This window comes from Pleurodeles waltl, chromosome 12 (genome assembly GCF_031143425.1).
Source record: "Pleurodeles waltl isolate 20211129_DDA chromosome 12, aPleWal1.hap1.20221129, whole genome shotgun sequence".
In the NCBI taxonomy this organism is placed as follows: Eukaryota; Metazoa; Chordata; class Amphibia; order Caudata; family Salamandridae; genus Pleurodeles; species Pleurodeles waltl.
In genome coordinates this window covers 159791330-159863418 of record NC_090451.1, presented here as the reverse complement: position 1 = coordinate 159863418, position 72089 = coordinate 159791330, and positions in this window count along the sequence as shown.

Sequence of the window (72089 nt, the reverse complement as noted above, 5' to 3'; positions counted from 1 at the left end):
CCAAGTGACTAACCCATTGATATAATTATTTGGAGGTGGCTTGTGATCCTCTATCCCAGATATTTGAAGGTCCCATATATCCCAACCACAGCACTGCTTTAAATTTTATGATGCTGTTTGAAGGCCCCAGGAACCCCATGCCCCCAGGGCCTCACAAAATACTTACAGGTCTGACATGTTTTAATTCGGGAGGGGGACATGGGGCCCTATCCCTGAGCCATACAAAGGTCTAAGCGACTCGATCCTCCAAATGCAAAAACCTTCTGAACTGTAAAGGTGTTATGGGCCTGAGCCTTGGAGACGCCATCACCTGAAACCTGACTCCATCTCCTGGGATACTGTGTTGTTTCCAGCCCGCAACAGCCCAGACAAGTAACTTCAACTCGCTGCCTACAGACTTGCAACAGGACTGCGGGGACCTCCAACAAAAGCAGCAAGGTGTAGATATCTAGGGTGGGACCAGGACACCCATTAAAAACAGGCAAATCAATAATAAAGGAGTTGCTCATTTAATATTCACTGTTCCGAAAAGTAGGACCCCATAATGCACATTATAGGCTTAAGTGCAATTTTGTTATTCCCTGTGGAGCCCCAAACTGATCAGGGGCATGACCAACATATCATATTTTTTTAGTGTTGTGGGGGACTGCACATAGTGCTGCAGTTCTCCCCCAAATAAATGACAAAAATTAACCCTATGTTTCTTGGAGTGTAAGGAACACGACCTCAGGAAATGTCTTTGATATTTTCAAGCATTTTCAGACCTGGAGGTTTTGCTCTTCAGCTCTAAAATGCAGGGTACTGTTGTGGCTGGTGGAGAACAAGTGCAGGGGGGCCTTCTGCCCAGCATGGTCACAATGTTCACTGTCTGCTTTGCAAGGTGGTGCACCCTGCTGGACCTAGCATTGAAGCTGGTACGATTACGAGACAGAGACAATGCTGTAGCCTGTTTCCCACTAGGCCAGTGGGCAGAAACGTAGGTTTTCACCCACTATCCTGGCGGGAAACTCTTAATGACTTTGGCGGGGAGGTCACTATTTAGACAGGGAGGCTGCCTCATAGGCAGCAGCCACTCTGTCGGGAGTTTGGCTAACTCTTAGTGAAGTGTTTGAAATGTTTATATCTTGGTCTCTTCTAGAAGCAGAAGGGGTTTGTGTTGTGGCTTTTCCTGGACATGCTATGGGTCTTTTCTTATTGGAGATTGCTGGTAGTGTAGTTGACCTGTATTATTGTCAGGAACGTTAAGCAGTATTTATTTTAAAATAGTGCCTGTGTCTTCCTGAGTGCCTTTGGTTGTTTCACTGAAATCTTGGAGAACACGCCTTATTCTATCTCAGTTATATTTGTGACTTGGTTGTTTTCTCATAGTCACAATGTCATTTTTAGTTGTAGGACTTGGATAAAGAACATAATATTTGGTACATTTCAAGTTAACAATTTTCATGGATGTTCTTTCTTTGCTTTTTGTTTATTCTATGTGAGATAATAATTGTTTGCCTTTCTGCAAGGTGATATGTTTTCAATTATGTCATTAGAGATTTCATCAATTATGTCATCAATGATGTCATTGAACATATCATGAGTGATGTAATATGTGAGTTTGTAAGTAGTGCATGACAGGGTGCAAGTTATGGTTAGCTCAGTTAACTATAGCTGGTAAATGTCAGTGTTTTTGACCTTCAACAGTTACATTTCAACTGACATTTTCACTTAGCCATAACTTTAACCTTTTTTTTTCGAATTAATTTCTAAAGTTTTCTTTTCCATAGTTAACTATATTGTTACATTAACCTTTGTTTTTTCAGTGAATTTATAGGCTTCATTTCAATCTGTCATTTTCATTCTAGATAAAAGGGAGGACGATTAGTTTTTGACTTTGTCAAGGAGTGACTAAATTAATAATCAAGACATGGCTAGTGGATTTGTATAGGGACCACTGTGTCAATATGTGGAGGCACACCTTTTGGATTTGTCAGGAAGCGAGGAAATCAATATCCGATGGCAAGCCCATTGGCTTTATCAAGGAGTAACAACCTTACTAAAATAACATTGACATGCTAGGACTCATCATTAAAACCAATAGATTCCACAAGCATAGAAAGCTTTGCTATATTTGTCTATGTATATTTAAATAAAGAATCTTTATTCAAGGTAGAAATAAACATGGATCAGAGTCTTTCTTTTACACACCTCAGGTCACAAAATGTAGCCATTAGACCATCCACATCCACCACAATGCCACCAATAGTGCCAGGGTGGTCGGGCCAGAGGGAGATGTATGACCACTGGCAGTATTACAAGTAGGCACACCACCAGGCTTTTCGTGGTGGTGGCACCGCCATGAAAACCCTGGTGGTAATGTACTCGGCACACCCCCCCACCCATCTGCACACCTTCATACACGCACCTCCACTCATCAACACACTCCCTGACATACATCCTCACTCGCTCGCATTCACCCATAAAAACACCCCTACTTACATGCATGCCAATACACACACCTACTCACTCATACCCTGATACTTCCCTCCACTTCTTTTCAGACACACACCCCTTCCACGCACACATACACACACACACACGCACTCACGCATACCCATACCACTACCCATGCATATACATGCACACACCACACACATGCACACAACACCCCCCTCTCCAGGACGTTCCACCTACCTTTCTGGGTGAGACCGCAAAAGTTGTAATGAGGGCATAAATATTTGTGCAAATGTGCAAATCAGAGGCCATAGGCCAATCCACATAAACACAGTCTGTATCCTCACAGTGCACATATGTGTGTCCTGAACTTGACTCCTGACTGCCATGTAAACTCCACAGCTAGATGCATCTATGGGGCAGTCAGGCACCTAGGGATTTATCTGGAGAGGGGTGGATGAGGGGAGGGGTTTGGGCTTGGTCTTGGGAAGGGAGGCGTTTGGGATCTGGCTTGGGAGAGAGTGTTTAGTCTCCATTTTAGGTTTAGGGGAGGGTTGGAGTTTTAAGGGAGGGGTAGACTTTAGACTTCTTGGCAGGGGGAGGGGCATGGGTACTTGCAGGGGGTTAGGGGAGGACTTGGAGGGGGAAGGATGGACTTGGGGACGAACACCCAAACATCTAGGGGTATTACGGGTAGGGGGAAGAGTAGGAAAAAGGGCAAACTCTGAAAGGAAAGCTTTCTTAGACACACAGGGACAGTCATAGCGAAAGGGTTTGGGTGTGGAGGGAGAGGGAGTGGTTGTCTGATCTGTTGGTATGGATGTCTTGGGTGTATGTTAGTGTGAGGTATGCTTGTGTGTGGTGGGTGTCTGTTGGGTGGGTGAGTTAGGGTGTTTATGTGTCTTGGGATGAGGGGGTGGAGATAGTGGGGGATGCTGTGGTGGGTGCGTGACTGTCTGTTGGGGTAGTGACTGCAGGTATGGTGGATGTGCTGCATGTAGGCGTGTCAGCAGTTGTGGTGTCTGTGGGTGTGGTGACTGGGGGGATGTCTGAGGATGTGCTGTGGTGCTGTCTGTGGATAGGATTGGCGTTGAGGCTGGATCAATGAATGTTGGTGTGGTGTCTGGAGTTGTGTCAGGTGTGCTGTCTGTGATGCTGGGGATGGTGGGGGTGTCAGGGCAGGTTGTGACTGTTGCTGTGTGTGATTTGAATGTTGTCTGTGTGCACGTCAGTGTTGTGTTTTGTGGTGCTTATGTCTGTCTGGACTACCGTTGGATGTTGAGGAGGATGCATGCCTATCTGTCTGTGTGCTTTGGCTGGGTCAGAGAAGAGGGGTTTGGGATTGGGAAGAGGAAGTTGGAGCGGGGACGGTAAATCGAGGGTGACTGGCTGCCATCAATGTGGAGGCCAGAGCCTGAAAGGATCTCTAAAGGGGAGCCAGTGCACTGAGCATGCCCTCCAGGAATGCATTACTCTGTTGTATCTGAGTTGCTAGTCCCTGGATGGCATTCACGATGGTTGACTGACCCACAGAGTTGGACCTCAGGTGGCCAGTAGCCTCCTCACTGAGGGCAGCAGGGCTGACACTGGCAGGGGCAGTGGTGCCTGCGGAAAAGGAGACGTCCACCCTCTTGGGTGAGCAAGCACAGCCAACTGGGTAGAGAATTATAGGGGGCACAGTGGTAGAAAGAGGGATGGTGGACAGAAATGGTGCTGGGGTGGTTCCAGATGGGCCTGATACCACCAGGGAGTGTCCACTGGAGGAGGATTGGGAAGATGAAAATCTGGATCCTGTCTTCCCTGTGGCACTCCCCTCACCCCCTGCAGGTGTCTTAGGTGTGCTATCTGTGGGGGTGGTGGGCATGTGGGGGCAGGTTGTGTCTATTGCTGTGTAAGCATATGAATGTTGCCTGTGTGCACGCCGGTGTTATGTTTTGTGGTGCTTATGCTTGTCTGAGCTACCATTGGATGTTGAGGAGGATGCATGCCTGTCTGTCTGTTCTTTGGCAGAGTCAAAGAAGAGGGGTTTGGGATTGGGAAGAGGAAGGTGGAGGAGGGACGGTACAGAAACTGTGACTCACTGCCATGAGTGTGGAGGGCAGAGACTGAAAGGATCTCTGTAGGCCAGCTAGTGCACAGTGAATGCCCTCCAGGAATGCATTACTCTGTTGTATCTAAGTTTCCAGTCCCTGGATGGCATTCACAATGGTCGACTGACCAACAGAAATGGACATCAGAAGGCCAATAGCCTCCTCACTGAGGGCAGCAGGGCTGACAGTGGTTGGGGCAGAGGTGCCTGTGGTAAAGGAGACCTATTCTCTTGCTTGGGTGAGCAGACACATCCATGTGGATGGAGAGCTACTGGGAGGGAGATGGTAGTAAGGGGGGTGGCGGACACAGATGGTGCTGTGATGGTCCCAGATGGGTCCACCAGCACCAGGGAGAGTCCACTGGAGGAGGATTCCAAAGATGAAGGCCTGGATCCTGTCTCCCCCGTGGCACTCCCCTCGCCCTCCTGGCCACTTGGTCCCTCGGTGTTGGTGGTATCATGATTTCGGGTCCTGTGGCCAGCAGCTTCGCCACTCAGCTGTGCCCATCTCCTTCGCCTCCCGATGCTGGTGCTGAGAAACAGAGAGAGAGCAGGGTCATCACATTCTTTACATACACTAAAATCATTCACAACACAACAGTAACATAACATCTATGTGTAAACCAATCCCAGGTAGGAACCGTTTAGAGCCAACATCATGTCACAAGAACATACATTCCACAACCATATATGACAGAAATGTCACACACCACATAAGCTGACTATCTGATCACAACATCACCATCCTATCAGTACAGCTATTACACAAACAATTCCTGCACAACATGACTTTTCTATATGAAAATGGGTCCCTCTAAAGAGCATCACTGTGAAAAAACATGCCATCAATAGGTATTAATGTTCACAATGGTTTCAGCATCATACATACTCCAAATCTACAAATGATTAGTCCATCGCCAGATGTCATGTTCCATGAAAGTGACCTACCAAATTCCAATGACAATACAGCATATTGGTTAGCACTGTGTGTAAAATCACAATGCCAAATACCTCAGATGCACCTATTCAATTTGGCATATCTAAATTTGGAGTATAATATACTCCACATCCATTTCAGCAACATAAGCATCAACTGAGCTGTTGCAAAGGTTGATACAGACTATGTGAACCTACTCATTTTTATGATTCTCACATAGTACACAAAGTAATGTACAGGAATAGTGTCCTATTTAGCACACAGAATTTACCTACAGACAACCCAAGGTAGCATACCAACACCTTCAATGAAATGGACACCTGTCATGTGCTTGAAGGCCACATACAGTTCTCTATATCACGATCAGTGTCAAATTCAAAATAACAATATCTAAGTACCAACATCATTATTCACACTACAGACATGAGTAACCTTACATCTTTAGAGTAAAGTTACACTGACATAAACCACTTCTAATGCAGTCATGATTGAGACATACAGCTATAGCCAGGCCAATTGACTGACAACATATACCGTTCCACCAACATGCGAGTGTCAATTACAACACCCGCAACACAGAATTTAGGTTTGGATTACTAAAATTCTTCCAAACAGATTCAGAATACCAGAAGTATACCAAAGTTGATTCACAAATCTGATTACTTACAGGAATTACCAATGTACACATGATGGGGGTCATTACAACCCTGGCGGACGGTGTTAAAGCGGTGGTAAGACCGCAAACAGGCCGGCGGTAAAAAAATGGGAATTATGACCGTGGCGGAAACCGCCAACAAAGACAGCCACTTTAACACTTCGACCACCACGGCGGTACAGACAAACAGCGCGGCGGTCACACCAACAGACAGGCGGTGTCAGGTGTTAGCCGCGGCGCCTACATTGCCGATCGGGATAATGTAGTCCTTTTGGACTACATATCCCATGACGCCTAGAGGGGAAGAGGTCGCTTAAAAATCAAGCACATACAGGAAGTAATGTGCGTTATTCGTTTCCTAGAACCCAGTCGGATGGACAACGAGGGCTCTTGTTGACGGCGTTTCCGAGGTTGAGTTGTTTGCTTGGGAGGTATAATTCCTCCTCCGGTTTTCCTTGAAGCCTGGGACCTTCCCGATATCAGCGGGAGTGTCGAGTTATTTTCCCTGGGGAACCTGACACGAAGGAGAGGTGGTAAGCGGTGAGACGATTTGGTGCCGGAATCCCTCGCCTTTCTTTTTCCCATTATTACAGTTCGACAAGGACACTGGTAACTTCTGAAGCACGGCGGTCTTTTGTTTGAGTTACCAATAAAGCACGAACGATTATCTTTGGGGCCAGAGAACATTATATGTTTGGGTACGACAGAAGGTTAATGTTTGTTTTTGAGGGAATTAAACTGCCGGGACTATTTTTATTTTCAATACGTAAGAAAACAACACAGGGTTATTCCTACAAATTGCGTGACTATGACAGGGGGCTTAGTGGATTAACTGAGTCATAGAAAGGACTACGAGATAGGTTCTTATCGTCGTTTCTTTTTCCTCATGATTTCGTGACTATCTTGTATAAAAGTGGGTGTTGAGCAACCCATTAGAGATCATCGGTGTTAATTGTTGGCTTGTGGCGTCCGTCTATGATTCAGATGGAGCACAGATAGGCGTTGGACTAGTTCTGCCCTCATGAGTTATTGGGCAGGTACGGTCGTTGGTACTTTAGCGAGACATTGCGAGAGTAGACAGGCAATGTGATATTAACACTGTGTATTCCTCTCTTTACAGATATCCCGTCCCTGCTGTTCCTTCCCCTTCCTTCCCTCACCTGATTACTCCAATGCACCGTGGTTTATATAGGTGACTTGGTGGTGTCAGGAGGTGGACCTTGTTTGCATCACACCGAGTCTGAGGAGCATCTACAACGTGACAGAATAACGCACCCACGAATAACGCTCCTCCCGCCCGGTGTGATGTAAAGATGGCGTCTATGGATGATGTATTACAGGCGTTAGTAGTAGTGCAACAAGAGTTGGCTAATTCTAGGGTGGAGGCAGCAGCGTTAAAGGAAAAGGTAGAAAGGCTTACTAGGAATCCCTTCGATGCTTCAGCATCCACCCCACAGGTAACCGTGAATGTCTCCCCTCCTATCCCTTTGGCCAGCCCGGAACGGTATTCAGGGGACCCCAGGAAAGTTCAGGCCTTTCTAACTCAGTTGTCTCTACAATTCTCTTGTAGACCCGGGTCTTTTCCCTCTAACCTTTCCAGGGTAATGTTCGCTATTTCTTATCTCTCTGGAGACGCAGCCAATTGGGCCGTACCATTAGTCAGGAACGATGACCCCTTGTTATCAGACTGGAATGCCTTTCGGACGGCTTTCGAGAGGGTGTTTGATCATAGAACAACCACTTTTAGTGCTGACAGGGAATTACTGGAGTTGAGACAGGGGAGGTCTGATCTGGTCTCTTATCTCACGACCTTTAATAGATTGGTGGCAGAATCAGGGTGGCCAGAGGAGAAGAGAATGTCTCTCTATTATCAAGGTTTACGAGACGACATGAAGGATATACTCGCTCAAATAGACCCGCAGCCTTCCACTTGTACAGATCTTGTGAACCTTACCCTGAGACTGAACCACAGATTAGCAGAAAGAAGGGGAGAGCGTAGAGCGGGGGATAGGCGACCAGGCATTCCAGAAAGGGAAGTGCGATCTGTTTCTACTCCCAATGATATAGGTGGGGAGCCTATGGACGTGGGAGCCGTTAGGGCACCCTTGTCGAAGTCCGAGAAGGAGAGTAGGAGGGTACAGGGGTTGTGCATGTATTGCGGCAGGAAGGGTCATTATGTAAGAGAGTGTCCCCAAAAACCACGTAAGATATTCTCCTACTCCCCCACTCAAAAGGCAGCGGTTACGGCAGGAAAAACATCGGAGAAAGAGGATTTGCCCGTTATAGAACCCCAACCGGTGTTACGGTTAACTTCCTTAGCCCTTTTTCCACAGGAGGAAAAGGCGTCCCACCTTTTGTTAGCAGTGGAGCTGGTGTCCAAAGAACAAAAGTTTCCAGTATGGGCGATGATAGACTCCGGAGCCACGGGAAATTTCATAGATGCAGGGGTGGTTAGGAGATTGGGACTTCCTAGCATTCCAAGAAAGGACCCCGAAATAGTGTTGGCGGTTGATGGTACACCGCTGAAATCTGGGCCCCTTACAGAACATACTGAGGACGTTGGGTTGATCTTCAATGGGGTATCTCCGGAACATAAAGAAAGAATTAGACTGGATATAATAGAGGCTCCTCAGTATGAAATTATTTTAGGAATGCCCTGGTTAAGAAAACACAATCCTGTTATAGATTGGCAAACCAAGACGGTTAGTTTTCAGTCCTCGAGGTGTGAGAATATCTGCTTCTTGTATGACGAATCCCCTATGTTAGCATTGGCTCAAGGGTTACAGTTGGCCACAGTGATGGAGAAAACAGTGATATTGCCCTCTGTTTATGCCGAGTTCAAGGATGTGTTCGACGAAGGTCAGGCTGAGACATTGCCACCCCATCGTATATATGATTGCAAGATAGATCTGATTCCTGGAGCTCTCCTTCCTTCCTGTAGGGTATATGCTCTATCAGACCCAGAAACCAAGCATTTGAGAAAATACTTGGATCACTTCCTGGAGATCGGGTTCATTAGACCATCTTGTTCTCCGGCAGCCTCTCCACTCTTTTTCATAGCTAAAGCTAATAAAGAGTTGAGAACCTGCATCGATTATCGAATGCTGAACAAGAATACAGTGAGGAATAGATACCCTCTTCCTCTCATTCCTGTGTTATTGGAACAGGTGAAAGAGGCGGTAATCTATACAAGGTTGGACCTGAAGGGAGCTTACCATCTGGTCAGAATCCGCGAAGGGGACGAGTGGAAAACAGCGTTCATAACCCGTTATGGTCTGTTTGAGTACTTGGTAATGCCGTTCGGGTTGTGTAACGCCCCGGCGGCAATCCAGTATTTTCTGAAGGATCTTCTCAAGGAATACGTAGACCGTTTCGTGATCGTTTATATAGATGACATTCTGGTGTATTCCACATCCCTGGAGCGCCACCTTGACCATGTTTCCTTAGTACTCCTAGCATTGCGACAGCATAGTCTTTTTTGCAAACTGAGCAAATGCGAGTTCCATGTTCGGAAGGTTGAGTTCTTGGGGGTGGATTTAAGCCCTGAAGGGTTCTGCATGTCGACAAGAAAAATACAGGCTGTTCAGGAGTGGCCAGTACCCACTAGTGTGAGAGACGTGCAATGCTTCCTTGGGTTTTCCAATTACTATAGGAGATTCATCTTTCATTTTTCTCACATTGTGTCACCTATAACAAGGTTACTAAGAAAGGGGGTGTCTTTTGTTTGGTCAGAGGAAGCAGAGGAGGCCTTTTGCTTTTTGAAACAGGCCTTCTGCTCCGCTCCTATACTTCAACATCCACAGCCGGATGCCCCTTTTATCGTCGAAGCGGATGCCTCGAATATAGCGATTGGGGCCGTGTTATCACAAAGAAACAAAACCACCGGACAGCTTCATCCTGTTGCGTTTTTATCTAGGAAACTATCGGCTGCGGAACTTAACTATACGGTGGCAGAAAAGGAATTGTTAGCCATCAAAAAGGCATTCCAGGAATGGCGACACTACCTATGGGGAGCTCAACACCCGGTCACGGTATATACTGATCACCGAAATCTGCAGTATATGAAGGAGGCAAGACAACTTACCCAGCGGCAAATGAGGTGGATGCTGTTTTTTTCAGAATACGAGTTTGTGGTGACCTTCCGTCCTGAGGTTGACAATCGCAAGGCAGATTCACTGTCTCGACAAGAGGACGTGAGAACCATCGCTTCAAGACCTGAGGAAGCAATCATCAAACCTGAAAGAGTGCTTTGTGCCCTTCATATCTCCCATTTCTTAGAAAAGGTTTCTAAGCATAAGTCTGCTGCTCAATGGAAGAAATGGGCAGAGTTAAGTCAGGACCGTACCCTTAAGCATGGAATACCATTGCAAGGTAATCGTTTGTATTTGCCAACACGTGAACTCCGAGTGCAAGCCTTTAATTGGTGTCATGATGCGGTCACGGCTGGTCATCCTGGTTACACCAAAACGGCGCAAATAGTTCAACGACATTTCAGGTGGGAAGGTTGGGCTAAAGACGTTGCGGCCTGGGTGGCTCGGTGTGAGATATGTGCACGGGCCAAGGGAGAAAACGCGAAGAGCCAGGGCAGACTGATACCTTTGCCCACTCCGGATAAACCATGGCAAACCATTAGCGTGGACTTTGTGGTAGGATTACCAATGGATCAGGGGTACAACGCTATCATGGTGGTAATCGACAGCCTTACCAAGATGGGTCATTTCCTCCCTTGTAGAAATCTGCCTCCAGCCAGTCAAACCGCCCATCTAATTTTGTCTCAAGTGGTGCGGTTACATGGTCTACAGAGAACCATTATTTCGGACAGAGGCCCCCAGTTTGTTGCTAGGTTTTGGCGTATGTGGTGCAAGGTGCTGCGCATTGAATCCGCACTGTCCACCAGTTTCCACCCACAAACAGATGGCCAGACGGAGCACCTCAATCAAACCCTGAAAAAATATCTGAGGTGCTATGCAAAGGACGCTCAAGAATCCTGGGTTTCGTTGCTATGGCTGGCAGAACTATCATACAACAATGCTTGGCATAGCTCGATACGGGAATCTCCTTTTCGTGCTAACACGGGGTTCCACGCGGAAATGTTGCCCATAAACATACCTAGGGAAGTCACGGATCAACCTACGGTTCATGCCATGATTAAGAATCTCCAATCCGTGCAAAAGAAGATACGACTCAATCTGGAGAAGGCCAAAGAACAGTATAAAAAGTGGGGTGATGAACATCGGCGTGAGGGGCCGGCATATCAGCCAGGCGATAGAGTGTGGCTTTCCATCAAGTATATACGCTTCAAGATGCGTAGCGTCTTTCATCCTCGTTACATTGGTCCCTATGAGGTGTTACGCCAGATAAACCCTGTGGCTTACCGTCTCAACTTACCTGCTTCCTTAAGGATCCATCCGGTATTTCATTGCAGCCTTTTGAAACAGGCTCTTTCAGCGACCCGGCAGGCGGTGCCTCCGGTGGTCAGAGATGGGCAGCTGGAGTACGAGGTGCGCAGAGTGTTGGATTCCAAACGACGGGGGGTAAGCTGTGGTACTTGGTTTCATGGAAGGGGTACAATGCTGAGGATGATTCATGGGAGCCGGAAAGCAATATCCATGCCCCAAGGGCGGTTCGGCTGTTTCATGCCCGTCATCCCTCTAAACCTGGTCCTAGGAGGCGCTTTGGAGGTGGGCGTACTGTCAGGTGTTAGCCGCGGCGCCTACATTGCCGATCGGGATAATGTAGTCCTTTTGGACTACATATCCCATGACGCCTAGAGGGGAAGAGGTCGCTTAAAAATCAAGCACATACAGGAAGTAATGTGCGTTATTCGTTTCCTAGAACCCAGTCGGATGGACAACGAGGGCTCTTGTTGACGGCGTTTCCGAGGTTGAGTTGTTTGCTTGGGAGGTATAATTCCTCCTCCGGTTTTCCTTGAAGCCTGGGACCTTCCCGATATCAGCGGGAGTGTCGAGTTATTTTCCCTGGGGAACCTGACACGAAGGAGAGGTGGTAAGCGGTGAGACGATTTGGTGCCGGAATCCCTCGCCTTTCTTTTTCCCATTATTACAGTTCGACAAGGACACTGGTAACTTCTGAAGCACGGCGGTCTTTTGTTTGAGTTACCAATAAAGCACGAACGATTATCTTTGGGGCCAGAGAACATTATATGTTTGGCTACGACAGAAGGTTAATGTTTGTTTTTGAGGGAATTGAACTGCCGGGACTATTTTTATTTTCAATACGTAAGGAAACAACACAGGGTTATTCCTACAAATTGCGTGACTATGACAGGGGGCTTAGTGGATTAACTGAGTCATAGAAAGGACTACGAGATAGGTTCTTATCGTCGTTTCTTTTTCCTCATGATTTCGTGACTATCTTGTATAAAAGTGGGTGTTGAGCAACCCATTAGAGATCATCGGTGTTAATTGTTGGCTTGTGGCGTCCGTCTATGATTCAGATGGAGCACAGATAGGCGTTGGACTAGTTCTGCCCTCATGAGTTATTGGGCAGGTACGGTCGTTGGTACTTTAGCGAGACATTGCGAGAGTAGACAGGCAATGTGATATTAACACTGTGTATTCCTCTCTTTACAGATATCCCGTCCCTGCTGTTCCTTCCCCTTCCTTCCCTCACCTGATTACTCCAATGCACCGTGGTTTATATAGGTGACTTGGTGGTGTCAGGAGGTGGACCTTGTTTGCATCACACCGAGTTTGAGGAGCATCTACAACGTTACAGGCGGGAGACAATGTACCGTCCACAGTATCACAACCTACCAATCAGCCACCTTTTCTGGGGCGGATTCACCGTGGATAAAAACACAGCGGAAACAGCCATTTCAAAGGGAAAACGCTCACCTCTACATACTCCACGAGGAAGGAGGACACCATGGAACCGGAATTCTCCCTGCAATAGTCTTCCTGCTCCTATACGACCATCATTAACGCCGGCGCCGAAGACAACAGTGAGTAGTGCACCTACGACATAGGGGAGGGGGAGGCAAAAGTCAGGGACACACACACACAACACCCCCACCCTGACCCTCACCCACTACAACACACACACCAATGCATATCCAAACATTACAGTAACAACCCCCAACCCCCCCGGAAGAATGCAAAGACAAAAGGAAATAAGTTCAACCATTGTAATATATCAAAATACAGTAAGGAAATATATACAGATATATATACACATTCCAAAAAATATACATCACGATTAGTAGTGCAGGTAATGCACCATTTATTGTCCATGGACCACTGGGCCCAAAATGCATGGGCGAGGCCCACATCAGATACCTGATCAAAACGGAGAGACCACTGCCGGGGCATCAGATAGAACTACAACAGGCACTTCAGGGGGAAGTGAAGGGGGGCACCTCAGCCAGATGAGTGCACCACGCCAGATCCACGAGGGGGCTCCATGCCCATTGATGTATCCTGGGGGGTGCAAAGCCACAGTCTCTCAAGTCTTTACAGTGGGTGGGTTGCCCACTGGACCATCCTGGGGAGTGCAAAGCCATAGTCTCTCAAGTCTCTACAGTGGGTGGGTTGCCCACTGGCCATCCTGGGGAGTGCAAAGCCACAGTCTCTCAAGTCTCTACAGTGGATGTGTTGCCCACTGGACCATCCTGGGGAGTGCAAAGCCACAGTCTCTCAAGTCTCTACAGTGGGTGGGTTGCCCACTGGACCATCCTGGGGAGTGCAAAGCCACAGTCTCTCAAGTGGATAACAGTCTCCACTGGTTCTGGAGGGGGACTGGTGCCCAGAGTGCTTCATCCTGTTAAGGACAGACGGAGTGGATGCATGTCTCCACTGGTTCTGGAGGGGGACTGGTGCCCAGAGTCCTTCATCCTGTTAAGGACAGACGGAGTGGATGCACGTCTCCACTGGTTCTGGAGGGGGACTGGTGCCCAGAGTGCTTCATCCTGTGAAGGACAGACGGAGTGGATGCATGTCTCCACTGGTTCTGGAGGGGGACTGGTGCCCAGAGTGCTTCATCCTGTGAAGGACAGACAGAGTGGATGCATGTCTCCACTGGTTCTGGAGGGGGACTGGTGCCCAGAGTGCACCACTCTCCCCGTGACGGTCCCAGTTCCGTCACTGGCCCTGCCGCTCATGGGCTGCGGTGCTTGAGTTGGCGGTCCTTGCCCTGTTCAGCGGTCTTTGCCCTGTTCAGCTGTGCTTGCCATGGCGGTCTTTGCCCTGTTCAGCGGTGCTTGAGTTTGCAGTGTCTGACCTGTTCAGCGGTGCTTGCATGGCGGGCTTTGCCCTGTTCAGCGGTCTTTGCCCTGTTCAGTGGTGCTTGCCATGGCGGTCTATGCCCTGTTCAGCGGTGCTTGCCCTGTTCAGCGGTTCTTGCCATGGCGGTCCTTCATTGCCCAGCTGGGCTGGGGCTGGCGGTCCTTCATTGGGAAGCTGGGCTGTGGCTGCCAGGGCCCTCCTGGGCAGCTGGGCTGTGGCTAGTGGTTCCCTCCTGGGCACTGACTCTGGCGGTGGTCTCCTGGCCACTGACGATGGGGCTGCCTTTCTGGGCAATGACTCTGGCGGTGGACTCCTGGCCACTGACGATGGGGCTGCCCTCCTGGGCACTGACTCTGGCGGTGGACTCCTGGCCAGTGACGATGGGGCTGCCCTCATGGGCACTGACTCTGGCGGCGGCCTCCTGGCCACTGATGATGGGGCTGGCGGTGGCCTCCTGGGCAGTGGGGATGATGGCGGACTTCTCCGCCGTGCTGCTCTTCCCAGACTTTGGTGATTTCTTCTGCCCCTTCCCCACCTTGGGAGGAGCCACAGCTGAGTGGACACTCCCCCAGGGACCCTTGTGAGCGGCTTTGCTGGCTGGAGTCTTCCCCCACTCCCACCGGGCACTGTCCAACTTCTGGTGCTTCACAGGGGGGGGTGACTGGCTGTGCTGTGGCTCCGTGTCACACTGGCTGCTCTGGTGCCCGGTGCATTCCACATACCTCTAACAGGTACCACTGGTACCAGAGATTTTTTGGCTGAGGTGCTAGTACGGGACCTATGAATTGGAGGGGGGTTGGGAAAGAGGTCAAGCTTGGACAGGAAAAGTTTCTTAGTAACCCTGGGACGGGTGGCTGGAGGGGGTCTGGGAGTGGAGGAAGAGGAGGTGGTTGTAGGAGGTGTAACTTTTGTGGCTTTGGGTGCAGGTGCATGCGCTAGAGGCTGTCGTGAGGTGGATGTATGTTGGGTGGGTGTGTGCCTGCGTTTGTGTATTTTGGGAGGTGGCGTCACAGACACACTGGGAGAGGACACAGGGGACGTGTAAATGGTAGTGGGGGTGGTGAGTGCAGGTGAGCGTGGTGTGGTGGTGGGTGTGCTGGTGCGGGACCTAGTGGCTGTAGTGGTGGTGCATGCAGGTGAGAGTGTAGATGACACTGGGAGGGAGGAGGGAGACGATGAGGAGGGGGACACAGTGGAGGCAGTGGATGTTGCTGTGTCTGCATGTCTGTGATGCTTGCGTGAGTGCCTGTGGGATGTGTGGTGCTTATGTTTGCCTGAGCTTCCCTTGTGTGTTGAGGTGTGTGCAGGCTGGTCTGATGGTGTGCTTGGGATAGGCTGGGGTACAGGGGATTGGGTCTGGGTGGAGGAAGTTGGAAGGGGGAGGCTAGAGACAGGGACAATGGCTGCCATCAGTGCTGAGGCCAGAGTTTGCAGGGTTCGATGAAGGGCAGCCTGACCAGAATGAATGCCCTCCAGGAATGCATTTGTGTGTTGCAATTCCCTTTCTACACCCTGGATGGCATTAAAAATGGTAGACTGCTCAACAGTGAGTGACCTGAGGAGGTCAATGACCTCCTCACTGAGGGCAGCAGAGGTGACAGGAGCAGGGGCTGAGGAGCCTGGGGTGAAGGTGATGCCCACCAACCTGGGTGAGCGGGCACGGGGCGAAGGCTGAGGGGCTGCTGGGAGTGCGGTGCTGGTAGGGGGGGTGGCGGCTGTACCTGTAGAAGTGGGGGGCACAGATTTTGCTGCCACCACAATGGAGCTCCCATCGGAGGATGAGTCTGTGTCGCTGGTTGCAGATCCGGTGACCACCGTGAAGCTCCCTTCGCCCTCCGTCCCACTGGTGTATTCAGAGTCCGTAGTGTGGCCCTCCATGGCCATGCAGCTCCCTCGTGCTCCAGTGCCACTGTACCTCCGCCTGATGATGCTGATGTACACAAGAACAGGGAGACCACAAAAAGGGGGGGGACGACAGAAGAAAGACAGGTTGAGTGCATGGCTTACCGCCAACGTTGGCGGACAATACAGACACAGCAGCCCCCTGCACTACGCCGCACTGTTGGGCTCTACAGATGCAGTTCCTGGGATATGGCCTACATGGCTATGGTCGACATCTGCACACATAGATGACACAGGGGCATGTATACCTGTACTTGGCACTCTACAGACGTGGGGTGGAGTCCCACACAGCCTGCATTACGGAGGGGCATAGCCTACGGAACTTGCCCTGGCCTAGGGAAACCCACAGCCCTCCTCCCCCACCCAGACACCTTCACTGCGCGCAAAGTCAGCAGAATGATGTTGTACTCACCCCCTTGTGTCTGCTGTGATGGCCTTAAGCGCCCATCCAACTCAGGGTAGGCCACCACCAGGATCCGGAACATCAGGGGGGTCTTGGTGTGACGGGCACCCCTCCCACGTTGGGAATCCATCCCCAGCTGAGCCTCCGCCGTCTTCTTGCTCCAGCGGCGAATGTCCTCCCATCTTTTACGGCAGTGGGTGCTCCGTCAGTGGTGGACCCTCAGGGTCCGGACGTCCTTGTCAATGGCACGCCAAATATCCTTCTTCTGGTGGGTGCTGACCTACATGACATGTACAGGGGAAGAAGAGAAGTCATTACCAACTGCACCGTCAAAGTGAGTGGCCCACATCCCTACCCTTGCCATGTGGCACATACATTCACAGTCCATCATGCACACAGAACTGTGGCCCCTTCCTTCTTACAACCAGCCCCCTCCACTCAGGCATAGCCCATACAACGTGCTCCCTGTGTACTTACCTGTTGGTCTGGAGGACCGTAGAGTAGCGTGTACTGGGGGAGGACCCCGTCCACGAGCTTCTCCAACTCCTGTGCAGTGAAGGCAGGGGCCCCTTCCCCAGACGCACAAGCCATTGTCTCTTCCAGACCGAGGTCACAGCAGCACTTGCAGTGTAGGTCCTCTCCTGTCGAAGATCAGGTATCGAGTGATTGAACAGGTAGAAAATGGCAGTCACGGCCGCGGGGGTGACGGCCGCGGCGGTGCGTATCATCACCGCTGGCGCACTTTGTCATTGGCTCCTGGGACCCATAGGGTCCAATGTTAACCAATGCAGCATTGCGCCGCGGTCTTCGGCCGCCTACTGCGATGGTGTACAACGCCATCGCAGTTACATCACATCCCATTGTCCCAGTTTAGAGGTCAGGCAGCCGCCATTTCAGGGGCCCACATGGCTTCATTTTCAACTGTGTCACACATACCTAGGCCTAGACTCAACACACATACAGACAACTTTTTGGAATATGTTTCGTGTTCTCTGTAGACTGTGGGTACATACCTCTGAGTTGTTTGACTCTGTGGTCGCTGTTGTCCTTCCTAGGCACCGTCCGCTGGGACATGTGAGGAGATAGCGGAATCCTCTGGTGTACCGACCGCTGGTGGACCTGTTGACAATGGAGGAGCGACATTTAATCATCACCTACAGGTTTGACCGTGCCACAATCCAGGAACTGTGTACCCAGTTGGAGCCTGACCTGATGTCAGCAATCCGCCATCCCACAGGGATCCCCCCTCAAGTGCAGGTGCTATCAGTGCTCCATTTCCTAGCAAGTGGGTCATTTCAAACAACAGTGGCCATGGCATCAGGGATGTCCCAGCCTATGTTTTCCAACGTGTTGTCCAGAGTGTTGTCTGCCCTGCTGAAACACATTCAGAGCTACATCGTTTTCCCTCAGGTGGAGGATTTGGCTACAGTTAAAGGTGACTTCTATGCCCTCGGACATAACCCTAACATCATAGGTGCCATTGATGGGACCCATGTAGCTCTGGTCCCCCCCCCACAGGAGTGAACAGGTGTACAGGAACCGGAAGAGTTATCATTCCATGAATGTACAGATGGTATGTTTGGCAGACCAGTACATCTCCCAGGTAAATGCTATGTTCCCTGGCTCTGTGCATGACGCCTACATCCTGCGGAATAGCAGCATCCCTTATGTGATGGGTCAACTCCAGAGGCACTGGGTGTGGCTATTAGGGGACTCTGGTTACCCCAACCTGTCATGGCTACTGACCCCAGTGCGGAATCCCAGGACAAGGGCAGAGGAATGCTACAATGAGGCCCATGGGCGGACTAGAAGGGTGATCGAATGCACCTTCGGCCTCCTGAAGGCCAGGTTCAGGTGCCTCCATATGACAGGTGGATCCCTATTCTACTCACCAAGGAAGGTGTGCCAGATCATCGTGGCCTGCTGTATGCTTCACAATCTGGCTTTGCGATGACAGGTGCCTTTTCTGCAGGAGGATGGTCCAGATGGTGGTGTTGTGGCAGCTGTGGAGCCTGTGTACAGTGATGAGGAGGAAGCAGAGGAAGAAGACATTGACAATAGGGACTCAGTTATCCAGCAATATTTCCAGTGACACACAGGTGAGAATACATTCCTGCCTACTACAAGTACTTTCACACTTCTACCTCTATCCTGTCTGTCGATTTCAACCAGTATATGGTAACTGAGTTGTACATTTCCCTTATGGTTTCACATGTGTGGTTACCAACGTGTGACATCTGCTTAGATTCCTCATGGACTTGAGATGTGTGACATAGGTATGTTGACATTACATTTGAGTAAAGATTTTGTCACTGTCATTGGTAATACACATTTTTAAAATCACAGACTGACTCCAGATTGTTTTGTGGTTCAAGGGTGTTTATTGAAGTGCTAAATATTGGAGGGGGTGGTAAAATGGTGAGGGGTGATGGTGGAGGAATGTTCATGGCACAGTCCAATCTATTAGTCTCACAGGTGCACTGCCCATATGGGCATAGGAAGTGGAGCTGGGGCAGTTCCAATATGGACAGAGTTACAAAGTGGGACAGTGGGATGACAATCAGGGTGGTCTCATTTCTTGGCAGGGGTCTTGGCATCGTGCTCTGTCCTGTTCCTGGATCTCAGGGACCGCTTGCGGGATGGTTCTCCGTCTGCAGGGGGTGGGGTGCTGGTGTGGTGGTCCTGTGGCGGTGGCTCCTGTCCACTAGCGCCGGCGGAAGTGGTGGGCAGTTCATCGTCCATGCTAGTGTCAGGGTCCCCTTGGAGTGCCACAGTGTCCCTCCTGGTGTTAAGTATCTCCTTCAGTACCCCTACGATGGTGCCCAGGGCGGTGCTGATGGTTCTGAGTTTCTCCCTAAAGCCCAAATACTGTTCCTCCTGCAGGAGCTGGGTCTCCTGAAACTTGGCCAGTACCGTTGCCATCGTCCCCTGGGAGTGGTGGTATGCTCCCATGATGGAGGAGAGGGCCTCGTGGAGAGTGGGTTCCCTTGGTCTGTCCGCCCCCTGTCTCACAGCAGCCCTCCAGTTCCCCTGTGTTCCTGGGCCTCTGTCCCCTGGACCGTGTGACCACTACCACTGACCCCAGGTCCCTGTTGTTGTTGGGGTGGTGGGTTATCCTGGGTTCCCTGTAGTGGTGGACACACAGCTGATTGACGTGTCCTGGGGACGGAGGTATGGGCCCACTGGGTGGGTGCTGTGCTGGTGTTACCAGAGGGTGGAAGGTCTGTGGTGGCCTGTGACTGGGTGTGGGGAACCGACTGTCCCGAGGCCCACGATGGTCCGCGCTGGTCATCTGGATCCAGTTGGACAGAGCTGCTGTCATCACTGTAGGCCTCTTCTGTGGGTGGGGTAGAGTTGTCTGGACCCTCCTGTCTTGTGACGTTGGGTAGTGGTCCTGCATGGGTGTAAAAGCATGATTATTGCATCTGTGTGTGTCATGGTGTGCAATGGGTGGGTGACCGTGTACCCCAGTGCTAGCATTCCTGTGTGGGGGCTTGTGTGATGATGGTTGGGGGGGTGTTATGGGTATGTGCAGTGGACATGCTTTAGTGATGGTTGTCCATGCTTTGTTGTGTCATGCAGGGCTTGGTGTTGGGATGGGTGGTTTGTGTTAGTAGTACATATGTGAGGAGTTGGAGTGATAGGGAAGGGGGTGAGGGTGGGGGTCTGTGATAGCATGCAGGTAGGGTGGGGATATGATAGTTAAGAGTTGACTTACCAGAGTCCATTCCTCCACCGACTCCTCCGAGGCCCTCAGGATGCATAATGGCCAAGACCTGCTCCTCTCTTGTTGTTAGTTGTGGGGGAGGAGGTGGGGGTCCACCGCCAGTCCGCTGTACCGCGATGTTGTGCCTGGAGACCACGGAACGCACCTTCCCCTGTAGGTCGTTCCACCTCTTCCTGATGTCGTCCCGATTTCTTGGGTGTTGTCCCACTGCGTTGACCCTGTCGACTATTCTGCGCCATAGCTCCATCTTCCTAGCTATGGAGGTGTGCTGCACCTGTGATCCAAATATCTGTGGCTCTACCCGTCCGATTTCCTCCACCATGACCCTGAGTTCCTCCTCTGAGAACCTGGGGTGTCTTTGCCGTGACATGGGGTGGTGTAGGTGATGTGTGGGGTGGTGTATGTGGTGATGAGTGTGGTGATATGTAGTGTTGTGTGGTGTTTTGTGCGTGGATGTAGTGTAGGTGATGGTGCTTTGTGCCTCTGTGTGGTGGGGTTGTCTATGCTGTGCTGTCTCTCTGGCCTTCGTCAAACTTTTTGGTCGTAGGGGTTTGTGGGTGATGTGGGTGTGTGTTTTATATAGTATTGATTGTGTGGGAGTGGTGTGTGTATGTGTATCAGGTGTGTGTATTTGGAATTGTCCAATGTGGCGGTGTTTTGGAGATGTGTGTGTATTTTGGGCGCGGCGGTGTGTACCGACAACGGAATACCGCAGTTGAAAGACCGCCACGTGGATTCGTGGGTCGTGATAGCATGGGTGTGTTTATGTTGGCGTGACGGTGGAGGTTTTGTTTTCGCCAGTTTATCAATGACCTTTGGTGTGGCGGACTTGTGTGGGTGTCTGAATTTTGTCAGATTTCGAGATGTGGGTCATAATAGCTGTGGTGGAATTCCGCGGCCGCTGCGGTGTATTGGCGGTCTTCTGAATGGCGGTAAGCGGCTTTTACCGCCAATGTTGTAATGACCCCCATAGTGGGCTAAAATCATTGATTGTTGTACCTGTATAGAAGATGTCCTGCCCTATGTAGCATGCCCAAAAAACATTTGCTAAGGGAATAGCAGGGTAGCTACTTACCTTCACAATAACTTCTACATGGTACAAATAGTCTGAACTACCTTGTCAATGATATGTCTTGCACTAGGAATATAGTAATACCACCATACTTTTCAGCATATAGGATGTCCACCCTTATTAAAAACCACAGGTGCCAATGTATAGTCCACACTTAACATTGGGACACCTCCTCACACCTCTATTAAGTGTAGCAAGTGTGCCAAGCGAAATCTCTGACAGATGTCACACCCTCACATGAACTTGGCATTTACTTCACAACTCAGGAACATTTGGACTGTTTCTCACCTGTCAGACCCTATGTTGCACACAGAGCTAGATCCAGGGGCATTGGAAAGGACTGAGGCCAAACACCTGAACAAACTACCAGCAGGATATTTGGAACAGGGATCAGTAGGTGGTAAAGATGAACCAGCAGGTTACATATTGAGCAGCATAGTGGGACACATATGACACAGTCACATATGCTTCACGACATGCTTTGATACAATAGGGTTCATAAAGGTGACATTTATGTCCTTATACACAATAGAATGTCCACACCTGTATATCAAAGTGATAAACTGTACAGTTAGGTGTTCCTAGGGGACCCTTTACCTTTAGCACTTACCACTTTGTCACAGCTTAAATACTTACACATCATACAATGATCTTGCGGTGGGATGTACATATGTCTAGTCTGTACTTACCCCCTTGTGGCTGCTGTGCTGCCCTCAAACGCCCATCCAACCCAGGGTAGGCCACCGCCAAAATGTGGGCCAACAGGGGTGACAAGGTCCGACTGGGACCCCTCCCTTATTGAGAGGACATCCCCAGCTGGGCCTCTGCGGTCTTCCAGGCCCAGCGTCTCAGGTTCTCCTGCCACTTCCGACAATGGGTGCTCTGCCAGCTGTGGTCTCCCAGGGTCCACACTTGGTTGGTGATGGTACGTCAGATTCCATTTTTTTTATTGGTGTTGACCTGCATGGATGACACAGACAAGAGGAGAAAGTTATTTCCACATGCACCATCCCAACACAAGTGGTGAAAAAACTTCAGTCATAGCAAGTAAGCAAACAGATCCTTCCTCACAGCAACTCCTCTGACCTTTGGTCAGCGTCTGTTGCCCTCCCCAGCCCTTCCTGCTACTACCACTGCTGCTGATGTCTGTCACCGGATCTAACTGAGAGGCTGTTGACCCTCTGTTCGAGGCCATCCTCCACCTGCAGGCTCCTCCCTGTGCTTATCCCTGGTGGCCTCCTACAAGTGAGTATCTCCAGTCTCTCTCTCTTTCTCTCTCTGTCTCTCTCTCTCTTTCTTTTCTTACTTTGCTCTTCACTCCTTCCTCCACCTCTGCTTTACATCGTGCTGCGTTTGTTTCCATTTTTTCCTTCTATTTTCCATTTTTCCTTCTTTTCTGTCCCCTTCTCCTCTCTTTCGGTCCTTTCTCCCTCCCGCGCCTCTACTGCCCCTGTAGCTCCACCCCCACGCGAAACGCCTTCCTGCCCTCCTGCCTCTGAGCTGACCGAACACCTGCCTCCCTTCCCTTCTTAATGGTGGCCGCAGGTCTATGAGAGGGCGACTCCTCTGACCTTTGATCAGCATCTGTTGCCCTTCACAGCTCCTCCTTGTGCTACTACTGCTGTTTCTGCCACCAGAACAAACTGGAAGCCCGCTGACTCTCAGTTTGAGGGGCTCCTCCACCCACAGGCTCTTGCCTGCGCCTCATCCCTGGTGGCATAGTGGCCTCCTACAAGTAAGCAACTCTGGTCTCTCTCTCTCTCTATCTTTCTCTCCCTACTTCACTCTTTACTCCTGCCTCCACCTCTGCTTTATGTTGTGCTGCACTTTTCCTTTTATTTTCCATTTTTCCTCTTTTTCTGTCCCCTTCTCCTCTCTTTCGGCCCTTTCTCCCTCCCCTTTCTCACTCCCTCACCGCTGCTGCCCCTGCCGCCCCGTTCACCTCTCCCCCACTAAGAGCCACCCCGCCCTCCGCTTCCCAGCTGACTGAACATCTATCTCTCTTTCCTTCTTAATGGCAGGTGCGTGCAGTGGTTGCACCACTGACACGCCAAAGGCAAGCCCGTCTGTGCCCAACCGCGCCTGACCATGCCCAGCGCCAGGAAGCCTGGATCTCTGCTAAGCCGTTTCCTAGCCACCCTCCACTACGATGTCAAGACCCGCCATTGTCTCAACTCTGGATGTCTGAGCACCTTCTGCACTGCATCTCCTAAGGACACCTTTGGACCTTTTTCCTGCTGGACCTGCAACCTCAGCTTCAGCCATAACACACAGTCGGAACACCCCTCACCCGAAACACTGACACCCACCACAACCTCATCAACTGCCTCAATGCCTGCAATCAACACGGAGGAACACTGCTCCAAAATGGAACACCTTCACTTCCTGATCCATGTCAACCACAACTCCTCCGTCCGTGGCACCCTGGTCTACAGAACACCTGGCCTCCTCCTTGCATTCATCAATTCCATTGTAAACATCACTACCCCCAATGCCCTGGTGTCCTCTGAATACCTCCTCCTCAGTGACCTGAATTTCCACCTGCAGGACCGCAACAATTGAAACACCCCCTCCCTACTCGACAGTCACCTCAAGCAACCGGATTACCATCAAGAACATCTCCACCCTGGACTGGACAGACCTCCACTGCCTAAACTTCACCATCACCACACCCAACAGCTGCATCCCGCAGGGCCCCAACAGGAGATGGAACAAGCAACTCACCACAACACTTACCAAATCACTTCCGCCTCTATCTGATGATGCAAACACCACAGCACGCAACCTCAGTTCCAGGATCGCCAACACCCTAGCCCCCCTTTGATCAACTTTGGTCAAGTGCATCCCAAGAAAAGCGAGCTGGTTCACCACAAACTCCAAGAATCCAAGCGCACCTGCAGGTTCCTAGAGCAGAAATGGAGAAACAGCAAAACCAGCGAAGACCTCGCCTCCTTCAGAGCTGCCACTGGCACCCACCACAGATGCATCAAAAACATGAAAAAAAGGCACTCCATGAACGCATCAACTCCTCCATGCACAACACAAAATAACTCTTCACAGTGATCAACAAATTCAACAATCCCCCTTCAAAGCCACCAACATCCCCCGGCCGCAAGACCTCTGCAACAAACTGGCTACCTTCTTCCACCACAAGATCAAGGTCATTTATGACAGCTTCCTCCCAGAGAACCCGCCCAGCACAGAACCTACGACCGACCCAGCCCCCCAGAACCCACCCAAACCATCCACAGCTGGTCCACTCTCACCACTGAAGAAACTGAAAGCATCATGAACAGCACTCTCTCCGGAGCTCCCACAGACCCCTGCCCCCACTACATCTACAATAGAGCTAGCGCATCCATTGCACCCAAGCTCCACAAGACGCTGAACTGCTCTATCAACATAGCCACCTACCCCAAAGACTGGAAACACGCCGAGGCAAACCCCTTCCTGAAGAAACCTTTGGTCAACCCATCGGAGTTAAAGAATTTCCGGCCATAATGCTGTTACCCTACCCGGCCAAAGTACTGGGAAAGGCAATAAACTCACAGCTGCAGCAATTTATTGAAGACAACAACTCACTGGACACCTCCCAGTGTGGCTGCCGCAGCAACCACAGCACGGAGACAGCTCTTCTTGCAGCCACCGATGACATCTGCACACTCCTCGGGCGCAGCTACACTGCAGCACTCATACTCCTCAACTTCTCAGCAGCCTTTGACACGGTCTCCCACATCACCTTATGCCCCAGACTCCACAATGCAGGAATCCACAGAAAAGCCTTGCAATGGATCAACTCTTTCCTCCCCAGAAGAACACAGAGAATCATGCTCTTGCCCTAAACCTCCAAACCAACAGAAGTCAGCTGTGGACTTTCTCAAGGATGCTCCCTGAGCCCAACTCTCTTCAATGTCTACATTGCCCCGCTTGCAGCCATCATCAGAGTCCATGGAATGAACATCATGTCATACGCCGATGACACATAACTCGTCATATCCCTCACTGAAGACCTGGATGAGGCCAAGAGGAACTTCGACACAGGAATGGAAGCCATCGCCACGTGGATGAGAGAGAGTTGCCTCAAGCTCAACTCAGACTAGACTGAGTTCATCACCTTCAGAAACTCCACTTCAGCCTGTGATGACTCCTGGTGGCCCAGAGCGTTCAGCACCACACCTTCTCCGACTGACCATGCCCACAACCTAGGAATCATCCTCCACTCTTCCCTATCAATGACGCAACAGGTAAACACGGTCCCCTCCTCCACGGGGCACACCCTCCGCCAACCCCACAAAATCTTCAAATGGATTCCAGTTGACTACCGCAAGACAGTCACCCACGGCTTAGTCACAAGCAAGCTCGACTAGGGCAACACACTCTATGCTGACACCACAACAAAAAACATCAGGAAACTGCAGCTCATCAAAAACACTGCCAGCAGACTTGTCCTGAACCTTCCCTGCCAGGAACATATCTCCTGGCACATGAGGACCCTCCAGTGGAGAAACAAATCTTCTTTAAACTACTCACCCACACCTAGAAGGCCATTCATAACATCAAAGCAGCCTACTTAAACCATGGCATCTCCTTCCATAACCCCGCCAGATGCCTCCGCTCCGCCCAGCAGTTACAAGCCACCATCCCACGCGTACGGAAAACCACCACCATAGGAAGGTCTTTCATCTACCTCGCAGCTAAGAGCTGGAACAACTTGCCCATGCAACTCAGACAAAGCCCATCACTCACCATCTTCAGGAAGAACCTCAAGGTATTGGCTGTTCAGATGATGCCCAGACCCTCCCCCAGCACCTTGAGACCCTCACGGTGAGTAGTTGCTGTTCAGACGGGGCCACTCACCTGAAAAGAAGGATGTCTGCAGGGGCGATGGTATGCCCCCTACCTCCTGGAACACCTGTCAGCACTTCCTGGTAGACACAGAAACCCCGGCAGGTGTCCCAAAAGGAAAGGGTGAGTGGAAGAGAAAGAGACAAAACACTGCTACATCTTGCCGGTCCAGCCAGGCAATCTGCATCTTCGGGGGGCAGGTCGTTGTTGACAGAGTGATAGTAGAGTTAGTGCACTGAACTTCCTTGAGACTGAATCTCTCTTTCTGATATGGGCACGGGAGTGGTAGAAGAACACCGGGATGCTCCAGCACTTTTCTTGGATAATAATAACTGTTGGCACAATTACTAACACTGCATTACCAAAAACCAAAACTGAGTACCAAAACAATAAGTACTGCGGCACTAGGGCTGGCTTCACAGAGATTCACTGTTACACACTACAATTAGAAATGTGGTTGCACATATCATGCACAAGAAAGACAAACAAGGGCATTAATTATATCACATATAACTTTCCTGCATGCATAGGGTTAAACTAAAAGGAACAAAAACTATCCAAGAAATACAAATGTCCACTCTGGGTTTAAACAGTTAGGGTGGCACAGTTTGGTTTGGTTTTCACTGTGTGTGTGAAAAACCCTTCAAAAGAAAATTCCTCAAACCTGAAACACAGGCATGAATGACACAATTTAAATCCAAGAGTTATGGTATTAGAGAAAAAAAAGTTACGTAAATGCTCTTTTAAAATTGCACTGTCACTTTTTGTAGTTCTTGAGCTCAAGCAGATTTCCTGAAGCACATTTCAGCAAGTAACTACAATAATAATGCAGAATGTTCAGAAATGCATTTGTCTCTTCAAGATAAGCACTCTGCCAATATAGGACGTCTGAAATACAACAGCTGTTCAAGGAAAGCGCGGCGCTCAAAGAACAAACTCCCCGGAGAATACTAGTCACTAAGCTGCAGTCTTTTCTGGAGTGCTGGAGGAATGCCTGGTGTCAGCTGGTACAGGAACGAAGAAAAGAATTGCCTCAAAAGTCCTGAATACAAGGATGACAGCAGGGGCTGGACTGCCAAATCAGATGCTGAGATCATGAAGCAAAACAAATCAAAGCAGGGAGGCATGCTTCACTCTGCTATCTATAGCCAATCAGGAAAGCAGTTGAGTTTCCACGTGTGGATGAGTCACCACACCCAATTAGAAGCACATGTCTACACCACACTCAATTAGAAGCACATGTCTACACCTGCTCACATTAGCAAACAAGCATTGGTAAAACAAGCATTGATAAAACCAATTGTGTAACACAGCACATTATGGCCCTCATTACAACCCTGGTGGTAAATGCTGCTTACCGCCGTGCAGAAGACCGCCAACATACCGATGCGGTCACGGAATTCCACTACAGCTATTACGACCCACAGCTCGGAATCTGCCATAATACAGACACCCACACAAGTCCGCCACACCAAAGGTCAGTGATAAACTGGCGATAACAAAACCCACACCCTCACGCCAACAGGAATACGCCCACACTATCACAACCGACGAGTCAAAGCGGTGGTCTTTCAACCGTAGTAATCCATTGGCAGTACACACCGCCACGCTCAAAATACACACACATATGAAAAACACAACCACATTGGAAAAATCAAAATACACACACCTGATACACATGCACACACCACACCCACACACCCAATCCAATATAAAGCCCACACCCACATCACCCACAAACCCTTACTACCAGAATTCTGAAACCACGCCAGAGAGAGACACCACCATAAACAACACCAGCATCCACAGACACACAACATAATCACTTACACAACATCCACATACCTCAAACAACACACAGCACATCCCCTCACACATCACAACACACACCACCTTACACATCATCCACACCACATCATGGCACCTCAACGACACCCCAGGTTCTCTGAGGAGGAGCTCAGGGTCATGGTGGAGGTAATCGTCCGGGTAGAGCCACAGCTATTCGGATCACAGGTGCAGCACACCTCCATTGCAAGGAAGATGGAGCTATGGCGCAGAATTATCACCAGGGTCAACGCAATGGGACAGCATCCAAGAATTAGGGATGACATCAGGAAGAGGTGGAACGACCTACGGGGGAAGGTGCATTCCACCAGATTGCTGTACAGAGGACTGGCGGTGGACCCCCACCTCCTCCCCCACAAGTAACAACATGGGAGGAGCAGGTCTTGGCAATACTGCATCCTGAGGGCCTCGCAGGAGTAGGAGGGGGACTGGACTCTGGTAAGTCAACTTTTTACTACCTCATCCCCCCCACCCTACCTGCATGCCATCACATACTCCCAACCTCACCCTCACCCCATCACTCCAACACCTCACATATGCCCCACTATCCCAACCCACCCATCCCAATACCAAGCCCTGCATGCAACACCAAAGCATGGACACCCATCACCAAAGCATGTCCACTACAGATACCCACACAGACCCCAAGCAAAATATCGCACAAGGACCAAGCCAAGAATGCAAGCACTGGAGTACAGGGTCACTCACCCATTGCACATGATGGCACACACAGATGCAATAATCATGCCTTTACACCCCTGCAGGACCTCAACCCAACGTCACAGGACAGGAGGTACCAGACATATCCAGTACACCCACAGAAGGGACCCACAGTAATGACAGCAGCTCTGCACAACTGGATCAAAATGACCAGCCCGGCCCATCAGAGACCTCGGGACAGTCGGTTCCCCTGACACTGTCACAAGCAACCACAGAGCCTCCCCCCTCAGGAAACACCAGCACAGCACCCATCCAGCGGGCCCATCCCTCTGTCCCCAGGACACGTCAATCAGCAGTGTGTCCACCACTACAGGGAACCCAGGCAAACCCACCAACCCAAGAAAATCAGGGACTTGGGGGTAGTGGCAGTGGGCACACGGTTCAGGGGACCGAGGCTCAGGAAAACTGGGACACTGGGAGGACTGCTGTGTGACAGGGGAGGACAGGCCCAGGGAACTCGCTCTCCACGAGGCCCTCTCCAACATCATGGGAGCTTACCATCATTCCCAGGAGACGATGGCAACAGTACTGGCCAAGTTTCAGGAGACAGGCAGATGCAGGAGGAACACTATCTGGGGATCAGGGAAGACCTGAAGTCCATAAACAACACCTTGGTCACCATTGCAGGGGTGCTGCAAGACCTTGTCAACACCAGGAGGGACACTGTGGCACAACAAGGGGCCCCTGACACCAGCCTGGACGATGAACAGCCCTCCAACTCTGCCGGCGCTAGTGGACAGGAGGCACCACCACAAGAACACAACACCAGGACCCCACCCCCTGCAGATGGAGAACCACCCCGCAAACGGGCCCTGAGATTCAGGAACAAGACAGAGAACATTGCCAAGACCCCAGCCCGGAAATGAGACCCCCTGAATGTCACCCTTCTGTCCCACTTTGTCACACTGTCCATCCTTCAACTGCCATTGCTCCACTTCCAATGTCCCTTTGGACAATGCACCTGTGAAATAAACAGACTGGACTCTGCCATGGACATTCCTCCACCATCCCCCCTGCCCATTTTACAACCCCCTCCACTTAGTTGCACAGAAATGAACACACTTCAATCACAAAACAATCTGGAGTCAGTCTGTGCTTTCACAAACATATAATTGCAATAGCCATGGAATACAGCAATGTCAATCATCAGGTGGAGGAGCATTGGCACTGGAGCAGGAGGTAGCTGCATCCCACTTGGCCCTGGAGGGCGAAACAACGGAGTCCGAAGCCACCAGTGGGACAGAGGGCGAGGGGAGCTCCACGGCGGGGACAGGAGCAGAGACCAGCGACAGTGACTCCTCCCCTGAATGGAGCTCCCTTGCGGTGGCAGGCCCCTCTGTGCCCCCTGCATCAACAGGTACAGCCGCTACCCCCCTACCAGCACCACCCTCCCAGCAGCCCCTCAGCGTGTCCCAGGCCCGCTCACCCATGAGGGTGGGCATCTCCTTCCCCCAGGCACCTCAGGCCCTGCCCCAGTCAGCCCTGCTGCCCTCAGTGAGGAGGCTATTGACCTCCTGAGATCCCTCACTGTTGGGCAGTCTACCATTCTGAATCCCATCCAGGGTGTTGAGAGGCATTTGCAACAACCAAATGCATACCTGGAGGGCACCCAATCCCCTGTACCTCAGCCTATCCCAAGCACACCATCAGACCAGCATGCACACACATCAACACACAAGAGTGGCTCAGGCAAACATAAGCACCACACATACCACATGCACTCACACATGCATCATGCCCATGCACACATACCAACATCCACTTCCCCCACTGTGTCCCCCTCCTCCACGTCTCCCTCCTCCCTCCCAGTCTCGTCTCCACTCACACCTGCATGCACTACATCCTCAGCCACTACCTCCATCACCAGCACTCCCATCACCACACACCACTCACAGACACTCACCACCCCCACTACCATTCACACATCCCCTTTGTCCTCTCCCAGTGTGTCAGTGAGCCTTCCTTCCAAAGTACACAAACGCAGGCACACACCCCCCAACAGCCATCTACCTCACAACAGCCTCCAGCCCATGCACCTTCACCCAAATTCAGCAGCTGTACACCTTCCCGCCCGTCCTTCCCCTAGGGTCAGGCTTTCCAGGTCCCAGCCCAGCACCTCAGCCACCACATCCCCAGGCACAGAGGTACCAGCAACTGCGGGGTCATGGAGTGCGCCAACCATCAGGGCTGCCAGTCTGCCATGGAGCAAGGGCAAGGACATTCTGCCACCTGCCAAGGTGAAAAAGGTGCCCACATCCCGGAGGGAGAAGTCAAAAACACCTGCCACCAAGGCGTCAGGGAAAATGAAAGGGGTTCGTGGCACGACAGCTGCGCCACCATCAAAGGTGGGGAAGGGCCAAAAACTGAAGGGCAGGTCTGGAGAGGGCATGGTAGCACCGACTGAGGGACCAGTGTCACACCTTCTGTCCACGTCCATGCCAACTTGTACGGCAGAAAACACCACCACCTGCACTGCCACCTGCACCGCCACAGACCCCGCCGCCAGCACCGCCGCCACAGACCCCACAGCCAGCACCGCTGCCACAAACCCGCAGCCAGCACCGCCGCCACAGACCCTGCAGCCAGCACCGCCACCACAGACCCGCCACAAGCACCACCGCGCCTGGCACCGCTGCAAGCACCGCCACAACTGACACTGCCACGACTGACACCGCCGCAAGCACCGCCAGCAGCCCAGTGACGTCCTCAGACAGTGGCACCACCGCAAACATGGCTACCATCCCCAGTGGTGGTGAGCTCCAGGACCCTGGGCAGCTTCCATGAAGCATCACTATCATCACAGTTGTCACCTGCATATGGAATGCGAAGCCACAGCAGTGTGGGGTATGTCTCTGCCTCCATGGCGTATCATGCTACCTGTACCTCGGCAATCTCGTAGCACACACACCCAGGGGAGTGTATTGTTCCGGCCACACTGCACGTGGAGCACTCTGGGCACAAAGCCCCCTCCAGAACCAGTGGAGAGATCCATCCACTACCTTAGTCCTTGGCAGGATGAAGCACTCTGGGCACAAAGCCCCCTCCAGAACCAGTGGAGAAATGCATCCACTACCTCAGTCCTTGGCAGGATGAAGCACTCTGGGCACAAAGCCCCCTCCAGAACCAGTGGAGTATCACATCCACTACCTCAGTCCTTGGCAGGATGAAGCACTCTGGGCACAAAGCCCCCTCCAGAACCAGTGGAGTATCACATCCACTACCTCAGTCCTTGGCAGGCTGAAACACTCTGGACGCAAAGCCCCCTCCAGAACCAGTGGAGAAATACATCCACTACCACAGTCCTGGGCAGGATGAAGCACTCTGGGCACCATGCCCCCTCCAGAACCAGTGGAGACTGTTATCCACTTGAGAGACTGCAGCTTTGCACTCCCCAGGATAAAGCAGTGGGCAAACCACCTACTGGAAAGACTTGAGAGACTGTGGCTTTGCACTCAAAAGTATAAAGCAGTGGGCAAACCACCCACTGAAAATACTTGAGAGACTGTGGCTTTGTACTCCCCAGGATAAAGCAGTGGGCATGCACATGATTACATTCGTTCAAATCATTTCCTTTTGTCCTTGCGTTATTCCAGGGGGGGGGTGTATATGTAATGTTGCAGCATGTATTTGTGTGTATTGTGTTGTGGGTGAGGGTGGGGGTGGGGATGTTGTGTGTTGCGTGTGTGTGTCACTCTCTTTCCCCCCCCCTCCCCTGTGTTGTAGGTGCAGTACTCACCGTGGTCATTGCGGCCATCATTGGAGCTCCTGATAGAGGAGCAGGAAGACCATCATCGGCAGTATCTGCAATTCGGGCTCCATGGCGTCCTGGTTCCTCATGGGGTATGGAGAGGTGAGTGTTTTTCCTTCTGTGTACTGTTTCCTCTGTGTTTTTATTCGTGTTGGTTCCGCCCCGGAAAAGGTGGCCGATAGGCCTTTTGTGATAGGGTGGGCGGTACACTGTCTCCCGCCTGTCTGTTGGGGGTGTCTGCCGTGCTCTTTGTACCGCTGTGGCGGTCGGAGTGTTAAAGTGGCTGTCTATGTTGGCGGTTTCCGCAACGGTCGTGATTCCATTTTTTTAACCGCCGGCCTGTTGGCGGTATTACTGCCGCTTTAACACCGACCGCCAGGGTTGTAATGAGGGCCTATGTTTACTTAGAAACATGAAGGTTTAACCAAGAACAGAGATATGATTTAACCGTAATCCCTGCGGATGCTTACAGATAACACAGGAGGCACCTTGGGGATTCCTGACAGTCCTCCCCACCAAGGACCCTCTCAAAGTGCGGGGCTTGGAAGGGTGCAGGAGGTGGAATTTTTTTGTAAGACGTGGAGCATGAACTGTGGACGCGGGTTCCCAGGTATTGTCCTCAGGCCCATAGCCTTTCCAAGCCAATAAATAGTGTAGACCACCACGGATGCGCCTGGAGTCAAGAATTCTGGCCACTTCAAATTCCCATTGCCCGTGTACTTTTACTTGGGTAGGTGGTGAGGCATGTGGGTATCAGCGGAATAGGGATATAGTAACGACACATAAAACACGGGGTGTACCGTGAAATCATCTGGTAATGTCAGTTCTACTACCACAGGATTGATGATTTTGGCAATAGGAAAGGGGCCTAGAAATCGGGGGTTTAATTTTATGGATCCTGCAAGATGGAGATTTTTTGATGAGAGCCACACCTGATCTCCTATCTGATAAGAGAGAGCAGGTCTCCTTGTTTTGTCTGCTTGTTTTTTTTTACTTGAGCTTGGTAGAGTCTTAAATGGTGTTGTACTTGTTTTTGAATCTCCTGTAACTCTTTATGGCGTTTCTGTACTGAAGGGACTCTTGTGGATGTTTGGGACCCAGTTATAGGTAGCATTCTTGGTGCACACCAAACAAACAGTAAAATGGGGATACTCCTGTAGCCATGTGGACACTATTGTTATATACAAATTAAACAAGAATTAAAGCTTTATCCCACTCAGTAGACCATGTGTCAATTTAACATCTCAGGATTTGCTCCATTGATCAGTTTGCACGTTCCATCTGCCCATCCGTTTGTGAATGATATGCAGAGGACAAGCGGACTTCCATACCGACAGAGGAACAGAAGATATGCCAAAACCGTGATATAAATTGGGGGTCACGATCGGAAACAATTGTGGTGGGCAACCCATGAAGCCGTACAATGTGTTGGACAAACAAATCAGTGAGCTTGGAAGCCGTAGGGAGGCATTTTAATGGAACTAAATGAGCCATTTTAGTTAGGTAATCTACAACCATCCATATGACAGTGTGTCCATTGGAAGCTGGTAGATCAGAAATAAAATCCATACTTATGGTAAGCCATGGGGCCACTGGAAATGGCATGGGAAGTAACAATCCTGTGGCTGGAGTATGTGGGGTTTTGGCCCAATCACAGGTGGAACAAGTCTGGACGTAGCTTCTGACATCCTGCACAAGTGTGGGCCACCAAAACCATCTTTGACAGAGATCTAACATCTTTTTCTCACCCGGGTGACCTGCGAGGACAGAATCATGTCCCCAATGTGACACTGTATCCTGTAATTCTTTGGTAGGGATGTACAACTGATCAGCATGGTATAGTAAACCCTCTTTTTCATACACATCAGTTGAACAGGGAACCTTGTGTTGGGCTACCCGTGTTTTCTCAAGGAGCTCTTGGGAAGTGCACACAGTCACAATTTTTTCTGGGGGTATAATGCTTCTGACGTGTTCTAGCGTATCATCAGAGAAGAAACCCATCCTAGACAATGTGTCTACCTTTTGTTGTGTAGTACCGGGCCTATGGGTGATTACGAAGTCAAACTCATTAAAGAATAAAAGCGAACGTAACTGACGAGGTGTCAGGGCCTTGGTTGCTTGAAAAAACTGTAAATTACGGTCATGTGTGTAAATAGTTATGGTGTCTAGCTCCTAGTAGGTGGTGATGCCATTCCTGGAAGGCAAGCTTGATCGCCAGGAGGTCCCGCTCCACCACCTTGTAATTTTGCGGGTAGAAATTTCTTTGAGAAGTAAGCTACCAGATGGAAATGCCCAGACTCAGGATCTCGTTGGGATAAGACACCACCCACTGCCATTTGGGAAGCATCTGCTTCCACAAAAAAGGGCTGAGCTGGGTTCTGATGAAGGAGAATGGGTGCTTCAGTGAATGTGATTTTAAGATGTTGGAAAGCTTTCTCCGCTTCTGAATCCCAGAGGAACTTAACCCCCTTTTGTAGGAGACGAGTTATGGGAGATACCACGGTAGAAAAGTGGGGTATCAATTTCCGATAAAAATTTGCAAAGCCCAAAAACTGTTGCACTTCCTTGATGGATCTTGGGACAATACTGGTGACGTTGAATGACGAATAAAACCCTTAGCCAATAGATCATCCAGGTAGTCTTGCATGTATCAATTCTCAGGCTCAGAAAGAGCATACACCCTACTACATGGTAGCCTTGCCCCTGAAATCAAGTCTATACGACAATCATATGACCTATGTGGCGGCAGCTGGGTGGCCTTCTGTTCACTAAAGACATCATGAAAGTCTTTATAAGGTGCAGGAATGGCCAGTGAGTTGTCCGGCTTGATAGCTGTACTATGTGTGGACCCGCAATGCAAGGGTGTCACTGGTAATGGTTTGTCTTGGTAACAGGAGTGCGAGCAATATTTAGAGTCTAATGTCACTGTCCTTGCTGCCCAGACAATTTTGGGATTGTGTATCTGAAGCCAGGGTATCCCCAAAATGGCTCCAAATACTGGGGTATCTATGAGGTCATACTGAATTTGTTCTGTATGGTTTTTTGCACAAAGCATGGACAAGGTTGTTGTTTGATAAACGATAAGCCCAGAGGACAATTCTGAGCCATCCATGGCTCTGATTGGTTCAGGGATGTCTTTTCTGATAGTCATATGTACGGTTTTAGCCAAACCCAAGTCTAAAAAGTTTCCGGTAGCCCCAGAGTCAAGCAATATGGGAATGACCTTACAAACCTGAGGGGACAACACTAACGTCACAATAAGAGTTAGATGTTGCGGTACTCGACTGGTGGTATTAGCCAGAAGATGTGAGACCACATTGAAAGAAACGCTCAATAAAATGGTTTCAGAAGTTATCTTTGAGTTAGTTTTCCGCCTCATCAGGAAGAGAGAATTCAGGCCCTGTTACCGCTCCGATGGCTTTTTTTTGGAGCAGTAGGCTTGTTAGGACATTCCCAAGCAAAGTGCCCTGCCTTACCGCAGTATATATACAGTTTAAATTTTTTCCTGCGTTCTTTCTCCTCCTTAGATAGTGGGCCCCGCACACTGGCAATTTGCAGTGGCTCAGGAGTATCATGAGTGGGAATGGTGGACTCCTTTTTCTAAGTTTTGAGCACCACTAAGCGTGTGTCACCCCTGAATTGTTCTCCCTTACGTTCACTCAAGTGGTGATCCAATCGTACCACCAGGTCAATGAACTCGGAACACTGCGTAGTAGGTTCCACAATTTGGGCTAAAACATCCTTGAGATCGTCCCGAAGGCCACAATAGAAGAGGGAGGTCCTCTTCTCCTCTGGACACTCAGGGGGTCATTCTGACCCCGGCCGGCGGCGGAAGCCGCCGGCCTGGCTGGAACCGCCAGAATACCGCTGCGCGGTCAAAAGACCGCCGCCGGTATTCTGGGTTTCCCGCTGGGCTAGCGGGCGACCGCCAGAAGGCCGCCCGCCAGCCCAGCGGGAAACACCCTTCCATGAGGATGCCGGCTCCGAATGGAGCCGGCGGAGTGGAAGGGGTGCGACGGGTGCAGTTGCACCCGTCGCGATTTTCAGTGTCTGCATGGCAGACACTGAAAATCTTGGTGGGGCCCTGTTACGGGGGCCCCTGCAGTGCCCATGCCATTGGCCCCCAGGGGCCCCACGACACCCCATACCGCCATCCTGTTCCTGGCGGCCAAAACCGCCAGGAACAGGATGGCGGTATGGGGGTCAGAATCCCCATGGCGGCGCAGCAAGCTGCGCCGCCATGGAGGATTCCCCAGGGCAGCGGAAAACTGGCAGTACACCGCCGGTTTTGAGTTTCTGACCGCGGCTGTACCGCTGCGGTCAGAATGCCCAAGGGAGCACCGCCAGCCTGTTGGCGGTGCTCCCGCGGTCGTTGGCCCTGGCGGATTTTACCGCCAGGGTCAGAATGACCCCCTCAGTCTCTGCCACCAACCGATTGAAAGAGGTGATATAGGACAGTAGATCCTTGTTTCCCTGGCACAAATTCAGCAACTCATTGTCACTGGCTTGCACGAAGAGGTGTTTGGCGAACAGTTTCTGCAAGGCTTCCTTGAAACGGTTGAAATCATACAGTATAGGGTCATTGCGCTCCACCAGCGGAATAGACCAATTAGCTACATTGCCTCCCAAATAAGAGATGATAAAAGCTTCCTTTGCAGCATTGTTGGGGAATGCAGCTGCCAGACACAAAAATTGTAGCTGGAACTGGGTAAGAAAAATGTTGAACTTGGCATTATCTCGTTTCTGGAGGAGCTAAGGGCACAGGGGTTGGTGTTGTGACAATTACCTGCATGGGTTGTGTGGTGGAAGTCGTTGGTCCTGAATCTGGTCTAGAAACATGATTAGACAGATCAAACCAAGGGGCCTGTAGTACTGGAGATCTTTGTTTTAGTTTGACTCCTCCTTAACGGGTGCCTTGTGGTTTATGCTGCTGTAGTTCAGTGTGCAACTCCAGGTTCTCTTGCTTTAAGGAAAGAACTTCTTTCTATAATCCCTCTGGGGCCCTATTTAAATCTAATAAAGATGGAGCATACTGATCAGTGGGTAAAGCCTGTGCTAAAACTTTGAAAGTACCCATTGAGGAATCCATCGCAAAGGCAGCCCTGTATGTTGTGTCTTGGCTTTATGTTGAGATGGGCCACTCACCTGAAAAGCAGGATGTCTGCAGGGGTGATGGCATGCCCCGACCTCCTGGAACACCTCTTGGCACTTCCTGGTGGACACAGAAACCCCGGAAGGTGTCCCAAAAAGAAAGGGGGAGTGGGAGAGAAAGAGAAAAAACACTGCCACGTCTTGCCGGTCCAGCCAGGCACCCTGTATTTTGGGGGGGGGGGCAGGTTGTTGCTGACAGAGTGATAGTAGAGCTAGTGCACTGAACTTCCTTGAAACTGAAACTCTCTTTCTGATATGGGCACGGGAGTGGTAGAAGAACACCAGGATGCTCCAACACTTTTCTTGGATAATAATAACTGTTAGCACAATTACTAGCACTGCTTTACAAAAAACCCAAAACTGAGTACCATAACAATAAGTACTGCAACACTAGGGCTGGCTTCACAGAGATTCACTGTTGCACACTACAATTAGAACTGTGGTTGCACTTATCATGCACAAGAAAGACAAACAAGGGCATTAGTTATATCACATATAACGTTCCTGCATGCATAGAGTTAAACTAAAAGGATCAAAAATAATCCAAGAAATACAAATGTCCACTCTGGGTTTAAACAGTTAGGGTGGCACGGTTTGATTTGGTATCACTGTGTGTGTGAAAAACCTTTCAAAAGCAAATTCCACAAACATGAAACACAGGCATAAATGACACAATTTAAATCCAAGGGTTATGGTATTAGAGAAAGAATAGTCACGTAAATGCTCTTTTAAAATTGCACTGTCGTTTTTTGTAGTACTTGAGCTCAAGCAGATTTCCTGTAGCACATTTAGGAAAGTAACTACAATAATAATGTAGAATGTTCAGAAATGCATTTTGTCTCTTCAAGATAAGCACTCTGCCAAAATACGAGGTCTGAAATACACCAGCTCTTCTAAGAAAGCACAGCGTTCAAAGAACAAACTACCTGGAGAATACTAGTCACTTAGCTGCAGTCTTTTCCGGAGTGCTGGAGGAATGCCTGGTGTCAGTTGGTACAGGAACGAAGAAAAGAATTGCCTCAAAAGTCCTGAATACGAGGATGACAGCAGGGGCTGGACTGCCAAATCAGATGCTGAGATCAGGAATCAAAACAAAGCCAAGAAGGGAGGCATGCTTCACTCTGCTATCTATAGCCAATCAGGAAAGCAGTTGAGTTTCCATGTGTGGATGAGTCACCACACCCAATTAGAAGTACATGTCTACACCACACCCAATTAGAAGCACATGTCCACACCTGCTCACATTAGCAAACAAGCATTGGTAAAACAAGCATTGATAAAATCAATTGTGTAACACAGCACATTATGGCCCTCATTATGACATTGGCAGTAAAAGCCACTTACCGACGTGCAGAAGACCGCCACCACACTGCTGCTGCTGTGGAATTCTGCCACAGCTATAATGACCCACAGTTTGGAATCTGCCAAAAGTCAGACACCCACACAAGTCCGCCACACCAAAGGTCAGTGATAAACTGGCAAAAACAAAACCTGCACCGCCACGCCACGCCAACAGAAATACGCCCACACTATCACGACACACGAATCCATGTGGCGGTCTTTCAACCGCGGTATTCCATTGGCGATACACACCGCTGCGCTCAAAATACACACACTCTTACAAAACACTGCCACATTGGACAATTGCAAATACACACACCTGATACATATACACATACCACTCCCACACACTCAATACAATATAAAACACACACCCACATCAACCAGAAACCCTTATGACAACAAATCACGAACGAAAGCCAGAGAGATACACCACCATCATCAACACTAGCATTCACAGGCACACAACACTATCACCCACATAACTTCCACGCACCTCACACAACTCCACACTACATATCAGCACACTTATCACCACACACACCACCCCACACATCACCTACACCACCCCATGGCACGGCAAAGACACCCCAGGTTCCCGGAAGAGGAGCTCAGGGTCATGGTGGAGGAAATCGTCCAGGTAGAGCCACAACTATTCGGATCACAGGTGCAGCACACCTCCATAGCTAGGAAGATGGAGCTATGGCGAAGAATAGTGGACAGGGTCAACGCAGTGGGACAACACCCAAGAAATCGGGAGGACATCAGGAAGAGGTGGAACGACCTATGGGGGAAGGTGCGTTCCGTGGTCTCCAGACACCACCTGGCGGTTCAGCGGACTGGCGGCAGACCCCCACCTCCTCCCCCACAACTAACAACATGGGAGGAGCAGGTCTTGGTGATTCTGCATCCTGAGGGCCTCGCAGGAGTAGGTGGGTGAACAGACTCTAGTAAGTCAAAGCTTTAACTACTTCATCCCCCACCCACTTGCATGCTATCACCTACCCCCACCCTCGCCCTCACCCCCATCACTCCTACTCCTCACAAATGTCCCACTATTACAAACCACACAGCCCAACACCAGACCCTGCATGCAACACCAAAGCATGGACACCCATCACTAAAGCATGCCCACTGCACATACCCATACACCCCCCTAAACCACCATCACACAAGGTCCCACACAGGAATGCTAGCACTGGGGTACACGGTCACCCACCCATTGCACACCTTGACACACACAGATGCAATAATCATGCCTTTATACCCCTGCATGACCCCTACCCAATGTCATCAGACAGGAGGGTACACACATGTCCACACCACCAACAGAAGAGGCCCACAGTGATGACAGCACCTCTGTCCAACTGGATCTAGATGACCAGCCCGGCCCATCGGGGACCTCGGGACAGTCAGTTCCCCTGACACAGTCACAGGTCACTACAGAGCATCCCCCCTTTGGAAACACCAGCACAGCACCCACCCAGCGGGCCCACCTCCGTCCCCAGGACACGTCAATCAGCAGTGTGTCCACCACTACAGTGAACCCAGGCTAACCCACCACCCCAACAACAACAGGGACCTGGGGCCAGTGGTAGTGGGCACACGGTCAAGGGGACGGAGGCCCAGGAACACAGGGGAACTGGGAGGGCTGCTGTGCGACAGGGGGCGGACAGGCCCAGGGAATGCACTCTCCACAAGGCCCTCTCCTCCATCACGGGAGCCTACCACCACTCCCAGGAGACAATGGCAATGGTACTGGCCAAGTTTCAGGAGACCCAGTGCCTGCAGGAGGAACAGTATATGGGCTTCATGGAGGAACTCAGAACCATCAATTCCACCCTGGGCACCATCGTAGGGGTGCTGAAGGAAGTACTCAACACCAGGAGGGACACTGTGTCACTACAAGGGGCCCCTGAAACTAGCCTGGATGATGTACTGCCCACCACCTCCGCCAGCGCTAGTGGACAGGAGGCACCGCCACAGGACCACCACACCAGCACCCCACCCCCTGCAGAGGGAGAACCACCTCGCAAATGGTCCCTGAGATCCAGGAACAAGACAGAGAACAATGCAAAGACCCCCGCCAAGAAATGAGACCACCCTGATTGTCATCCTACTATCCCACTTTGTCACCCTGTCCATCCTTAAACTGCCCCAGCTCCACTTCCTATGCCCATTTGGGCAATACACCTGTGAGACTAATAGACTGGACTGGTGATTTCGGAATACTGTATTAGCAATAACTGTGTCAAAAAGCTCTTTCATTTGTAATGTCAACATAACTATGTCACACAGCTCTGGTCCATGAGGAATCAAAGCAGATGTCACACTGTGGGACCCACATCTGTGAAATCGTAAGGGAAAGTGACAACTCAGTGACCATACACTGGGTGAAAAAGAAAGACAGTAGAGAGGTAGTAGTGTTTAAGTACATGTAGTAGGCAGGTTTGTATTCTTACCTGTGTCTCACTGGAAATATTGCTGGATCACTGAGTCCCTGTTGTCCATGTCTTCTTTCTCTGCTTCCTCGTCTTCACTGTCCACAGGCTCCACAGCTGCAACAACACCGCCATCTGGACCATCCTCCTGCAGAAAGGGCACCTGTCGTCACAAAGCCAAGTTGTGAAGCATACAGCATGCCACGAAGATCTGGCACACCTTCTTTGGTGAGTAGAATAGGGATCCACCTGTCATATGGAGGCACCTGAACCTCGCCTTCAGGAGGCCGAAGGTGCGTTCAATCACCGTCCTAGTTCGCCCAGGGGCCTCATTGTATCGTTCCTCTGCCCTTGTCCTGGGATTCCTCACTGGGGTCAGTAGCCATGACACGTTGGGGTAACCAGAGTCACCTGCAAATGGCGAGGGACAACTGTTAGACACACACTAACCTGGAGGGATATCCCCAGACCTAGACAACCATTCCCACTGACTAGTTTCCAGATGCTGACCTAATATCCACACACGGTGCCTCTGGAGTTGACCCACCACATAAGGGATGCTGCTATTCCGCAGGATGTAAGCATCATGCACTGAGCCTGGGAACATGGCATTCACAATGGAGATGTACTGGTTTGCCAAACATACCATCTGAATATTCATCGAATGATAACTCTTCCGGTTTCTGTACACCTGTTCACTCCTGTGGGGGGGGGACCAAAGCCACATGTGTCCCATCAATGGCACCTATGATGTTGGGGATATGTCCCAGGGCATACAAATCACCTTTCACTGTAGGCAAATCCTCAACCTGAGGGAAAACGATGTAGCTCCGCATGTGTTTCAGCAGGGCAGGCAACACTGGACAACACGTTGGAAAACATAGGCTGGGACATCCCTGATGCTATGGCCACTGTTGTTTGAAATGACCCACTTGCAAGGAAATGGAGCACTGACAGCACCTGCCCTTGAGGGGGGATTCCTGTGGGATGGCGGATAGCTGACATCAAGTCTGGCTCCAGCTGGGTACACAGTTCCTGGATTGTGGCACGCTCAATCCAGTATGTGATTATCACGTGTCTTTCCTCCATTGTCGACAGGTCTACCAACGGTCGGTACACCGGAGGATGCCGCCCTTTCCTCACATGTCCCAGCGGACGGTGCTTATGAAGGACAACAGCGAGCACAGAGACAAACAACTCAGAGGTAGATACCCACAGCTTACACAGAACACCATTCATACACAAAAAGTGGCCTGTATGTGTGTTGAGTCGAGGCCTAGGTATGTGTGACACAGTTGAAAATGAAGCCATGTGGGCCGCTGAAATGGCGGCTGTCTGACCTCTAAAGTGGGACAATGGGATGTGAGGTAACTGCGCTGGCGTTGTAAACCGTCGCGGTAGGCGGTCGAAGACCGCGGCGCAATGCTGCATTGGTTAACATTGGACCCTATAGGTCCCAGGAGCCAATGACGATGTACGCCAGCGGTGATGGTACACACCGCCGTGGACGTGACCACCATTTTCTGTCTGTTCAATCACTCGATACCTGATCGCCGACAGGAGAGGACCTACACTGCAAGTGCTGCTGTGACCTCGGTCTGGAAGAGACAATGGCTCGAGTGTCTGGGGAAAGGGCCCCTGCCTTCACATCGGAGGAGTTGGAGAAACTTGTGGATGGGGTTCTCCTCCAGTACACGCTACTCTACGGTCTTCCATACAAACAGGTAAGTACACTGGGAGCATGCTGTATGGGCTATGCCTGTGTGGAGAGGGGCGGATGTAAGAAGGAAGGGGGGAGAGTGCGGCATGCATGAAACAACAGTGAGTTCATATGCCACATGGCAAGGGTAGGGATGGGGGCCAATCACTTTGAAGGTGCAGTTGGTAATTACTTTCTCTTCCCCTGTACAAATCATGTAGGTCAGCGCCCACCAGAAAAAATATATTTGGTGTGCCATTGCCAAGGATGTCCGGACCCTGGAAGTCTACCACAGACGGAGCACCCACAGCCGGAAAAGATGGGAGGACATTCGCCGCTGGAGCAAGAAGACGGCGGAGGCTCAGCTGGGGATGGCCTCTCAACGTGGGAGGGGTGCCCGTCGCACCATGACCCCCCTGATGTTCAGGATCCTGGCGGTGGCGTACCCGGAGTTGGATGGGCGCTTGAGGGCATCACAGCAGACACAAGGGGGTGAGTACACTCGCATTCTGCTGACTTTGCGCGCAGTGTAGGGGCCTGGGAGGGGGAGGTGGGCTTTGGGTTTCCCTAGGCCAGGGCGAGTTCCGTAGGCAAGGTCCCTCCGTAAGGCAGGCCATGTGGCATCCCAGCCCACCTCTGTAGAGTGCCAAGTACACCTAGTCATGCCCCTTTGTCATCTATGTGTGCAGATGTCGTCCTTTGCCTTGTAGGCCATTTCCCAGGAACTTAACAGTGGAGCCCAAGAGCGCGGCGTAGTGCAGGGGTCTTCTGTGTCTGTCGTGTCCGCCAACGGTAGCGGTAATGCATGCCCTCAACATGTCTTTCTTCTGTCATCACCCCCTTTTTGTGGTCTCCCTGTTCTTGTGTGCATTAGCATCACCAGGCGGAGGATCAGTGGCATCGGAGTACGAGGGAGCTGCATCCCACAAGGCCATGGAGGGCCACACTACAGACTTGGAGTTCACCAGTGGAACGGAGGGCGAGGGGAGCTCCACGGCAGGGACAGGAGCTGAGACCAATGACACAGACTTGTCTTCTGATGGGAGCCCCCTTGTGGTGGCAGCAACATCTGTGCCCCCCCATCTACAGGTACAGCCGCCACCCCCCCTTCCAGCACCACCCTCCCAGCAGCCCCTCAGCCTTCGCCCTGTGCCCGCTCACCTGGGAGGTTGGGCATTACCTTCGCCCAGGCACCTCAGCCCCTACCCCAGTCAGCCCTGCTGTCCTCAGTGAGGAGGCCGTTGATCTCCTCAGGTCCCTCACTGTTGGGCAGTCTACCATTTTGAATGCCATCCAGGGTGTAGAAAGGCAGTTGCAACAAACAAATGCATTCCTGGGGGGCATTCATTCTGATCAGGCGGCCCTTTAGCAAGCTTTTCAGACCCTGGTCTCAGCACTGATGGCAGCCATTGTCCATGTGTCTAGCCTCCCCCCTCCAACTTCCTCCACCCGACCCAATCCCCTGTACCTCAGCCTATCCTAAGCACACCTACAGACCAGCATGCACACACGTCAACACACAAGGGAAGCTCAGGCAAACATAAGCACCACACATCCCACAGGCACTCACGCAAGCATCACACACATGCAGACACACCAACATCCACTGCCTCCACTGTGTCCCTCTCCTCCTCATCTGCCTTCTCCTTCCCTGTCTCGTCTACACTCACACCTGCATGCCCTACCTCTACAGCTACTATGTCCCCTTCCAGCACACCCACCACCACACCCCGCTCACGTGCAGTCACAACCCCCACTACCATTCACACATCCCCTGTGTCCTCTCCCAGTGTGTGTGTGACGCCCCCTCCGAAGATACACAAACGCAGGCACACACCCACCCAACAGCCATCCACCTCACAACAGCCTCCAGCGCATGCACCTTCACCGAAAGTCAGCAAACGAACACCTCCTACAACCACTACCTCTTCCTCCACTCCCAAGCCCCCTCCAGCTACCCATCCCAGTGTGTCCAAAAAACGTTTCCTGTCCAACCTTGACCTCTTTCCCACACCTCCCCCACCCCGTCCATCTCATAGGTCCCGAACTAGCACCTCAGCCACAACATCTCCGGGACCAGTTGTGCCTGTAGTCACCGGAATCTGGAGTGCACCGGCCACCAGGGCAGCCAGTGTGGCACGGAGCCACAGCACAGACAGTCCCCCACCTGTGAAGCATCAGAAGTTGGCCAGTGCCCGGCAGCAGAGGGGGAAGACTCCAGCCACCAAAGCCACTCCCAGGGGTCCCGGTGGGAGTGTTGAGTCAGCTGTGACACCTTCCAAGGTGGGGAAGGGCCACAAGAAACCCGGCAAGTCTGGAAAGAGCAGCACAGCGGAGAAGACCGCCATCATCCCCTCTGCCCAGGCCACCGCCAGCACCATCCCAGCTGCCCAGGAGGCCACCGCCAGCACCATCCCAGCTGCCCAGGCGGCCACCGCCAGCACAAGCCCAGCTGCCCAGGAGGCCACCGCCAGCACCAGCCCAGCTGCCCAGGAGGCCACTGCCAGCACAAACCCAGCTGCCCAGGAGGTCACCGCCAGCACAAGCCCAGCTACCCGGGAGGCCACCGCCAGCACAAGCCCCGCTGGGCCATGAAGGACCGCCCACAAAAGCCCCACTGGGCCATGAAGGACCGCCAGCAAAAGCCCCGCTGGGCCATGAAGGACCACCAGCAAAAGCCCCGCTGGGCCATGAAGGACCGCCAGCAAAAGCCCCGCTGGGCCATGAAGGACTGCCAGCACAAGCCCCACTGGGCCATGAAGGACCGCCAGCAAAAGCCTCGCTGGGCCATGAAGGACCGCCAGCACAAGCCCCGCTGGGCCAGGAAGGACCGCCAGCACAAGCCCCGCTGGGCCATGAAGGACCGCCAGCAGCTGAGTCCCTGCAATGGAGACCGCCGTCTCAAGCACCGCTGAACAGGGCACCACCGCCTCAAGCACTGCTGGAAAGGGCACCGCCGACTCAAGCAACGCTGAACAGGGAACTGCCGCCTCAAGCACTGCTGAACAGGGCACCGCCGACTCAAGCACCGCTGAACAGTGCACCGCCATCTCAAGCACCGCTGAACAGGGCACTGCCGACTCAAGCACCGCTGAACAGGGCACTGCCGACTCAATCAATGCTGGCCCATGAGCGCCAAGGGCACTGACGCTACTGAGTCCGTCACGTGCAGAATGAAGCATTTTGGGCACAAGGCCCCCTCCAGAACTAGTGGAGAAATACATCCACTACCTCTGTCCTTAGCAGGATGAAGCACTCTGGGCACCAGGCCCCCTCCAGAACCAGTGGAGAGATACATCCACTACCTCTGTCCTTAGCAGGATGAAGCACTCTGGGCACCATGCCCCTCCAGAACCAGTGGAGAGATACATCCACTACCTCTGTCCTTAGCAGGATGAAACACTCTGGGCACAATGCCCCCTCCAGAACCAGTGGAGACTATCATCCACTACCTCTGTCCTTAGCAGGATGAAGCACTCTGGGCACCATGCCCCCTCCAGAACCAGTGGAGACTGTTATCCACTTGAGAGACTGTGGCTTTGCACTCCCCAGGATTGAACAGTGGGCAGACCACCCACTGTAGAGACTTGAGAGACTGTGGCTTTGCACTCCCCAGGATGGAACAGTGGGCAACCCACCCACTGTAGAGACTTGAGAGACGGTGGCTTTGCACGCCCCAGGATGGAACAGTGGTCAGACCACCCACTGTAGAGACTTGTGAGACTGTGGCTTTGCACTCCCTGGATGGTACAGTGGGCAGACCACCATCTGTAGAGACTAGAGAGACTGTGGCTTTGCACTCCCCAGGATGGAACAGTGGGCAGACCACCTACTGTAGAGACTTGAGAGACTGTGGCTTTGCACTCCCCAGGATAAAGCAGTGGGCAACCCACCCACTGTAGAGACTTGAGAGACTGTGGCTTTGCACTCCCCAGGAAGTAACAGTGGCCATGTGGCCCCCCGTGGATTTGGTGTTGTGCACTCAACCAGCTGAGGTGTCCCCCCTTTCCCTCCCCCTGAGGTGCCTGTTTAGTTGCTGTCTGATGCCCCTGCAGTGTTCTCTCCGTCATGGTCGGGGATCTTGTGTGGGCCTCACCCATACCGTGTGGGCCCAGTGTTCCACGGATTTAATTGGTGCACTACCTGGACTACTATGCTTGGTATATATTTTGTAAATGGTGTATGTATATGTTTTTGCCTACTTGATTTGAATATATTACAATGGTTACACTAATTTTCTATTGTCTTTGCATTCTTCCGGGGGAGGGTTGGGGGGTGTAACTGTGATGTATTAATATGCATTAGTATGTGTGTTGTAGTGGGTGAGGGTGGAGGTGGGGGTGTTGCGTGTGTATGTCTCTGTTTTTTCCCTCCCCCCTCCCCTGTGTCGTAGGTGCAGTACTCACCGTGGTCTTCGCCACCGGTGTTCGTGCTCCTGGTAGAGGAGCAGCAAGACTATCGCAGGTAGAATTTGGAGTTCCAGGTCCATGGTGTCCTCGTTCCTCGTGGGGTGTGTAGAGGTGAGCGTTTTCCCTTCGAAATTCCTGTTTCCGCCGTGTTTTTATCCGCGGTGAATGCGTCCCGGAAAAGGTGGCGGATTGGCCTGTCATAATAGTGTGGTCGGTACATTGTCTTCCGCCTGTATGTTGGCGGTGACCGCCGCGCTGTTTGTTTGTACCGCCGTGGCGGTCGGAGTGTTAAAGTGGCTGTCTTTGTTGGCGGTTTCTGCCATGGTCGTAATTGCTAAATTTATACCGGTGCTTTAACACCGTCCGCCAGGGTTTTAATGACCACCTATGTTTACTGAGAAACATGAAGGTTTAACCAAGAACAGAGATATGATTTAAACCTAATCCCTGGGGATGCTGACAAATAGCGCAGGAGGCACCGTGGGGATTCCTGACAGTTGTGCTTAACAAAAACTGATTGATTGATTGAGTTCAAACTTCTTACAAAATTACCATGTGCAGTCAGGGCATGTGTGAATCCCAGTCAGCTATACAACATGCATGATCAATATCAGGTATTTTCCTGAAACATATGACCAGGCCACAAGATTGTCCATTACATAGTATAGGTTCACTATCATTTCTCATTCCATCATTGATGTCAATTCTTGAATATATACTGTGGATCACGGAAGATAGATCACATACTATCTACTATGTATCAGCACTGTATATTTGTCTATGCACATGTATACATGTCCATACACCCACACATGATAGCTCAGTCCTTCAGTCCTGTACATTTCATATACACCGTCATACACTCCATCTTTCACCCACTGGTATACCATTGGACTCACCTGCTCCTCTGATGCACAGAACTGTCTGCCACCACTAGGGAGCTTCCATCGGAGGAGGTATCACTTTCAGAACTGTCCCCTCCTGTCTCCACCGTGGTGCTCCCCTCATCCTCCGTCCCACTGGTGCCCTCACAGTAGGTGTATCCTGTGGGATGCAGCTCCTCCATCACTGGTGCCTCTGCTCCTCCGCCAGATGATGCTGAGGCACAGAAGGACAGGATGACAACACAAAAAGGGGGAGAAGAGATAGAAGATACACTTGGTCAATGTCAGCAACAACACAACTGTTGGCGTACAAAACACACAGGGGACAGCCCTAAGCACTGGGCAATGCACTACCAGTCACAATGCTAGTCACCAGGCCATGGACAATAATACCTAACTCTAGTTGCAGCGTACCTGAGACCCACAGTTCCCTGCCCAGTAGTGGATGCCCACTAGCTTATTTGGAGCTGTCCATACAATTTAGAATCTCATCCACTAGCTTGTCCAGCTCTTCTGGAGAGAATGCTGGGGCCTTATCACCTGCAAGATGTGGCATGATAGCCCCCAGGGGCAGTACACAGAAGCTCAGGTAGTGGAGGTCCTGCTGGCAGCAGTGTCAGGAGTCCAGTGAGGAATACTGCAGAAAATGGCGGTCATGGCTGCCACATACAGGACCTTCACTGCTGGCAGATATAGCCATTTGCCCAATTCTGCCGCGATGTGTTCAAATGGCAACGGTTGCAACGGTTATAACCACCTACCACCATGATGACATCCGCCAACGGAGTTAGTTTACTTCCTCATATCCAGTACAGTAGGTCAGGCAGCTGTCATTTTGGTGCAATTAAAGTAATGGAAGGTGCATCATTAACTAAGAACTAGACTATATGAACAAGTTTTAAGCGCTGCTTTACTGTTTAGTAGTCTCAATATGCATGTAAGTTGTAAAAGCTGTGTAAAAAGAGGTATGGCAGGTTATGGAAATGAAAAACTATTAGCAACATCCTATTCATGACGTAAATGGAGTATAGGTGCAACAATTATGGTTCACATGTATACTAGGTATACTAGGTAGTACTATCATTTCCTGCCAGTCACATATTTATGCATGTTAAGAACCCAAGAGGATTATGGGATCTGAATCAAGGGAACTGTCATATAATGCATAGCAATGTGCTGTGATACAGATGTCATATGTTTCATCTGGCATCATATCAGGGTATGTGTGACTCGTATGTAAATATATTCATGATGTCTAGATTGAAACATTCACCTACAATCTGTCTTTATCCCATATAGTTACTCAGGCATGAGGAGAGGAAGACAACTCCAATGTGCCGTCCATTAGTAGACCTGCACACCATGGAGGAGAGACACATAGGCCCTCATTACAACCCTGGCGGTCGGTGATAAAGCGGTGGTAATACCGCAAAAAAAATGGAATTGTGACCACGGCAGAAACCACCAACACAGACAGCCACTTTAACACATCGACCGCCATGGCGGTAGCAACAAGCACCGCAGTGGTAACTGCCAATAGCCAGGCAGAAGACAAGTATTCGCCCATTGTATTACAAGAGGTCCATCTGCCACCTTTTCTGGGGATGGTACCACCGACAAAGCACAGCAGAAACAGATCTCAAAAGTCAAAGGACTCACCTCTGGAGACTCAGGCAACAACCACAACACCATGGAGCCCGAACTGCAGACCTTCCCCATGCTGGTCTATTTCCTCCTACACCAGGAATACCAATGCCAGCGATGATGACCATGGTGAGTACTGCCCCCTAGCACACGGGGGAGGCGGGGGAAAAAAGAGAGTGACACACACACACAACACCCCCACCCCCAATAACATACACACAAACAGATGCAACAACATTACACATCCATCCTGTACCCCTCAGGAATAATGCAAGGACAAAAGGAAGAGATTAAAGTGAGTGTCATAAGTAAAAAATCCAGAAAAACATCCTCCAAATTCAAAACGGTATTTACAGATATACAAATGGAGGGACATTGCCCAGTCCATAAAGTCTGTGGGCCACAGGGCCACATCACATAGGCCAAGGCCCCATCTTACTCATGCGTCAAAACGCCACGCCAGAGTGAATGCCCTCCAGGAATACATGTGTATGTTGCAAATGCCCTGCCAGGAACTGGATGGCGTTCACAATGGTTGACTGCCCAACAGAGATGGATCGCAGGAAGTCAATAGCCTCCTCACTCAGGGCAGCAGGGCTGACAGGGGCAGGGCATGAGGTGCCTGGGGCGAAGGAGATGTCCACCCTCCTGGGTGAGCGGGCACAGGAAAATCACTGAGGGGCTGCTGGGAGGGCGGTGCTGGTACAGGGGGTGGTGGCTGTATCTGTAGTTGGGGTGGCGACAGAGCTGTCCGCCACCAATAGGGAGCTTCCATCGAAGGAGGTATCACTTTCAGAACTGTCCCCTCCTGACTCCACCGTGGTGCTCCCCTCACCCTCTGTCCCACTGGTGCCCTTATCGTCCGTGGATTTGGCCTCCTGGGACCTTGGGGATGCACCTCCCTCCTTCGCCAGTGCCTCTGCTCCTCTGCCAGATGATGCTAATGCACAGGACAGGATGACAACACAAAAAGGGGGGAAGAGACAGAGGATATACTTTGTCAGTGGCCGCAACAACACCACTGTTGGTGTACACAACACAAAGGGGACAGCCCTAAGCACTAGGCAATGCACTACCAGTCACAATGTTAGTCACCAGGCCATGGACAGTAATACCGAACTCCAGTTGCAGTGTACCTGAGACCCACAGATCCCTACCCAGTAGTGGATGCCCACTAGCTAATTTGGAAGTGGAGTTCATCAGCCCCTGCCAAACATGAAACTACCCTGCAATGTCAGGCCTGGCCTAGGGGCACCAACAGGTGCACATCCCACACCCAGAGACCACCCCACCATGTGCAAGTAGTATATTGGGAACTGTACTCACCCCCTTGTGGCTTCTGTGATGCCTTCAAGCACCCATCCAGCTCTGGATAGGCCACCGCCAGTATGCGGAACATAAGGGGGTCAGGGTTCGACGGGCATCCATTCCTCATTGGGAGGCCATCCCTAGCTAGGCCTCCACCGACTTCCTTGCCCAGCGTCTCAGGTCTTCCCACTGTTTGCGACAGTGGGTGCAACGCCTGCCATAGACCCCCAGGGTCCACACATCCTTGGCGATGGCATGCCATATACCCTTTTTCTGATGGGTGCTGACCTGCAGACAAATAAACATAGAAAAAGGTATCAGTCATACTGTCCGGCCTGTTACACTCATAGCCCACAATATCCCTCCCATCCCCTCACGCACATACACTGCCCACCACACATGCAGCATGCTGCCCAGGACCCCTCAACCACCCCACCTTACACGAGGCCCTCACATACAGCACTCCATGCATTCATGACCCATGCATCGTGCTCACAGTGTTCTCATCTGTTAGTCTGAAGGCCCATACAGCATTCGGTACTGGGGTAGGACCCCATCCACTAGTCTCTCCATCTCTGCAGCGGTGAAGGGAGGGGCCCTTTCCCAGTGACATGAGCCATGGTAGGTTCCAGACACAGGTGATAGCAGCACTTGCAGTGAAGGTCCTCTCCTGTTGAAGGTCAGGTAGCAAGTCAGTGAACAGATAGAAAATGGTGCGTACCGTCACCGCCGGCGTACATCACCATTGGCTACTGTAACACATAGGGCCCAATGTTAACCAATGAGGCACTCAACCGCCTCCCCCAACGGCACACAACCTCAGCGGCATTATCTCATTTCCACCTGTCCATCCACACAGGACAGGCAGCCGCCATTTCAGGGGGGCAGGCCATGGCACCTAACTGCATCACAGCACACATAGACACATTTTGGGGCTAAACATCAACATACTGTTTCTGTCACAACATGCAATGCACTGTACATTTAGGAAATGTTGTAAACTGACCAGATGCTCATCATTTTTGCCCCCTAGATTACAACCACTGAGGATGAATGGGAGATGGAGACATCCCCTGTATACAGGCCCCTGGTGGAATTGGCAGCAATGGAGGACATGCACATTGTCCTCACCTACAGACTTGATAGGGCAACAATCAAAGAGCTGTGTGCCCAATTGGAGCCAGACCTGATCTCAGCTATCCATCACCCCACTGGGATACCCTCTCTTCTGCAAGTCCGATCTGTGCTCCATTTCGTGGCAACTGGCTCCTTCCAAGTGACAGTGGACTTGGCAGCAGGAATGTCACAGCCAATGTTCTCAAACGTGCTGACCAGAGTGTTGTCTGCCCTGATGAAACACATGTGCAGCTACATCGTTTTCCCCCAGGTGGAGGATTTGGCCACAGTGAAAGCTGATTTCTATGCAATGGGACAAAATTCCCAACATTAATGGGTCAATAGATGGTACACTTATTGCATTTGTTCCCCCCCCAGAGAAATGAACAGATGTTCAGAAATCGAAAGAGCTTACAATCAATGAATGTGCAGATAGTGTGCCTGGCGGACCAGTACATCTCCCATGGGAATGCAAAGTATCCTGGGTCTGAGCATGATGCCTTTATCCTGAGGGATAGCAGTTTCCCATATGTGATGGCCCAACTCCAGAGGCACCGGGTATGGCTAATAGGTGAGCCCATGGTCCCCACCCAGTGGATGTTGGTATATGGGTTTGGGGTTATTCCTAAGGGTTAGTGTCTGGCTAACTGGTATCCCTCAGTATTTGCAGGTGACTCTAGTTACCCAAACCTCTCATAGCTACTGACCCCAATGAGGAATCCCAGGACAAGGGCAGAGGAACGTGCACAATGAGGCACATGGGTGAACAAGAAGAATCATAGAGCAAACCTTTGCCCTCCTGAAGGCCAGGTTTTGGTGCCTCCATCTAACAGTGCTACTCACCCAAGAAGGTGTGCCAGATCATTGTGGCATGTTGCATATTGCACAACCTTGCCAGGTGCTTTTTCTGTAGAAGGATGAGGCTGGAGATGGGCGTGTGGCAGTGGTGATGCCTGTGGACAGTGACGAAGATGAGACAGAGGATGAGGATGTGGACAACAGAACAGCAATCATTCAACAGTACTTCCAGTGACACACAGGCATGACACTGTAACTTCACCTACCATTGCAGTTTTGTGTTGTAAATTTTCACTGGCAGGCTGATGTTCCCACTACTATGGCCTCTTGCTGTACCCTTTGACGTGTCTATTCATAGATATCTGTGCCCCACTCTGGCTCCTGGTGTATTGACTGCAGCAAACTACAGGTCATACATAAGTATATATGAATGTACAGTTGAATTGCAATGTCTACAGATTGTGAAATGAATATATAGTCCAATCACTTGACAGACTCAATACTTGTATTTTTACAAGGATGTTTATTCATGTGCTAATAAGTGGATGGGGTATTGCTATAGGCTGGGGGGTGGTGGAGGAGAGTCCAGGATAGAGTCCATTCTATGTGGATCACAGGTGCATTGTCTAAGGAGGCATAGGAAGTGGAGCAATGGCAGTTCAAGGTGGACCGGGTGACAGAGTGGGACACAGGGGTGACAATCAGGAGAGTCTCATTTCCTGGCAGGGGTCTTGGCAATGTTGTCTGGCTTCTTCCTGGATCCCAGGGACCGTTTGCATTGTGGTTATCCTTCTGCGGGGGTGGGGTGCCAGTGGCCTGTTGTTCCTGTTGCGGGGCCTCCTGTCCACTAGTGGCAGCGGAGGTGGAGGGCTGTTCATCAGTGTGGCTAGTGTCAGGAGCCTGTTGATGTGTCACTGCCTCCCTCATGGTGTTGCCCATGTCTGCCAGCGCCCCTGCAATGGTGACCAGGGTGGTGTGGATGCCTCTCAGGTCCTCCCTGATCCCCAGGTATTGTCCCTCCTGCAGCCGCTGGGTCTCCTGCAACTTGGCCCGTATCTGGCCCATCGTCTCCTGAGAATGGTGGTATGCTCCCAGAATGTTGGTGAGTGCCTTGTGGAGAGTCAGTTCCCTGGGCCTGTCCACCCCCTGTCCCACAGAAGTCCTCTCAGTTGTCCTGTTGCCCTGTGCCTCTGTCCCCTGAACTGTGTGTCCACTGTCACTGACCCAAGGTCCCTGATTGTCTGTTTGTGGGGTTGCCTGGGATCCCTTTAGTGGTGGACACACCGCTGATTGACATGTCCTGTGGACAGAGGTATGGGCCCACTGTGTGGGTGCTGTGGTGGAGTTTCCTGAGGGGGGAGGCTCTGTGGTGGTATGGGACTGTGCCTGGGTAACCGACTGTCCGGAGGTTCCTGATGGGCCACGTTGGTCATCCTGATCAAGGTGAGCAGAGCTGCTGGCATCACTGTGGGCCTCTTCTGTGTGGGGACTGGATGTTGCTGGCACCTCCTCTCCGGTGACGTTGGGTGTGGGACATGTGGGGATGTAAATGCAGTGTTATTGTTTCTGCGTGTGACATCTTGTGCATGGGTGTGTTGGCCTCTATGGATGTGATTGCCCTGTCAGCTTTGCCTTGTGTGAGTAGTTATTTGTGGGCTAGGTGATTCTCTCTAGTGTGCATACTGTGGTGATGGGTGTCCATGCAGGGCTGTGAGTGGTGTCCATGCATTGTTATTGCATGCAGTGCTGGGTACTGGGATGGGTGGGTTGTGATGGTGGGGTGTATGTGGGGTGGTGGGGTGATGGGGTGAGGGTATGTGATGGCATGCAGGTAGAGGGTGATAGTAATAGACTTTTGACTTACCAGAGTCCAGACCTCCTGCTACTCCTCCCAGGCCCTCAGGATGCAGTTTTGCCAAGACTTGCTCCTCCCATGTTGTTAGTTGTGGGGGAGGAGATGGGGGTCCACTGCCAGTCCTCTATACTGCTATCTGGTGTCTTTCTACCACGGAATGCACCTTACCCCGTAGATCGTTCCACCTCTTCCTGCTGTCATCCCTTGTTCTTGGGTGCTGTCCCACGGCATTGACCCTGTCCACAATTCTCCGCAATAGCTCCATCTTCCTAGCGATGGATGTCTGCTGCACCTGTGATCCAAATAGCTGTGGGTCTACCCAGATGATTTCCTCCACCATGACCCTTAGCTCCTCCTCTTAGAACCTGGGGTGTCTTTGTGGTGTCATGGGTGTAGTGTTGAGTGGTGTGTGGGGTGATGTGTTGGGGTGTGTGCTGTGAGGTGCGTGGATGGTGTATGGGTGATGGTGTTCTGTGGCTCTGGTTGTGTGGGTGCTCTTGCTGTATCTCTCTCTAGTGGCAATTTTTGTTAGTCGTAAAGGATGTGGGTAATGTGGGTGTGTGTTTTATAGTGGTGTGGGTGTGGTGTGTGCATGTGTGTCATGTTTGTGTAGTTTGAATTAACCAATGTAGTGTTGTTTTGTTAGTGTGTGTGTATGTATTTTGAGAGTGGAGGTATGTACCGCCAATGGTTTACCGCGGTTGACTGTCTGCCGTGGTGGTTCGTGGGTCATAATACTGTGGGCGTAGTTCTGTTGGCGTAACGGTGTGGGTTTTGGTACCTCCAGTCTATCACTGTCCTTTGGGCTGGGGGACTTGTGTGTGTGTCTGTATAATGACGGATTGCTATGTGTGAGTCATAATAGGGTAGCGGTATACTGCCGCAGTCGCAGTATGTTGGTGGCAGTTGGCATGGCAGTACGCGGGACTTACCGCCAATGTCATAATGAGGGCCATGTTTCAAATTTATTCCCTGAATAGGCATACAATCATGGATCTCCTTCATCAGTTGGAGCCAGATCTGATGCCTGCTTTACCAATCTGAATAGCATACCTCCCATCATTTATGTTATGTCAGTGCTACACTCCCTGGCCACTGGCTCCTTTCAGAATGCAGTGGCCCTAACAGCAGGGATGTCTCAGCCCACGTTAAGTCTGGTATTTAAGGCTGTACTGTCCGCATTGTTTAAACACCTGGAAAGCTACATCAGGTTTCCCCAACTTGAGGATCTGGCCTATATGAAGGCAGAGTATTATATTTTGGGCACATTCCACATGTGGTTGGAGCCATAAATGGCACCCATGTAGCCTTGGTTTCTACCAGTGCCAATGAACAGGTATATAGGAACAGGAAAAATTACCACTCCATCAACGTCCAAGTGGTCTGTTTGGCAGACCAGTACATTTCACAAGTATGTACAAAATGTATTCTGGATCAGTCCATGATTCCTACATCATGAGGAACAACAATATCCCACTGCTGATGACACAGCTTTACATAGAGAGGGCCTGGCTGGTTGGTAAGTTTTAAATCAAATGTCTGTAAAGATTTTCTCCTGCTATCACAAACGTACAGGTCCACGATATATGTTTCTGTTGTTTTACCTATTCCTTATGGGTGGCTCTGGCTATCCAAACCATCTGTGGTTGTTGACATCAGTGAGGTACCAAAGCACACAAGGCTATGTCTGCTTCAATGATGCCCACGAATGGACAAGGGGTGTTGTGGAGCGGACTTTTGGGATCCGGAAGGCAAGATTTCACAGCCTGGACTAATCTGGAGGTGTCCTCCTATACTCACCCAAGAAAGTATGTCAAATAATTGTTGCCTACTGCATGCTCCACAATCATGCCCTGATGACAGGGAGCCAGCAGAACCTGTGGGTGGAAATGCAGATTTGCCAAGTGAGGATGAGCATGATGAAGATGAAGCTGGAGACATCAGGGCAGATCTCATCAATCAACTGACTAAAGGTATGTGATGTGTTCCTAAATGTAGAATTCCATGGTGTACTGTACAATTGATGCCTGGCATGTCACCTCCTATTTACCACCATCTGCCAGGTCTTAGGTAGCTCCAATGCCAAAGAGTCAGATATGTATGCGGATTGTTAGTTGGTATTGTGTCCTGAATAGTGTGGTATACAGTGTCATGATTTATTATTGCACAAGCAAAGGGACGCTTGTACAAATGATTTGTCAAAGTGATGTATTTAACATATATATCCTATTCCTTATCTTTGTCAATCACAGATTAGCTGAGTTGTGTTCGGCTCATCCTCATTGGGAAATCACTGACAGAGTCAGGGGCAGATGGATTTTGCAGGCATACATGAGAAGTGGACAAGGATGACATAAGGCACTGTTTAGGATGAGTTTGTGGAGTCACTTATACGGGGAGACTGTCAGGATACTGTGATGGAATTGTATTTTACCACCAATAATAACTGTTTGGTACAGGAGGTGGTCAAATGGTGGCATGTGTGTGTCCATATGTGTCTGACACATGTCATAATGTTGAACCAGGGCCCACACCATCACAATGGTTTCCGTTGTATGCGACCTACCTTGTACAATACTGTCAGTGTGTTACTACTTTGCAGACCAATGTGCATGTTTCTGAGAACTGACCTAGGTGAGTGGCAAGCCTACAGGTACCTGACCATGGTAAGTGAAAGGTTCCAGGACTGGTGAGATCAGTATTAATCTCTGTCTGTATCATCGGGTATGATTGTTAGGAAACTAAAGTATGGGTATGTGATAAGGCTTTATCTAGTAATACATAGAAGCAATATGCTTGCTTCCTAGGTTGTACACAGACTAACACATCCCTAACTTCAGTATCCTGTGGGTCAGTAGTGTAGTATCACTCTATCTGGTGATAGCAAATCTACAAATAAATGTTTGGAAATATACATTACAGCAAAATTTTATCATTTGTATGTTACAATTCCAATGCATTATGTATCCTGGGTATACAATACACGTGTGATGACCACAACAAAGGTTGTACAATACAGATGTACATTTTGATACATGAGCTGTCATACATGACAGTTGGACATGGTTGATACATGACACTTACACAGGAGCTGTGTTTAAGTGGTATTTATTGGGGAGAGCACAGCAAAATGAGTGATAAGAAACAAAAATAACACAAAGTAAACAGTAAAGGGTTCAGTCATGTTGTCTGAAATCATCAAGGTAGTTGCAATACCATTTGGAAACACAAGTCTAGTGTCCTTATGCCATAGGAAATTGAAGATAGGTGTCAGGACATTCAGCACGGTGTATCTGTGGCACACAAGGGTTACCAATCAGGAGAGGTTCACTTCTTGGTTGTAGGTTTGGTCTTGACATCTGCTCCTCCTGGATGTCTGGGTTGACATTCACGTTTGTGGGGGTTCCTCTGCTACAGAGGGTGGGGTGTCTGAGGCATGTCCTTCCCCAGACAGGGCCTCCATTCCACTCATAGCGGCAGATGTTGAAGGGTCTGATGAATCGTTACTAGTGAAAGAGGCCTGATGTCGGGTGCCAGACCTACTAAGGGTAGTGTTGATGTCCCTCAGCACCCCAGCAATGGAAGTCAGAATAGTATTTTGTGCCTGCCACTCCTGCATGGCTTCCTGGTGGTTGTCCCTCTGCAACTGTTGGAATTCCCCTATGGAGAATACCTGGACCATCATGCCTTGGGAACTTTGGTAGGCTCCCAAGACTTGGGAGATGGTTTCATGATCAGTAGTGTGCCTTTCAGCCCCCATTTTCTAGCCCACACCGTCCCTTCCATGCACCCTACCCCCACATGCCTGTACCCTGGCACAGTAAGCCCACTCGCAGTGGTTGCAGGACCATCATTGGCAGGGTGGCAAGAGGAGACTCGGGTACCTGTACAGGCGGGCAGACAATGGAAGAAACAGTCCTTGGGACACAGATTTGGGGCAAATAGTTGCCTGTGATGTAGATGCAACAGGGCTGGGAGTAGTAAATGTGGGCAGGGTGAGGTAGGCAGTTGTCATTGCTGGGCCAGCTTTGTTGTCAGTGTTCAAACATCCAGGGGTGTTGTCCTCACTAGGGCCTTCATCCAGAAGAGTTGTGGCAGTCTCTGGCATCCTCTCCATGGTGACAATGGCAAGGTTACCAGCAGGAAAAAGTAGAACGCACAGTTTCTGTAAGTGCTACAACAAGCGATGTTTGAGTAGTAGTAATGTTGTGTGAGATGCAAACACTGCCTTACCATGATTCGCAGAAATGACAATGACAGCTGCCACCAATTCCATACACCATGCTCAAAGCTGTTTGAATATGTTGATAGTTATATCACTGCTGATACCCTCTTATATAGTCTGACTAATGACATGAGTCATTAAACATTTTGCCTAGTGAAGTGTATGGCATGATACATGGTACAAAAAGCTGAACAATGCTCAATAGTGTCAGAGTTGGTACACAGTACAGGAGTAGGTAATTGACATTGGCCTCTATTTGGCTATACTGCAAGTGCATCCAGTTTGGCATTTTGTTTTCTAGCCCAGGTGAGCAAATCTCAATCTTAGGGTACATTTTCTAAGGGCAGTTTCATGGGGCAATCAGCTGTAGCTGTGTTTTGCTTGTAATGGTAGTGGAAGTGAGCCATTGCATTGCTGCCATTACCATAAGCTGTTTCATAGTGGAACATTCATGATGGGTTACATTGCTTGTTAATTTCACAGGCAGGGCGTATCTTATGGAGTGCACTGGTCTGCTTTCCTTTATTGTGGAATAGTGCCTTCTGGGAGTTGTAGTGCTGTCAGTTCGTAGGTACTTCACATGCCATTTCCAGAGATTGTGGATCTAGGGGAATTTAGTAAACATGTACATGCCAGAGAGGGGTATTTGTACATTTGGCATAGAGGGGTGGTGGGTGGTTTTGTAATTGAGAGGGAAGAGGGTGATGGACCATGCAACACTAAACACTTTGGTGACATGAATGTTATGGTGACTTAGCAGACTCCACTCCCCCAGGTGTTCCTGTCAGGCCCTCAGGATCCAATATGTCCAAGACCTTCTCCTTTCAAGATGTGAAAGTAAGGGGAGGAGGTGAGGGTCCACCGCCAGTCTTGAGTAACGCCAACTGGTGTCTGGATACCATAGAATGTACCTTCCCCCTGAGGTTGTTCCATCTCTTCCTGATGTCGTTCCTTGTGCCTGGATAGCTATTCACAGAATTGACCCTGTCAACTATCCTTTTCCACAACTCCATTTTCCCGGCTATTGATGTTTGCTGGACCTCTGCTCTGAAAGGGTGTGGCTCATCCCTGACAATTTCATCCACCATGACCCTCAACTCATCATCAGTGAAACGTGGGTGTTTTTGTGGGGGCATGGTAGTGGTGGTAAAGATGGTGAAGTAGTGTAAAAAAAAGATGGTATGAAATGTTGGTGATGAGGTGTAGGTGCTGTGATGTGAGTGGGTGATAGTTGTGTATTGTGTGTGATAGTAAATTGTGTGTTGTGTATGTTGTACAGGTGTTGAATGTATATGTGGTGAAATGTGCATAAGTGCCATGAATATTTTCCGCAAAAATATGTTTAGTTATTCTTTCTCTGTGGATGTGAGTGATGTTCTGGTTGCAAAGGATTGTTGGTTTTGGAGGGGTGTGTTATATAGTGCAGTGTGTAGGTGTGTCAGGTGTGTGGATGTTTATCAGGTGTGGGGTATTCAAACTGTCCAATGTAGTGTGGAGTTCTGTGTGATGTGAGTTCGGACCGCCAGGGTTCACACCACCAATAGTTTTCCACCATGGAAGAACCTCTGTCGTGGTTTGTCGATCACAATTTGATGGGAGGATTTATGCCGGGCTGGCGGTGCTGGTGGTAAAACCGCCTCTTTTCCATCCTTCAGTGTCCTGATGGTTTCTGAATTTTTTGGCGGCCTTCACAGTGTGACTCTTAATACGAGGGTCGGATTACCTCCAACATGGCTGTCTTTTGTTGGCTTCCACCGCAGCAGTTTTCCCAAAAGATCGCCAAAATCGCAATGACCCCCATAACTGTTTTCATCATCTATAACATAAATGGTAGCAAAATAATATTGATTGATTAATAAAAAATATTATAACACACAAAAATTAAATATATCTCTCAAAACATATTACAACAAAATCATATTAACTCACAATGCATTGGAAATGCTACATCACATACAAACAGTTTAACACATTTCATTTTAAATTACATATAAATTAATAAGTATTGCAACAAAAACATTTCTCACAAAATATACATAAAAATAAACTTGTGGACATTAATAAACTTACATTCCTTACTGGTTGAGCAGCAGCAGACAATCGTGACCGACATCAACCAAAGGCACCGAAAAGTGATATAATTGGCTATAAAATAGAGATAGTCATGAAAAATATGGCAGCATATTAAAAATAGAAAAATACTATTTTCCTGTCTAAATAAAATCTAATATTACACACACACATAAATATTATCCTTGGATTGCTGCCACTCAGTAGTTAAAGGTAGGACCATGTTTCCATAGGAAAAGCATTTTTTAGTTTGGTTATACCTTTTCTTCTTTTTGAGGAATCTTCATGAAACTTTTAGAAAAGTCTCATCCCCCTGAGCTCTTTCCTGGAAAGTTTTGGAGTGATCCATCAGGCAAAGGCCAAGAAAAATGAAGGGTCCCAACAAACATCTCCTTCATTCACTACTTCTTAGGAAAATCTAACAGTTATTTTGTTAAAACTGCTCAACTAAATTACACCAAATAAGGCAGAAAGCTAGATCTTTGTCTAGAAAGAGATGCTTTTTGTGATTGGCAGCAAATTCATTCAGTAGTTATTGAGAAATTAAGGTTCAAATGTATGTATATATCATGCTGGGGAGGATCCTCAGAGCCGACAGGTCTAACAATATGATCTGATTGCCTGCCATTAAATCAACAAAGATGGCGGGAGCCATTTTAAGTATCAGGGACTCAGTATCTTGTCCTGAAAAAATAAGTTACAAACATATAGAGGTCAGGGTAGGGATGCCCTGCCCTCCTAGGCCATGTTTAAAGGGGGAGGGGTTAAATCACATTTTCCCTAAACTGCCTGCTACAGGGTATATTTGACATGTGTAAACTGCATGAATAAAGCACTTTTAAAGCAGTGTGCCATCAAAGTCAAAATAATAAAATCTACTACTCATAGGTAATCACAACTGGAAATACCTAGTATCTTTGATTAGAGTGCAAATTTAAAATGTATTCTGGCAGCACATTTACTAGATCTTCATCTTTCTGTCTGGGATCACACCACTTTTACAGCATTTGGGAAAGCTCCTTATCGTCTACTACTTTAAGAAGAGAGGGAGTTCGAGAGTGATACCAAATGTGACAGTTGGCATTCTAAGGACGTCAGTGGCATGAAACTATTGACAGCAGAAGCCCACTCAGACTCACTGAAGACAGGCAGACCAAAAGGAGATATCTATTGAAACACAGTGGGACATGCAGGGAGGGACAGGGGAGGAGTTTGGATACAAGAGAATACTCCAGACATCTGACCCAGGGGCCCATTATTTTGAATGAGATGTGCATGAAAGTGTGTGACAGTTTTATTTCCTCAGATCATGTCTAGGAAAGGAAACAAATCACACTACTTTACTTAAAAATGACGGGAAGTCTAGAACCCATATGACGATTACCAAGACCTATCACAAATATCTGAATTGTTTGCCATTTAAAATTTCCTGACTGACCATTTCAAGGAGGTTACAATTCCAGAACTGAATTTAAGGCTCCTCTCTATGCTTATGCTCTGCACACCCTTTGGGAATCTATCAAATGCAGCTAGAGGTACAAAAATTGGTTTATGAATGCACAATTACAGTGGACATGAAAACTGTGGACTCTGAACTTTTATGAAATCTCCTTTTTACAAAAATAGCAGTGATTCAAAAACTTTTGCAGTCTTGCTAGAATGTATTATAAATTCATTTCTGGATTAAAAAAACTAGTATAACTGCACTAAAAATACACACCCTAGTCAATTTTACCTGACTCAGTATTAATGTTCACGCACTTGGAAGGGAAGGTCCAAGGCTGCAGCAGGACTGCTCCATCACTGCATCGAAGCTTGTGGAGTCCTTCTTTGTTACAACATCCATCCATGCCATGTTGCAGATTTTCAACTCTCAGAAATGTTTTGTTGCTTTGTTGCTTGAAAGTAAATGTTCTTGTGGGTCTCCCTCAAATTATGTTTAGATTCTGATCAACCACATAGAAGACACTTTGACAAGTGTCCTTATATTTTACAGTTCCATTCGAATTGCATTACATTCTTTTCTAATGCATTTCTGTAGTATTATTTGTTTTCTTTTCCTTTTTTGTCCTATAGAAATGTTATAGTTACATTGATAGAACAGTTAAGTAAAATGTGTCCATATATCATATGCTTGTCCTTTGAAGATGGCCTTACTGTTTGGGACTCAAGGACGCTCTGTTAGTGTTCACTTAAATGCTGTGGCTAATTGCTTTCATTACCTTCATATGTACACAACCCTCTAAAAGATCCAGAATTGAGAAAAATACTTGGAAATACCTTTTCAAGGTGTTGCATTTTACATATTAAAGTACCAGTATTGTTCCTCAATGTTTTGTATTCATACCTCATTTATTTGAGGCTCAACCTTAAAGGGCCTTACAATCTAAATTAGATACAATAACAACATGAGTGGAAGATTGCTTAAACGTGCTACAGCCTACTTTAATATCTTATACTGCATTAGGGCCTTGCATCATCCTTGCCTTGTTTTAGCATCTTATAAGCAATATGTTGCAAGACATATTGGATAGATACACAACACAATACTATGCTGATCACTGTGTTGAAGTTAAAGAGATCCTTTCATGATCCTCATAACACCATTGCTAAAAAACTGGATTAATATTTCTGGTGAGCAACTAGCCACTATTTGGAATAATCACAACCCTCAGGGTGAACCGTTAAAGTAAATAAATAAACATGAGCACACAACCCCGGTAGCTATGGCAGAGTAGACAGGCTTAACTTAGGGAAATGTATAAAGTATTTATATAGTCCAAAATAGTGATGAAGTCAAAACACCAAAGGTATGAATTTTTTATAGTTTAAGTAGAAATAGAACCAAAAAGCACAGGGTGCCATGTTAGTCAATAGTCGGGGTAGACCAGGACCTAGGCACAATTTGAGACCACCTCAAATAAAGCCCTGGTTGAATACAACAAGTGTATTGGTCCAGCTGAACAGTATGGAAGTCCAAGTTCAAAAATGTTTCTTAACCCTTATTCAAACAAGGGCATTGTTACTTTTTGAGATGAAAATCCTCTCTGTATGGGTCAAAACTGAAACTGTAGCAACAGCAGTGGCCTCTGCTGTGGAACCGCAGGTCAGACAACTGGAAACAGTTTGGTCCTGCTAATGTTCTGGAGCTTTTTTTTGATCAAAGAAAATCTGCCAAGTCCCAGAGCAAAAAGGAAGTTTGTAGGTATGGAGATCTCTGAGCTTGACAATACTGAAATACAATTTAACACAACTTTAGAATTGTCTGTCTGATAGTTTTCACAATGGGTACTGCTAAGACTCTGGAGCAAAAGTTTTGTAAAAGTTTCCATACTTTGGTCTGTTAGCCAAGCAAGCACAGGAGTAGGCACCTGAGGCCACAAATACCTCAGGGAAGGGCACTTAGGCCCATATTCATACTTTTTTAGCCCTGCATTTGCGTCATTTTGTGTCGCAAAAGCGGCGCAAATTTACAAAATACAATTGTATTTTGTACATTTGCCCCTCTTTTGCATCAAAAAGAGGCACAAATGCAGCGCTAAAAAAGTATAAAAATGGGCCTTAGAGACTCTAGGGATATCACACAGTGGCCAACAGCAAAGTCCAGTCTAAGCCTAGAAAACATCCTTTTGAATCTTGATTTGAAGCTTATTGTGTCCCTGTAGGGGTAAGCCAACTGACCTGCGGAGTCCACGTCTGTGTCCTGAGTACAAGAGGGAGCATGATCAGGATATCTCACAGCTCACAGATGATAGGTCCAGTCCTCTTTTGTTCTGCTGCAGGTCCAGAACATGCCTTGGGTGCCCTATTTCTGCAATTCCCTAACCAATGAGGTAAAGGTTCCTAGGGAAATTCTACCCACCTTCTCAGTAGTTCATTTTTTTCCTTACTGCCAAAAGGTCCAAAATGCCAAGTGCCAGAGAATTTTTAGGATGTACAACCTCAGCAGTGACATATCAGGGATTTGGGCTCAAACTTCCTGGTGGGTGTAAGTGTGAAATGAATTACCAAATAGTAAAAAGCTTGCCAAATCCATGTCTGGCAAGACAGAATTTCTTGTTTTTCGAAAATTTTGCAGACATTTCATTCACTCTTTTTTGTATGTAATTTAACAATGCCTATTATTTCTTTGTCAAGAATATGACTCACATATTGCAGGTCACAGAACAGGAGTAACATTTTCAAGTACTGAACAAGACCTTTACCTCAGCACCTGATTCTTCAGCCTTAATTTCTATCATTACCTTTCATAAATGATTCAACTGTCTTCAAATGGACCCTACAATTGAGATTTTGGTCCTGATTTAATTGTTGGCGGAGAGGATACACAGTTCCAATGGTGACGTTGTTCCCTCCCTACCAACATTGCAGTCTGCCTGGCTGATTTAGAATTGGGGAGACCATAAGTTTGACGACAGCAGAGATTACTCCATTTCCACAGTGGCCAGACTCCTCCAATGGCTTGACGGGGTAAGGACCATGAGAGGTTTGGGTGCATGTCCACTCACCTAGTTTAGATGGACGGACATGCAGTAAATTTCTAATGCCCCAGAAAAAAAGCCTGGGGGTAATGGGCAGTGAAAACCGCCTGTGACCCTCCCCCACCATGGAAGAGCAGGATCCCATGCCAAAGGGAGCATTGTTTTTTTTTCGTTTTTTTTTGCAAAAAGAAAATATGGTTTTGGTATTTTCTTTTTTAAATTAAAAACATTGAAAGTTTGCCGTAGGAGCCCTCCTTCAAACTTACAATGCATGGATAGGAACCGCCGTGATGCTGGGCCATTGGAAATTTCTCAATTTGGCTGGCAGCGCCACTGACAGGGTGAGTGAGTAATTTACTTCATCACCCTAGTGGAGAAACAGGCCACCAAGAAATATTTGTGCCCTTTAAATCCTATGGCTTACTATGCAATCACCTTTTCTAGCTTGAAAAAACAATGCCTTTTGCAACCAGAACTTATTAGCCTTAAAAGACGACATGTCTCACTGTTTATCACGTTCTATACCTCTTATTCCAGTTGCGGTACGTCTTGGAGACCCGCAGTGTCTGTTCTTGTAAGTTCTGTCATGTCTGTAATGTCGCTGGCCAGTGACGGAACTGGCCAGCACTATTAGTATACGGGTGTGGGGGTAGTTATGAAGAGGGGTGAAATACCCGGATGTGTTTGGGGATTTCCCCCTCTTGATTGTTGGTGTTTTGGTTTGCTCCTCGGCCGCCGGCCGGGAGCTATAAAATAAAGACGGGCGTGGCTGGGTGCGTCAGAAGCACACGAGGGCACGCCAGCAAAAGGAAACCGGTGCGGACGGGCCGGAGGCTGAAAGCGCACGCACTCGGCCGCGCCTCATTGACACGAAGGCCGGTGTTGATTGTTTTGTTAACGCGCAGCGCGCGCAACGCTTACCGAATGTCCCAGCCCTTATAAGGGCTGAGGACATAACAATTGGCGACGAGGATGGGATACCCCGCCTCGAGGGTCGAACCCTGCTGCGGCCGCGTGTCTACGGCGGTGCTCGTGCAGCAGGGCAGGCACCCAGGAAATGTTTTGACACTCCTAACTCAAGGAAAAGGAAAGGAATGCACATGCAACGAATAAGTAAGGCAGGAAGTCAGTGTTGAGAGTGTGCATCGTCGACAGAACGTGGAAATCGAGAGATATCAGGGCACTGTGAGTGAAAAAAAAATATATATATATATATTTTTTTGCATATAAGATCAGGGTGTGCATAAGAGCAAGTATCCAGCTCATCACCACCCCAACCACAATGTCAGCAATTCCTCCCGTAGAGCCTTTTGTGGTGGAAGGGGCTCCCTCGACACAAGTGCCCAAGTGGAGAGAATGGGTGGAAAGAGTGTTGGTGTTTTTTGAAGCCACAAAAGTAGCGAATGACCAGAAACGGGCCCTGCTCATTCATATAGGAGGAAAGGACATATACAAAATAGTGAAAAATATTGCTGAAGATACACCCAAGACACATAAAACACTCATAGCAGCCCTTAACCGCCATTTTGAGCCGATGGTCAATACTGATTATGAAAGATTCATATTTAGACTGGCGAGACAACGGACGGATGAGTCGCTGGATGCTTTTCACCTACGGTTAAGAGAGCTAGCGAGTACGTGTAGGTTTAATGATGAAACTGAGGAAGTCCGAGGACAATTAATACAAGGGTGTGCTTCACTTCCCCTCAGGGAACGCATCCTAGAAGAATCAGGGAAATCCCTACCGGACATTCTACAGTTAGGTCGAACGAAGGAGCTCTCGAAAGCCAGGGCTTCACACATGGAGGCAGCGTTACAACGTCCGATAAAAGAAGAGGTTATCAATGCCGTGGTGACACCCCTGAAGAAAACTCCACAAAAAGTGAGTAGTCCGCGACCCAGACAATGTGGGTATTGTGGGGGTGTGCCACACAGAGCATCTGAGTGTCCAGCGAGGGGAAAGATTTGTGCGAGCTGCGGAAAGATGAATCATTTCGCAAAAGTGTGCAGGTCCAAAGACGCCAGGAAGGCGACCGTGAATGTGGCGCTTGAAGACGCCCCTCGTGGAAAATCAGAGCGAGGGAGTGACATGGATGATGATGACGATGAAACAGTCGTTCATGTCATTCACTCCTTATTTGCGACAACACCTACTAATAGTCGCCAAGCACAACTTCCGAAGTGTCAGATACAGATGGGTCGTCATGGGGTAGTAGCTGTCGTGGATACAGGAGCATCCATAAATTTGCTAGCGGCTGATGAACACTGCCAGATGTCCCCGACCCCACCTTTAACTAAGACAAATATTAGAGTATATGCCTATGGACAAAACACCCCCCTATCCCTAAGGGGTATGTTCCACACTACGATTACTCATGGACAAAACTCGATAGCAGCAAAGGTCTATGTGACCGAAGGAGGAACTGGCATGCTATTAGGTTGTCAGGCGGCAGAGGAGTTAAAAATAGTGACATTCGCGCTCAGCATTCATCAAGAATCAGTGACGGAGTTGGTTGCCAGGTATGAGGGAGTTTTCAATGGCATAGGGTGTCTACGGGGACGGGAGATCAAACTCCATATTGATAATACCATCCAGCCGGTAGCTCTCCGCCATAGGCGAGTGGCGTTCCATCTTAGGCCCCAGGTGGAGAAAGAGTTAGATAATCTGGAAAAAGCGGGGATTATCGAGAAGGTGTCTGGACCTACTCCCTGGGTGTCGCCCATCGTGGTAGCTCGAAAGCCTAAACAACCCGGCGAAGTGAGAATCTGTGTGGACATGCGTCTTCCAAATGCGGCTATCAAAAGAGAAAGACATTTGACGCCCACGATAGATGACATTCTGGGAGAGCTCAGCGATTCGAGGTGGTTCTCAAAGCTGGACCTCCGGTCGGGGTACCACCACCTGGTATTAGCCCAGGAATCCCGCTACATAACAACATTCTCGACCCATGTTGGACTCCGGAGGTACAAGCGTCTAAGTTTCGGGATATCAAGTGCGGCAGAAGCATTCCAAAATGTGATTCAGGAGCTGTTGGTGGGTTTGCCAGGAACCATAAATGTCAGTGACGACATCCTGGTACATGCTCCCACCATTGCGGAACACAATGCCAGGTTACAAAAGGTCCTGCAACGCATCCAGGAGTCTGGACTAACCTTGCACCGCCAAAAGTGCGAATTTCTGAGAGACCGGATACAGTTTTTTGGGTACATGTTCTCTGCGAAAGGTGTGGCCCCTGATCCTGCAAAGGTCAATGATATTCAAGAGGCATCACCGCCTACAACTGTCACGGAAGTTCGAAGCTTCTTAGGAATGGTTAATTACTGTGGTCGATTCATAAGAGATCTGTCCAATCTGACACAACCACTGAGGAATCTTCTCAAAACGTCGGAGTCATGGCAGTGGGGGCCGGCTGAACAGACAGCGTTTGAAAAGATCAAAGAGGCGCTGTCCAGTGACACGGTACTGAGATATTTTGACCCGAGAAGGAATACCAAAGTTGCCGTTGACGCGGGACCCAAAGGATTAGGAGCGGTACTGTTGCAGGAACAACGCGAAGGGATGTGGGCTCCTGTCGCATATGCCAGCAGGTCGCTGACTGACACAGAACAGCGCTACTCGCAGATTGAGAAGGAAGCAATTGCGGTCCATTGGGGGTGCAAGCATTTCCACCTTTATGTATATGGCCGCCCGTTTGTGGTTACTACCGACCACAAGCCTCTCCTTCCATTATTCAACGGAACTGCTTCTAAACCCCCACCGAGGATAGAGAAGTGGATGCTACAATTGCAAGATTACAGATGCCAGTTAGAGTATCGCCCAGGATCAGAAAATCCGGCGGACTACTTGTCAAGGCATCCCAGGAGTGCTTCCGAAGTGGAAGTCGAAGAAGCCAAAGAGACTGAAGAATATGTCCGATACGTGGCTGATCGTTCCCGGCCTTTACCTATGACTATGGGGGAGATCCAACAAGCGACCCAATCGGATGAGTGTTTGCAGAAAGTCATGGAGGCTGTTCAGACTGGTCAATGGTACCGAATTAAAAATCAGTTACACTTAATGAACTCTCAAGCTAAACGCATCATTGAAAGCCTGTCTGGCGTAAAGGGTGAACTGACCATTGACTCTCAAGGATGTTTATTAAGGGGAAACCGGCTGGTTATCCCCTCCTCTCTTACCAACAAGGCGGTGGAATTGGCCCACAATGGCCATCAGGGTATGGTCAAGACCAAGAGCCGACTAAGATCCAAAGTGTGGTTTCCCCTCATGGACGAAAAGGTTGAGCAGGTGGTCAGATCATGCCGATGGTGTCAGGCCACTGGTGAATCAGCGAAGCCTGTTCCTATTGAAACGGAACCAACCCCTACCGGTCCATGGGCCTCGGCAAGTATGGATTTTGGTAGTCTACCTGATGGTCGCCACACCATGGTAGTAATCGATGACTTTTCAAAATATCCTGAGGTTGAGATCATACCGTCCCTCACCGCTGCTGTGGTAATCGCTAGATTGGAAAAGATGATGGCCACCCATGGTCTTATTGCGGAGATAAAAACTGACAATGGGCCACCGTTTCAGAGTAGTGAATTTGCGGAGTACTTGAAAATTACTGGCACCCGTCATCGTCGAATTACTCCGCGTTGGCCTCAGGCCAATGGTGAGGTGGAACGTTTCATGCGGACTTTAAATAAGGTAATCAGAATTGCGGTGGCTGGTGGCCAGGCGGTGGAGTATGCGATCTTTTCGTTTTTACGGAATTATCGCCAAACACCTCACTCCACCACTAGTTTGGCTCCTGGTCATGTTGCGTTTGGAAGGGCGGCTGTTGATGCGATTCCCCATCATCCGTCATGGTGTCCTCCGGAAATGGCTAGGAGCGTGGTCCAAGAGAAGAGGCGGATGTCAAATCAAAGGGTCAGTCGTGCAAGGAAAGCAGCGAATTCTGATTTGAAGGTTGGTGATCAGGTATTGCTCAAGCAGACTCTGCCCGGAAGCAAGTTTCGTACACCTTTTTCGACAGTCCCATGGAGAGTGATTCAACGACGAGGGTCAGCGGTGGTGGCGCAGCGTGGAAACGACACTGTGACCCGAAATGTATCATTGTTTAAAAGATTTCATGGTGAGAGTGAAATGAGAGAGGAAGTTGGAGAAGATGTTGAGGCCAACAGTCCTGGGTGCGAGGGGCCTGAGGCTAGCCTCCCTATAAGAGGATCGTTGATGGGCGTTGAAGATGGTCAAGTGTCGGTTCCATCTGAGTCTGAGACTGTTGGGTCTTTCACCTAAATAGTTTCTCAGCGAGATGGGTCTTCCCGATATGGTCTGGGGGGAAATCCTTGCCCTTCATCCCGTCTCCGGGATCATGTGTGTGATTATTGACTTATCTTTCAGGATGCTAAATTTCCGTTATGTGTTTTTGTATTTTTTTGGGAGGAATGTAATGTCGCTGGCCAGTGACGGAACTGGCCAGCACTATTAGTATACGGGTGTGGGGGTAGTTATGAAGAGGGGTGAAATACCCGGATGTGTTTGGGGATTTCCCCCTCTTGATTGTTGGTGTTTTGGTTTGCTCCTCGGCCGCCGGCCGGGAGCTATAAAATAAAGACGGGCGTGGCTGGGTGCGTCAGAAGCACACGAGGGCACGCCAGCAAAAGGAAACCGGTGCGGACGGGCCGGAGGCTGAAAGCGCACGCACTCGGCCGCGCCTCATTGACACGAAGGCCGGTGTTGATTGTTTTGTTAACGCGCAGCGCGCGCAACGCTTACCGAATGTCCCAGCCCTTATAAGGGCTGAGGACATAACAATGTCCAAGGTAAGGGTGACCCTTTCCATTAACCACAGTGATGCAGACAGTGGAACTTTGGAGCAGACTGTGCCCTCCAGAAGTAATCCCAAGAGTTAAAAAAAACAAAGGGAAAAAACCTCTATACAAGCAGGAACTCCTGAGGAGACGATGACCACCACAGGAAGGTGAAAGAGAAGCCAGAAGAAGGATTAGGACAGGAACAAAATGTAACAGGAGATTCAAAAAAGAATTCAAAAAGTAGGGCTA